Source organism: Ranitomeya imitator, chromosome 2 (assembly GCF_032444005.1).
Source record: "Ranitomeya imitator isolate aRanImi1 chromosome 2, aRanImi1.pri, whole genome shotgun sequence".
NCBI classification, from domain to species: domain Eukaryota; kingdom Metazoa; phylum Chordata; class Amphibia; order Anura; family Dendrobatidae; genus Ranitomeya; species Ranitomeya imitator.
Genome location: NC_091283.1, coordinates 595,727,488 through 595,799,576, shown reverse-complemented (window position 1 = coordinate 595,799,576; position 72,089 = coordinate 595,727,488).

Here is a 72,089-nt window from a genome sequence, read left to right as displayed (position 1 = left end):
TGACTCACGAAACCCCTACAGGACTTACTGTCACCAGAAAATTTCTCTGGTAGTGGGAGGCGAGATAGCGTCGGTACAGGAGTGGCAGTGGACAAGGTAGCTGCAGCCACACTTGCAGCCTGAACAGCGACAGCAGTAACATCCACAGCTGAGGTTGAACGCTCAAGGGCCGCCAACCTTCCCTCCAGCTGCTGGATGTACCGCTGTAAACGCTGGTCATCCGCGATTTACTAGCCAGACCCTGGCGCTAGTATTCTGTTAGGACTGGCGGAACGCACCAAGACAGATGGTATAGATGCGTTCGCAGTCCGGGGTCCACCGTGCAGGTGAAAACCTGCTGCTAGCAATTAGCAGACTATATGGCGGTACACTAGAGTATACACGCGTGGGTTAACCTCACTCAGCGTGAAAGAAGCAATCCTGTTAAGGCACAGGACCGCGGTACCGCACCTAAAGCGCGAGCAAGTAGTCAGCGAACTCAACCCCAACTGGGATTGAAGTCCGATTAGACCCTTGCTGGCGCAACACCGCAACTGGGTGTGAAATGAAACAGAAGAGCATGCAGTGCCGCACTGACGAATGCCACTAACCACCCAGGCTTGGGTAAGGAAAGCACAGAGGAAGTGCACGGCGCCGTACTGGCGGTCACAGCAACTGGACTCTATAATGTGTGACTAGTGCTGTAGGATAAGTCGGGCGCTAGGTAGCAGCCATACACCTTCCGCGAACAGTCATACTATAGGGTAGGGGTATCCAAGGACGACTTGCACTCACAACATACACACATTAGCCATTGTTTGACAATACTAGCGCATGGCCGTGCGGTCATGCGCAGTTTATATAGCAGCAGCACAGGAAGTGGCCACAGCACTTTTGCCCTTCTAGGACCTGCCAAGAGGACCAATGGAGTGTGCTGCAGAGCCTGAGCACATGACCCTCGACCTCCAACGGGAGACCTTACGCTGGGCATGCTCAGTACGTGCAGACAAGGACTTAGTCCCAGAGAAGTCCGCTCGCTGCTGACCAGCACAGACTTTAATAGCAGAGACTGGAGAAGCAGCAGTAACTCTCAGAACAGAGTGAGAATGAGCAAGACGCTGGGACCGACGTCCTTGCTGAGCAGACTCCACTGCGGCTGGACAAGAATGGGAGACCGCAGCGGAGGTGGCCTGAGATTCCCCCTGTGCAGAAGCAGGAACTTAACCCCTAACAGTATGTGTGTTATACAGTATATATACATTTGAATACAATATACTGTCACGTGAGTATATATGAATTGGCATATTACAATGTCCCATGAAATTGGCAACATCTGCTATATGAACACGCTAAGTGAGATTCTAGAATCATGTCTCGCCTGCAAAGATTCTACAAGACTTTCTCTGGATATTTCAATTTCCTTCTATTGTCATCTCTTCAAAAGGTCCTTCAATTAAATCAGCAGGTAATTGCTTGTCAAACTGACTGGCATTTTGGAGAGATGTCTCCTCTGTGAAAATATTAACTTCCAAAAGAAAAGGACTTTTTGATTTGAAAGTTTTGTTCCTTTTCATTAGACTTTCAGGTACATAAATACACTTGTTTAAAATGATTGGCGTTGTATAGAGAGGAAAAAAAAACACGATTTCTATTTTTTTTTTTCCATAAAATATAATCATGAATTAAAAGGACCTTAAAAACAAATGCATTTTAAGGCACCAACAATAAAAAGGGTTTGAATAAATTATTCACCACATGTATGCATGAGAGACAATGGGCTAGTTTTGTGCTTCTGTAGCAATGTCCTTGCCATGCATCCTCTGTTAGGCTACTACTAGTATAAATTATAAGCATCCTTTTGCTATGAATTATAGGTCACAGTATCTGGGAAGTGCAGTTACACATTCAGTTTCAAAGGGTCTTACGTCTCATATGAGGATTCTAGTCCAGTAAAATGACAGGATATTTGGGAGCCCTTGTTATAGTTAACTTTTAAAATGAATGCTGATGTGGCTGACAGCTATTCCTATGATCCCCTGTACATATGCACTCTTCACTTGAGCAAGCGTGCATTTGTACTTAGAAGCATTCATCCTCCCATCAAAGTTTTTATATTCTTAATAAATTGCAATCATCATATTATACAGCACTGTGTACTTACAATTGTTCATTGTGCCTTTCTACCCAGCTAATTGTTCTCTTTTCTCTTCTATAAATAGAAATCGGAAGTCTCTTTTCCCTGCAAAAATCATTCCCCCCTCGAACTCCTGACCCAGCCGCTCCCTCCTCCCTGCCAGGGACTTTTGCAGTAACTCATGACTCATGCAGGGAAAATTTAATTTTTGTTTCGTCATAGAGCAGAGGTCTCAAACACATGGCCAGTGGGTCACACGCAGCGCCTGAGGCTGCATCATGCTGCCCGCAGGCACCAAAGCTCCCTCTGATAAATACGGCCCAAACCAGGGGTCACAGATGCCAGTGCTCCTTGTACCCACATTCAATTGAAAAGTATTGAGGCGCAGAGACCCTGCTCCATGCGGTACAATACCAATACCTGCCAGAGGCCATTCAAAGGACAGCAGTTGACATCGGCATGTTGGTGTGGGTAGCGTATGATGTTTCTGCCATGCGCCACCCTGGTTGTGCAGGAGGAAGAAGTCGCTGTTCCACAAGGGAGAGGGATCTGGTGAGTAGGATCTTTTTTTATGCATATGTGAAGAGAGGCAGCATTGAGCACATAACTACAAGAATGGGGACATTGCCACAAGATGGTAACTATATGGAGGACATTGCTACAAGAAGGGGACCAGGATGGGGACATTGCTACAAGTAGGGGGCCAGAATTACTATATTGTGCTAATTGGAAGACAATATTGCTGTATGGGGCCAATTATGGGTCAAAAAAAGGAAAACAAATGTAAAAATGTAAAAAAAATCAAAGTAAAGAATGAAAAAATAATCGAAAAATTTTTGCCACTAAAAATGCTGTTTTATGTTCAAACTAAAGTAACCTCTCAGTCTGTTGTAAAAATTTCTCTTGAGTACTCCAATACCATATCTAATCGAGAACTACGGTACTTTTAAGGAACAATGCAAAGCTCAGAAGGGAAGAAGCAGCATAAGTGCAGATTTTACTGTTATTGTTACATGGTGCTATGACCCACTGGGAGACATTCTGATGTGCCAGAACAACAGAACCCCAATAAGTAACTCAATTTAACAAACTACACCTCTCAATGAATTCATCTAGGTATGCATTGATCATAATAACATTTACCACACAATTTCTGCAGAGTGCAATTTGCCTCATGCATAGCAGATTTTCCTACAATAGTTTGCTGACTCCATATATAGCACCCCCTATGTGCTAGAAGAGCAAAATACCCCTCTCAAGTGGCACATGTTATGGGGAGGAGTTAACTGTTATGAGGCTGTACGATTTGAGTCAGTCAGAAAAGGATGTTGATGGCAGCAAGGACTGGTATGTGAGACTCTGACAGGATACAGACCTCTATAGAGATCTGAGCCCGGCCACAGGGAGATAGAAGTTAAGGCCGCAGACAGTCACCATTGTGAGAGGATTTTCACTGCCTTTATGGGAGGGCAAGTCGCCTCAGAGGGAAGAAAACAGCTCAGTCACTGAGGTGTAACTGAGTGAGGGTCTCCACAAAGAGAGAACCTGAAAGCAGCCAATATTACACTGAGAAACTGCAAATGTTCATCTGTAAGGAATAGGCTGACTTGTATACCTCACAACTGTATATAGTTATCTACCAGATTACCTCCAGCAAAATCAGTTCTAAATACAATCTGCCTCTGTTGTCCCTGGGAAAATCTACTATATAAAGCTGAATGTGTGTGTGTGTGTGTGTGTGTGTGTGTGTGTGTGTGTATGTGTGTATGTCCGGGATTGGCATCTGCACCGTCGCAGCTACAGCCACAAAATTTTGCACAGTCACACGTCTGGACCCCGAGAGCGTCATAGGCTATGTTGTGAGGCGAAATTTTAACCCCGCGCGTTCCAATTCACCAAACAATTTTGCCCCCATCTACATAATGGGGAAAAAAGTGAAAGGAAAAGTGTTGGAAGCGTCGCAGCTACAGCAACAAAATTTTGCACAGTCACACGTCTGGACCCCGAGAGCGTCATAGGCTACATTGTGAGGTGAAATTTTAACCCCGCGCTTTCCAATTCACCAAACAATTTTGCCCCTATCTACATAATGGGGAAAAAAGTGAAAGGAAAAGTGTTGGAAGCGTCGCAGCTACAGCAACAAAATTTTGCACAGTCACACGTCTGGACCCTGAGAGCGTCATAGGCTACGTTGTGAGGTGAAATTTTAACCCCGCGCTTTCCAATTCACCAAACTATTTTTCCCCTATCTACATAATGGGGAAAAGTGAAAGGAAAAGTGTTGGAGGCGAATTGACAGCTGCCAGATGTGAACAAGGGGGACTTAAAGAATGAGAGCGATGGCGCCAAAGAGTATATACCGATCAGTTGCTAAGGTGGGGCCCCGACATGAGATACTCACCACACATGGGGATATGAACACACACACACAAAATGCGCCACACACTACCACGTGCTTGAACACATATACCACCCTCAGCACACATTTCACCACACATACACCAACCTCGCCACATAAAAGTCGAAACACAAAAGTCGCCACTCAAAACTCGCCACGCGCAAAACTCGCCACATGCAAAAACTAGGCTCACGCAAAACTCGCCACAAGTGCAAAACTCACCTCATGGAAAACTCGCCACACGCAAAACTTGCACACGCAGAAAAATTGCCATATGTACAAAATTTGCAACACATGCAAAAGTTGCCTCACACAAAACTTGCACATACTCAAAAGGCACCAGACATAAAACTCACCACGCGCAAAACTCGCCATGCGCAAAACTTGCTGCACACAACTTGCTACACTAACCTGTTACATGCAACTCGACACACAAAAAGTTGCTACACGCATGTTGCCACACAAAACTCATCTCACAAAAGTCGCTACATGCATGTCGCCACACAAAACTCAACACACACAACTTGACAAACGAAACTCGCCCTAAAACACAAACAAGTCTGGTATTAGCCTTCAAAAATAAAAATCTGATAAATTAGCAGACAAACTACAAGAGCAACAAATGTACCATATAGGAAAGACAGCAGCTGTCAGTCACATGACCTGTCTATTATGTGTATGTGTGAGCTAATATATACTGCCTGGGGGAGGGCTTCCTGTTGGCTGGGGATATATCAGGCTGCCAATTTATCTTACAAATACTGAGGTAAAAATACTGAGCAAATAACGTGTTAACGAGGTCTAATACAGGAGATCACACAGGTATATACTATATACAGGGGAGATGACACACAGATATATACTATATACAGGAGAGATAACACACAGGTATATACTATATAGAGGAGGAGATGACATACAGGTACATACTATATACAGGAGGAGATGACATACAGGTATATACTAAATGCAGGAGGAGATGACACACAGGTATATACTATATACAGGAGCAGATTACCTACAGGTATATACTATATACAGGAGGAGATGACATACAGGTATATACTATATATAGGAGGAGATGACATACAGGTATATACTATATATAGGAGGAGATGACATACAGGTATATACTATATACAGGGGAGATGACACACAGCAGGTATATACTATATACAGGGGAGATGACATACAGGTATATACTATATACAGGGGAGATGACACACAGCAGGTATATACTATATACAGGGGAGATGACATACAGGTATATACTATATACAGGAGATGACATACAGGTGTATACTATATATAAGGGAGATTACAAACATGCATATACTGAGGTGAAAATGAGAGGTGTGAGGTGAAAATGAAAAGGTGTGAGTGCAAAATGAGAGGAGTGAGGGAAAATAGTGTAGTGATAGGAAAATGACAGATGTGAGGTAGAAATGACAAGTGTTAGGGGGGAATGAGAGGAGTGAGGGAGAAAATGAGAGGTGTGAGGGAGAAAATGAGAGATGTGAGGGGAAAAATGAGAGGCGTGATGGGAAAATAAGAGAAGTGACGTGCTATAGCTAACCACAGATATTTACTTTGCCCAGGCTACGCCGGGCTCTTCAGCTAGTATCTACATATAGTCGGTCGGCTCATTGCATTTTTTTTCAGTTTGTCACTACCATTGAACTGAACTTACTCTACTGTTTCATCTGACTTAAAGGAGAAAAATGCCCCAACAGTGTATCAATCATCCAAACAGATTCTGCTATGTGTGTGGTTCTTTTACACGAAGACCAATCACTCATGATATTAAAAAGATGTACCAGATGTACTTTCAGTGTCCACTTGGTGATCAAGACAAAAGCTGGGCCCCTCATGTGATATGCTCAAGTTGTTCTAATGGTCTTCATGACTAGTTGAATATGAGAAAAGTGGCTATGCCATTTGCTGTTCCCATGATTTGGAGAGAGCCCAAAAATTATAGTGATGACTGCTACTTTTGTGTTGTCAAACTGAAGGGCTTCTCTACAAAGAACAAACATAAGAATAATTACCCTGAACTTGAATCTGTGATTAGACCAGTTCCGCATGATGGTACCTTGCCAGTTCCTGTATCACCGTTGTCTGGATTGGATGAAAATGAAGTAGAATATGAAGACTATGGAGCTGAAGCTACTGGCGACGACATGTTGACCTCAAGTCAAGATGTACCTGATGTAGCAGCCGAGCAGCCAGAACGCTTTACTCAACATGAATTAAATGATCTCATCAGAGATCTTTCATTGCCAAAAGATAAAGCTGAACTTCTTGCAACTAGGTTGAAACAGAAGAATCTTCTTCATGATAATGTCAAAGTGTGTTATTACCAAAACAGAAGTAACACTTTAACACAATTTTTCACAGTTGATGGACCAGAGGTGTACTGTAACAATGTGAATGGCCTCTTTGAATAACTCTGAATCAAGAGTATTTTGTTGCAGTTTGGCGATTGTTTATTGACTCATTCCAGAGAAGTTTGAAAGCAGTGTTGTTTCACAATGGAAATGTGAAACTATCAATCCCTAATGCTCACTCATGTTATCTAAAGGAAAGCTATGAAAGTGTGTCAGTTGTTTTGGATCATGATATACAATATAAGCATCATCAATGGGATATCTATGGAGATTTGAAAGTGATTGGTCTGCTAATGGGAATGCAAGGAGGTTCCACAAAATATTGTTGCTTCTTGCGTTTATGGGACAGTAGAAATTCAGTAGAGCATTATGTTTGTCGTTATTGGGAACAGAGCAACATCTATGCTCTAAGTAGAGACAATGTTCAGCATAATCCTGTAGTTGCTCCAAAAATCTTTCTTCCTCCACTACATATAAAGTTGGGATTGATTACAACTTTGTGAAAGCCATGGCAAAGACAAATTCACAAGGGTTCCAGTATATTTCACAGAAATTCTTCAGCATTTCACCAGCAAAACTGAAGGAATAGGTATTTGTTGGTCCTCAGATCAGAGAGCTTATGAGAGATGATGTGATTGAATGAACTCTAAATGATAAGGAATTGAGATCTTGGAAAGCTTCAAGTGGATCTATGAAAACTTCTTAGGGAAAAAATCTCCAGAATATGTTGAAGGTGTTGAGGAACTACTAAATGCATACCATTGGATTTCACATGTCTCTGAAAATGCACTTTTTGCATTCACATTTATTATTATTATTATTATTTATTATTATAGCTCCATTTATTCCATGGCGCTTTACATGTGAGGAGGGATATACATAATAAAAACAAGTACAATAATCTTAAACAATACAAGTCACAACTGGTACAGGAGGAGAGAGGACCCTGCCCGCGAGGGCTCACAATCTACAAGGGATAGGTGAGAATACAGTAGGCGAGGGTAGAGCTGGTCTTGCAGCGGTTTGGTCGATCGGTGGTTACTGACGGTTGTAGGCCTGTCGGAAGAGGTGGGTCTTGAGGCTCTTTTTGAAAGTTTCGAAGGTAGGCGAGAGTCTGATATGTTGTGGTAGAGAGTTCCAGAGTAGGGGTGGTGCGCGAGAGAAATCTTGTATGCGATTGTGGGAAGAGTAGATAAGAGGGAAGTAGAGAAGGAGATCTTGTGAGGATCGGAGGTTGCGTGCAGGTAAGTACCGGGAGACGAGGTCACAGATGTATGGAGGAGACAGTTTGTGGATGGCTTTGTATGTCATGGTTAGGGTTTGTACTGGAGTCTCTGGGCAATGGGGAGCCAATGAAGGGATTGACAGAGGGGAGAGGCTGGGGAATAGAAGGAGGACAGGTGGATTAGTCAGGCAGCAGAGTTTAGAATAGATTGGAGGGGTGCGAGAGTGTTAGAGGGGAGGCCACAGAGCAGGAGGTTGCAGTACTCAAGGCGAGAGATGATGAGGGCATGGACTAGGGTTTTTGCAGATTCTTGGTTTAGGAATGTATGGATCCGTGAAACATTTTTGAGTTGAAGGCGGCAGAAAGTGGAAAGGGCTTGGATATGTGGTTTGAAGGAGAGATCAGTGTCAAGGATTACCCTGAAGCAGCGAGCTTGTGGGACTGGGGAGAGTGGGCAGCCATTTACTGTACTGGATAGGTTAGTTGGGGGGGTCGTGTAAGATGGGGAAAGATGATGAATTCTGTTTTGTCCATGTTAAGTTTCAGAAATCTAGAGGAGAAGAAGGATGAAATAGCAGACAGATATTGAGGGATTCTGGTTAGTATGGTGGTGATATCTGGTCCAGAGATGTAGATCTGTGTGAAGTCAGCATAGAGATGATACTGAGAGCCGTGAGATTCTATGAGCTGTCCCAGGCCAAAGGTGTAAATGGAGAAGAGTAGGGGCCCTAAGACTGAACCTTGCAGGACTCTGACAGATAGGGGGCGAGGTGAGGAGGTGGTGTGTGAGTGGGAGACGCTGAATGTCCGGTCTGGTATGGCAAGATCCAGGATAGGGCCAAGCCTGTGATGCCAAAGGATGAGAGGATCTGTAGTAATAGGGAATGATCCACTGTGTCAAAGGCAGAGGACAGGTCCAGGAGGAGGAAGACAGAGTATCGTCCCTTGCTCTTGGCGGATAATAGGTCATTGGTGACCTTAGTTAGGGCAGTTTCAGTGGATTGGTGGGACCGGAAGCCAGATTGTAAGCAGTCAAAAAGGGAGGAAAAAAAGAGATGGGAGGACAGTTCAAGATGGACGTGTTATTCCAGTAGTAGGCATAGGGGAGAAGTGATATAGGGCGATAGCTAGATACAGAGGATGGGTCAAGAGATGGCATTTTGAGGATAGGTGTGATTTAGGCATGTTTAAAGCTTGAGGGGAAAACACCAGTTGTTAGTGATAGGTTGAAGAGATGGGTTAGGGTTGGGATGAAAACTGGCGAGGTTTGGGATGAAGTGGGATAGGATCGAGTCAAGTGCACAGGTGGTGAGATGCGATCTTGAGAGTAGAGTGGAGAGTCGATTTTGTGTAAAGGTGGAGAAGTTGGTTTTGGAGGTGGAGGGCTGGGAAGTTGGGAGGAAGGGCTCTGGGGATTGTTCACCAAAACAGTCTCTGATGTTATCAATCTTCTGCTTGAAAAATGAGGCAAAGTCTTCAGCTGAGATGCATGGGGAGGGAGGAGGTGCTGCGGGACGGAGGAGAGAAATTAAGGTTTTGAATAATTGTTTAGGGTTGTGAGATGGGGAGGATATAAGAGATGAGAAGTAGGTTTGTTTAGCTGTGGTGAGTGTGGCCTTGAAAGTAGTGAGGGACTGTTTGAATGCGATGAAGTGCTCGTTGGAGTGGGATCTTTTCCATCTTCGCTCAGCAGCCCTGGAAGCTCTCCTCAGTTCTTTGGTCAGGCTGGTGTGTCAGGGCTGTCTGTTGATTTAGCGAGCTTTGGTATGTGTGAGAGGGGCAACAGATTCCAAAGCTACAGCTATTGTGGTGTTATATAGAGCGGCAGCATCATTGGCATTATGTAGGGAATGTATGTCTGTGAGAGGGAGGAGGGATTCAGAGAATGAGTGCAGATCAAGGTGTTTAAGATTTCTGCGAGGGTGTGCAAGTTTGTGGGTTGGGGATTATAACCAAGGAGTGGAGAGGGAAGAGAATGTGAGTAGGTTGTGGTCAGAAAGAGGAAGAGGTGAGTTTTGAGAGGTTAGATAGGGAGCAGAGGCGGGTGAAAATGAGGTCCAGTGTGTGATCATCTTTGTGAGTGGCTGTAGAAGAACATTGAGTGAGGCCGAAGTAGGAAGTGAGAGATAGAAGTTTAGTGGCAGCTGAGAGGGAAATGTCAATGGGGATGTTGAAGTAGCCCAAGATGATAGTGGGGATGTCAGTGGAGAGGAAATGAAGTAGCCAGATGGTGAAGTGGTCAAAGAAGGTGGTGACTGGCACTGGGGGAAGGTAAATGACAGCCAGTTGAAGGTTGGAGGGGGAGTAGATGCTCACCGAATGCACCTCAAAAAAAGGGAGGGTAACAGAAAAAGGCAGTGGGATTGGGATGAAGGAGCAGTTATCTGACAGGAGAAAACCAACTCCTCCGCCATGCTTGCTGCTGGGGCAGGGTGTGTGAGAAAGGTGGAAGCCACATACGAAAGTGCAGCAGGAGAGGCTGTGTCAGAAGGGGTGAGCCAGGTGTTGGTTAGGTGATGTACTATATGCACTTCATAGACAAACAAAGCAGGAGAGCTGGGTGGATGAATATACTGTTAGGTGTCCAGTTCCCGCCTCTGCACAGGGGGAATCTCGAACCATCACCGCTGCAGTCTCCCATTCTTCTCCAGCCGCAGTGGAGTCTGCTCAGCAGAGACGTCGGTCCCAGCTTCTAACTAAGGCTAATACTGGACGACTGGTTACTACTGCCCTTCCAGGCTCTGTTCTTGTAGCCAGCAATGTTCAGCAGCGAGCAGGTCTTTCTGGGACTAAGTTCAGATTTTCCCTTTCTGAGCATGCCCACGGGATGACCTCCCATTGGAGGTTGGGGTCACATGCTTAGATACTGCAGCTAATCCCATTGGTCCTCTAGGAAGGTCTTGTACTTGCTGCAGCTATAAAAGGTTTGCATGGCCGTACGGCCATGCGCTAGTATACAATTGTTATGGTGTGTGTGTTGATGAGTGCAAGTCGTTCCTTAAAAAACCCATCCCTTGTGTATGACTGTTCGCATAAGGTGTATAGCTGCAATCTAGCGCCCGGCTGAACTCACAGCTTTAACACACGAAACAGCGTCTAACTGCTGTGACCGCCAGTGCAGCGCCATGCGCTATTAGAGCGCTTACCTTACCCAAGTCTGGGTGGTTAGTGGCGTCCGCTAGTGTGGCACAGCATGCACTTCTGTGCATATTAGTTACCTCTGATACCCCAATTGTGGTGTCGATCGCAAGAGGTCTACACTAACTCTAATCCTGTGTCCTGGGATAGAGTTCTGTGGTTCCTTGCTTGCGCTCTCTGTGCGGTACCGCGACCCTGTGATTTAACAGGGATCGCTTTCTTCATACAAGGTGAAGTTAACCCATGTGTGTATCCTCATTGTACCACCATATAGTCCGTCATTACTTACCAGCAGGTTCCATCTCTGCACGGTGGACCCCGGGCTGCGAACGCACCTTATTATATCTATTTAATTATTTGGTGCGTTCCGCTAGCCCTAACATTATACTAGTGCCAGGGTCTGGCTAGTAATGACGGACAAACAGCAATCTTTGCAGTACATCCAGCAGCTGGAGGGTAGGTTGGCGGCTCTTGAGCGCACAACCTCAGCTGTGGATGTAACCGCAGTTGCTGTTCAGGCTGCTAGCGTGGCAGCAGCAACCTTGTCCACTGCCACCCCTGTTCCTCCCGCTGCCAGAAAATTTTTCTGGTGATAGTAAATCTTGTAGGGGTTTTGTGAGTCAGTGCTCTATTCATCTCGAGCTTCTGGCCGCATGTTTCCCCACAGAGCGGGCTAAGGTGGGATTTAATGTGTCTCTCCTGTCGGACAGGGCGTTGGAATGGGCTACGCCACTGTGGGAGCGTGGCGATCATGTAGTGCAGAATGCTCCGTTGTTTCTGAGCACTCTGAAACAGGTCTTTTTAGCACCTCGTGTCACCCATGATACGGAGCTTCAACTGTTGGCACTAACTCAGGGCTCGTCGTTGGTCAGCAATTTTGCCATCCACTTTCACACACTAGCATCTGAGCTGGAGTGGTCGGATAAAGCCCTTATTCCGATATTTTGGAGGGGGCTGGCTGACCACGTGAAGGATGCTCTGGCCACTAGGGAGTTTCCAGCCACACTGGAAGAGTTAATAGCAGTGTCCACTCGTATTAACCTCCATTTTCACGAGCGGATGTTAATGCGAGCCCAGTGTAGGCAGAGGTTTCGGCTGGCTCCTACCTTCACCAAACCTTTGGAATCTCCAGTCCAGGCCCCTGAGTCCCATGAGCCTATGGTAGTGTCACGAGCGGGAACTAAGTCCCGGACCGCTCGTGCACTCCAGGTTTGTCATGTTTGCCAGCAGTCAGGACATCTTGCCACCAGATGTCCCCAGCGGTCGAGGAAACGTCAGCATCTAGCGGTAGTAGGTGGAGGTAGACACGGCGACGTTTGCCTCCAAATTGTCCTATAAGGGGACAATTACTATAGGCTCATTTTCCCACTCGGTAGAGCTCTGCGTGGATTCTGGGGCGGAGGGCAATTTTATGTCATCTGCCTTCTCCCAATGTCATGCAATTCCCCTGGTAATGTTAGCTCAACCAGTGACCGTACGAGTGGTAAATGGGTCGACACTGCCCTCACAGATAACACACCAGATTATCCCTTTCACTCTGTTCATGTCGCCATCTCATCAGGAGATTATATCTCTGCTTGTCATTCCAGAGGGAATTGACAATGTCCTGTTGGGGATGCCTTGGCTACGGTACCACTCTCCTCATATTGAGTGGTCCACAGGCAGTTTTTTGGGATGGGGTGAATCTTGTGGGGGTAGATGTCAGAGGGAATGTGTTCAGGTTGCTACTACTGAGGTACCCGCAGATCTATCCTCTCTCCTCAAGCAATATCGGCCCTATGCAGACGTGTTCTCCAAAAGAGCTGCAGAGACCCTTCCGCCTCACCGCCCCTATGACTGTCCTATTGACCTCTTGCCTGGTGCTGAGCCTCCCTGGGGTCGAGTCTATCCGTTATCTCTCCCGGAGACGGAGGCAATGTCACAGCACATCAAGGAAAATTTGGCAAGAGGATTCATTAGGAAGTCAGTGTCACCTGCAGGGGCTGGGTTCTTCTTCGTGCAGAAGAAGAATGGGGAACTACGTCCACGCATAGATTACAGGGGTCTTAACGCCATCACCGTTAAGAATAAGTATCCCTAGCCCCTGATATCTGAGCTCTTTGATAGGCTTTGGGAAGCAAGGGTATTTACAAAATTAGATCTGCGGGGTGCTTACAACCTGATTCGCATCCGTGAGGGGGACGAATGGAAGACGGCTTTTAACACCAGGGATGGGCACTATGAATATCTGGTGATGCCCTTCAGGCTCTTTAATGCCCCAGCCGTTTTCCAAGACTTTGTGAACGACATCTTCCAGGATATGCTCTCCACCTCGGTCGCAGTCTATCTGGATGATATTCTCATCTACTCTCCAGATATTGACTCCCACCGGAGAGATGTTTGCAAAGTCTTCGACCTCCTACAGGCAAACTCCCTCTATGCCAAGTTGGAGAAGTGTGTGTTTGAGCAGGAGTCCCTACCTTTCCTAGGCTTTATCATCTCAGCGCAGGGATTGGCTATGGATTCTGCCAAACTACAGGCTGTGATGGACTGGCAAGAGCCCCATTCTCTCAAGGCGGTGCAGCGCTTTATGGGGTTCATTAATTATTACCGCCAGTTCATTCCCCACTTCTCAACTTTGGTAGCTCCCTTGGTAGCCCTCACCAAGAAGGGAGCAAATCCCAAATTGTGGTCTGAGGAGATCTCCAAGGCCTTTCTCTCCATTAAGTCTCACTTTGCTAGCGCTCCCATCCTACATCGCCCCGATGTAGATAAGCCATTTATAATGGAGGTGGATGCCTCATCTGTTGGTGCTGAAGCAGTCCTTTTCCAAAAGGATGCTCAAGGTCGGAAGCATTCTTGCTTATTCTTTTCTAAGACCTTCTCACCAGCAGAGAGGAATTATTCCATCAGGGACAGGAAGTTGCTAGCCATGAAGTTGGCCTTCTCGGAGTGGAGACATCTCTTGGAGGGAGCTCGTTTTCCCTTCCAAGTCTTCACAGATCACAAGAATTTGGTGTACCTGCAGACAGCCCAGCGGTTAAATTCTCGCCAGGCCAGATGGTCCTTGTTCTTCTCCCGGTTTCATTTCACCCTTCATTTTCTTTCCGGGGAGAACATTTGTGCCAACTCTCTCTCTCACTCCGTTGTATCATCTGTGGAGGAGGAAGAGGAGCCTCAGCTTATTGTCCCCACCAAGAGCCTGAGAACGGTGGCCCCGGTTTCGCTAGAGTCTGTGCCTCCGGGCAAGACTTTTGTACCATCCATTTTGCATCCGGAGGTTCTCTCTTGGGCTCATTCGTCCAGGGTGGGTGGACATTTTGGGTCCAAAAGGACATCTGAGTTACTGGCGAGGACATACTGGTGGCCGTATATGGCTCATGATGTCGCAGACTTTGTTCGGGCGTGTTTCTCTTGCGCCAAGAACAAGTCTCCTCGGCAATGGCCAGCTGGGTTGCTTTACCCCCTGCCGGTGGCAGACAGGTCCTGGGAGATGGTCGGGATGGGCTTTGTGGTGGGCTTACCCAAGTCTCGTAGCTGCACCATTATCTGGGTGGTCACTGACCATTTTTCCAAAATGGTTCATTTGGTGCCTCTTCCACGGCTACCTTCTGCACGGGTTCTGGCAGCGTTGTTCATCAGGCATATCTTTCGCCTACACGGTATGCCGGACAAAATTGTCAGTGACCCGGGTCCTTAGTTTGCATCTCGATTCTGGAGAGAGCTTTGTCGTCTACTCAGTATTGAATTGAATCTCTCTTCGGCATATCATCCCGAGATGAATGGGTTGGTTGAGCGGGCCAACCAGACCCTGGTCACATATTTAAGACATTTTGTTTCTGCCAGGCAGGATGACTGGGCATCCTTGCTACCATGGGCAGAGTTTGCGCTTAACAACACCGTAGCTGACTTTACCGGTCAGACTCCATTCCTCCTAAATTACGGCCAGCATCCGCGTGTCCCTGTGCCCATGCCTGTGTCTTCCGCTGACTCCAAGGTGGCAGACTGGGCTGTGGAGGCACAGGACATTTGGGACCGCACTCAGGATGCCATTCGGGCTTCCAAGGAGAGAATGAGGACCTCCGCCGATGCAAAATCGGCGCCCCGCTCTGACTTTTGCTCCTGGCGACTTGGTGTGGCTCTCCGCCCGTAACATCAGGCTGCGCGTTGAGTCCACTAAGTATGCACCTCGCTACTTGGGTCCCTTCAAGGTCCTCGAACAGGTTAATCCTGTGGTCTACCATCTGGCCCTTCCTCCACGCCTGGGTATCACCGAAACCTTTCATGTGTCCCTCTTGAAGCCCGTATACATGTCCCGGTTTTCCGAGTCATCTGCCGGGACATCGGGTTCGTCTACGGACGATTACGAGGTGAACGCTATTTTGGGGTGCAAGGTGGTACATGGCAAAAAATTCTATTTGGTGGATTGGAAGGGTTATGGCCCAGAGGACAGGTGCTGGGAGCCTGCTAAACACATTCGAGCTCCACAGCTCATTGCGGCCTTTCAGTGTAGCGAGGTCCAAGGAGGGTGGCCATGTTAGGTGTCCAGTTCCCGCCTGCACAGGGGGAATCTCGAACCATCTCCTTTGCGGTCTCCCATTCTTCTCCAGCCGCAGTGGAGTCTGCTCAGCGGTGACATCGGTCCCAGCATCTAGCTCAGGCTAATACTGGATGACTGGTTACTACTGCCCTTCCTGGCTCTGTTCTTGTAGCCAGCAATGTCCAGCAGTGAGCAGGTCTTTCTCGGACTAAGTCTAGATTTTCCCTTTCTGAGCATGCCCACGGGATGACCTCCCATTGGAGGTCGGGTGTCACATGCTTAGATACTGCAGCTAATCCCATTGGTCCTCTAGGAAGGTCTTGTACTTGCTGCAGCTATAAAAGGTTTGCATGGCCGCACGGCCATGCGCTAGTATACAATTGTTATGGTGTGTGTATTGATGAGTGCAAGTCGTTCCTTAAAAAACCCATCCCTTGTGTATGACTGTTCGCGTAAGGTGTATGGCTGCAATCTAGCGCCCGGCTGAACTCACAGCATTAACACACGAAACAGCGTCTAACTGCTGTGACCGCCAGTGCAGCGCCGTGCGCTATTAGAGCGCTTACCTTACCCAAGTCTGGGTGGTTAGTGGCGTCCGCTAGTGTGGCACAGCATGCACTTCTGTGCATATTAGTTACCTCTGATACCCCAATTGTGGTGTCGATCGCAAGAGGTCTACACTAACTCTAATCCTGTGTCCTGGGATAGAGTTCTGTGGTTCCTTGCTTGCGCTCTCTGTGCGGTACCGCGACCCTGTGATTTAACAGGGATCGCTTTCTTCATACAGGGTGAAGTTAACCCATGTGTGTATCCTCATTGTACCGCCATATAGTCCATCATTACTTAGCAGCAGGTTCCATCTCTGCACGGTGGACTCCGGGCTGCGAACGCACCTTATTATATCTATTTAATTATTTGGTGCATTCCGCTAGCCCTAACACATACCATGTGAATGCTAGGAGCAGAGGCAAGTCTGTGTGGAAAGTTAGGTGATGTACTATATGCACTTCATAGACAGACAAAGCAGGAGAGCTGGGTGGATAAACATACCATGTGAATGCTAGGAGCAGAGGAAAGTCTGTGTCGAAAGTTAGGTGATGTACTATATGCACTTCATAGACAGACAAAGCAAGAGAGCTGGGTGGATAAACATACCATGTGAATGCTAGGAGCAGAGGAAAGTCTGTGTGGAAAGTTAGGTGATGTACTATATGCACTTCATAGACAGACAAAGCAGGAGAGCTGGGTGGATAAACATACCATGTGAATGCTAGGAGCAGAGGCAAGTCTGTGTGGAAAGTTAGGTGATGTACTATATGCACTTCATAGACAGACAAAGCAGGAGAGCTGGGTGGATAAACATACCATGTGAATGCTAGGAGCAGAGGCAAGTCTGTGTGGAAAGTTAGGTGATGTACTATATGCACTTCATAGACAGACAAAGCAGGAGAGCTGGCTGGATAAACATACCATGTGAATGCTAGGAGCAGAGGAAAGTCTGTGTGGAAAGTTGGGTGATATACTATATGCACTTCATAGACAGACAAAGCCGGAGAGCCGGGTGGATGAAAATACCTGTAGGAAGAATAGACATGCTTGTTAGAGTGCGATGGTGGCAGATAGCAGGGCACAGTCTGTATACATCCTTCTGGTTTTAATTCTACAGTAATCTTCACACGTCTATGACACACACATTGCAGACTAATAAATTTCTTCCCTCAAAATCTTGGGGATGTAAGCGATGAACAAGGTGAGCAGTTTCACCAGGACATTAAAGTAATGGAACACCGCTACCAGGGATTTTGGAACGACTCAATGATGGCAGATTACTGTTGGAAGTTGTATAGGGACAACCCTGAAAAATCTTATCAACGACAGTTTAATGTCAAGCACTTTTAATTTCTGCTCATATTTTGTTTTCTATTTTGCATGTGAAATTATTTTGGTTAAATAAAAATTGTTTTGTAAGGTGAAGCATTTTTTTCTCATATGTAGATTACTGTTTTCTCAATGTTGCCAGTATATTTCCTATTCCTTATAATAATGATGCTGCTCCATGGAAACTATAAATGCTACTAAAAAACTATATACATTTTTGAAATCAGGACAACAAGATGATTCAGGAAAGTACAAAGTCACCTGCAATGATTACAATTTTTTTTTTTTTTTTGTAGACCTGTGTAATTCTAGTTTTTCTGTGTACTATGTGCCAATCAGTGTCTTTGTTTAGAGAAAAAGTATCTTTAGCCAAAAAATCTACAACAGCCTCTCAACAGCACCCATCTCACAGCAGGATTTTCTCGTAGACACTGAAGAAGAGATGGTGCTGTAACTACCCTTCTTTAGTATTAAATGTTTGATACTAGATGAAAAAATATATTTTCGATGCTGAAGATGTTTCTGAAAATATACATAGATCCTGCAGTCAGAGAAAGAGGAATTACAAGCTGATGGAACGCAAGCAGGATGTCTCTTTCACAAGTTTCATATAGTCATGAATGGGTAGCATAGTGAAAGCCATTGATAGTCTGTGACAAAGTGGGAAGTCTGCATTAGAGATGAGCGGTGTTCGAGTTGAACTGTTCGCCAATTTCAAATTCGAGCTGTTTTGGGCGGTGTTCAAGTCATTCGACGAACTCGAACAATTTGCTTAAAATTCGGCTGTTCGAGTTTCTGTTCGATAACAGTTCATTCACCAAAAGCCTAGCTTGATTTTCACATTAAAACTGTTATCATTGTTAATAGACTGTTTCAGTGTACAGTGGGCGGGGGATTGATCTGTGCTGAAATAACGCCGATCTCCTTTTTTTTTTCTTTCCCACACTTACAGTGGGGCGGAGCAGTCTCTCAGCCTATCAGCAGTGCACACACACACAACAATGTGCATGTGATGCACACAAGCAAGGGCATGTGTCATTAGCTGTGTATATCACATGTTCTTGCCCTATAAGAAACAGCCATTTTCCCTGTCGCCACCATTTCCTCACTGCTGCAGCTTAGTGCTAGATGACACCGCTGCTACCGTGGGCGCTATACAGTCTAAGAGTCTTTTTTGGGAGTGAATTTTCTGAGAGATAGGTTTAGGGAGTCGGGACTAGTTGTAATATCAGCCCTTTTCAGGGTAGGTTACAGCAATTCATAGCACTTTTTGCCAGGCAGGTCTGTGCCAGTGCTGTGCAAGTGTTTGTCACAGCATTTGGTGTAATCTAGCTCAGCCAATCCTTTTGGGCCATTAGCATTGTCGGGTAGTCATCTGAGTAGCCCGCCTGTGAAGCTAGCTACACCGCCTGTGTATCAAAATTTTTACTGCATCCTAACCCAGTAAATCGTTTTGGGCTTAGTAGCAGTGTCTGCACGTCAGGGGAGTAGCCTGCCTGTGAAGCTAGCTATACCGGCTGTGTATCTAATAGTTTTTTACTGCATCTAACCCAGTAAATCGTTTTAGGCCTAGTAGCAGTGTCTGCTACTCAGCAGCGTACCCCACCCATGAAGCAAGCTACATCGCCTGTAGATCTAATTACTAATTTTTAACTGCATCTAGCCCAGGAATTCCTTATGGTCCTAGTAGCAGTGTCTGCTACTCAGCAGAGTACCCCACCCATGAAGCAAGCTACATCGCCTTCTTCCTTTCTCAATCTAACCCCTCGGCTCTGGGATGTCTGCTCTCCCTCCAGCTCTCTCCTTCTCACCATGTGGACTACCGCGTGTATTCACACTGTGGCGAATCTTTTGGGCCCAGGCATAAGAAGTTGTCGAGGTTAAGGATAATATGTGCCCCTTTAGAAATGTCCATGACGACCCATTCGAGGAAGCAACTAAACGCCTCAAATAGTGAGCAGGATATGGAGCACCCCATGGGCAAACAGCGATCTATGTAGTATGCTCCTTCACAGAAGCAGTAAAATAGGCGGACACTATTTGGATGCATAGGTAGTAACCGGAACGCCCCCTCATTGTCTGTTTTGGCCATTAGGGTGCCCCTTCCCAACTTCTTGACTCACCTGATTGCCTCATCAAAGGAGGTACAGTATATAGTACTGTACTTGGTTCCGCATCGATGTTGTCGTTTACTGACCTGCCCCTTGGATATGACAAATGGTGGATTAGTCTGAATGTATTGGGTTCCTTCTTTGACACGACTACGGATGCCACTACGTCTTCTAAGGAAAGTGTTCTGCATGGTCCCACCTTTCTACCTAAAGATATTTATTTTTTACATTTTTTTTGTCACGATGTCTGGGTGTTGGTAGGCTGATTTTAGATTTTTACTCCAGCCTTTCTTGATTTTAGAAAGGCATGACATGCCTATATCTGTGTCTCCTCCTCCTTTTACTCCTCCACCTCTTTTCTTTTCGCATGACTATATGTACTTGTGACTTTTCCATGTGTTTGTTGTGTCTTCTGAACCGTTTGTTAGCTTTTGGACACCGTTTAAGGTGTTTTCTATGTGTTTTCTATGTGTTTGTACGTGTTTGTGTTTGCCTGCCATTGGTTTCAATGGGGTTCGATGGTGTTTGTCGAACGTTCGACCAACATTAGTCGAACACGCCCCAATTCGACGAACCGAACTCGAACACTAAGGGGGTGGCTCAACATTAGTTTGCACTCCTGTCTGTGTGGAAATGACTTGTGGTATGCTTGTTTACTCCCATAGGGAAATTGCCCACTAGATAAAGCTAATAGCGTGGGAGACACAGGACCTTTGAGACAGAACGATGACAGAGACAGAACATTCAACATGTAGGGAACCTGGACAGGGAACCTGAAACCTTGAGATGCAAGGACCGCTGCCAGAGCGATAAGACAGGACCCTTAAAGGGAAGCTATCATGAGAAAAAAAATATTTAAATCATGTTTTTATATTAACTGTATTTTTTGCATTTATGGCTAGGTTTTTTCATATAAATGAAAAATGGAAATCTTGCAATTTTCACACTGGACATTGAGGCTTTTTAGACTCTTGCTTCTTGATGTTTCAGAAAATTCACATTTATATGAGCTGCAGTTAACAGATTTTTATGACCTCTTTTGTAATAAAGCATTTAAAGAGGTTAATGAATTTCATATAGAAAAGTAGAACGGCACTAGTTTACGCCTGCAGTTTTCTGTGGCTGCAGCAGCAAAAGTTCCCTGTACAATATCAGGTGGTATCTTGCACTGGCTTTGTGGTGCTCAACATTGATTAGCAGTCCAAGAGCAACATATACAAAGAAAGAAGAAAATGTGGCACTCACCAGCTTGTGCTGCGATAAAAAAGTCCTTTATTGCGCCATAGCGTGGACTGAGGACATCATAATAACAGCTGCAGGTATAAGCGAGGGTGCAAGGTGACCGAGGACGACGGCCGTTTTGCGCGGACTGTGCTTCAATGGGTCCAGGTGCGCACCTCGCATATACCTGCAGCTGTTATTATGTTGTCCTCAGTCCACGCTATGGCGCAATAAAGGATTTGTTATCGCAGCACAAGCTGGTGAGTGCCACATTTTCTTCTTTCTTTATATTTAAAGAGGTTGTCCACTAATAGGACAACCAACTATTCTCACTTCCTGTGCCAGCTCTGCTCCAGCTGTGTTGACACTTGCGGTCCCGAGGCTGTGATGACGTGTAATGACACAAAATGACCGGTGCCCAATCAGCGGAAATATTTTTCATTAACTATGTGTTGGTATTCAATAAGCAAACTAGGGGCAGGTCAGTGAGGGATCAGTGACCTGTCAGCAGTCTGCATTATGAATATATAATCATAGCAGACCCCCTCCTCCTTCAGGCCCGCCTTAGGGCACAACCATATCATTAACACAAAACTGAAAAAAGATTAAGAGACAACCATAAGAAGGATTTCATCAAACCAAGGTATCATTTTAATCAGTATATCGGCACCAAGCTGACATTGTGTATGTTACTATGCACAATCCTGCTGACAGGTTCCCTTTATTAGGTTTGATTATTCTGCAACAGTCAAGAATTATGCCGCGTTTGAGTGTAAAACATACACTCTACAGGATAAAGCGGATCCTACTGACCATAAGAACTTACACTCTACATGAGAGAAAAAGAGAGGACCCCATTGACCATAAGATTTTTTTCACTACAGGAGAAAGAGAATCCCATTGACCAATATAGCTTAAACTGTACAGGAGAGAAAAAGAGAAGACCTACTGACCATAAGAGCTTATGCACTATAGGAGAGAGAGAATAGTATCTGCACCGATGTCCCAAATTTTTTCATGTTGGATCCATGGCCGGACAAAGTTAGATCAAAGCAGAATCTAGAACCTCATCACCAGACATTAACCACCAGAGGTGGAAGTGATCCTGAGGAGACTCAGATACAAGAGGCGCACGCGGACTGTACTGTGGTGTCAGGGCAGGAAGAGGAGGGTGACTCTCATAGTGAGAAGTGAGAGAACAGAGAAGATGACGATGAGGTTGTAGATCCTACTTGATGTGAACCCAGAGGCACGCAGTTGAATAGAGGAGGTGTAATAGGAGGAAAATGAGGAGGCTTTCTGGACAGACTCGGAGTGATGCAACCATGAAAAGCACTGCATCCTCAGCCACAACTGTGGCTTTGGTCAGCACAGGTCCCGAGTCTTCTGCAGTTTGCAGGGGTGGCAAGAGTTGCCTAGCCTGGGCGTTTTTGAGAAAGCAAAGGATGACCAAACTCACATTATTTGCCAAATTTGCAAAAAAAGAATCAGTATAGAGGCAAATATTGCAAGAATTTAACTACTACATGCTTGAATCGGCACATGCGTGATCAACATGCATTAGCCTGTGAATCTCACTGCGCTAAAATGCAGAATACCGGCCCTTGCCAACCACCGGCCTTCCCCTTAACCGAATCTGCTGCTTTTTCTTTCTCTGTCACCTCAGCAAGTGTTTTCACACAGGTCTCCAGTGGCTGAACCTCTACTTGTTTAACAGAACAGTCGGGTGAGTGAGAGTCTGTCAGGTGTTATGGAAGTGGAGATGGCTGCTGTTTTTGTTTCACCAAGCACAACACATCTATCTCAATCCACCATAACTTCTCCGCCTGCACCTCACTCACAGTCATCCACTTAGTGACTCTAGTGACTGTAGGGACAGGCGGTCAAGGGGCTTGTTGGATAAACCTGTGTATCTCACACTTCCTCCACTACTTCTGGAACCTCCACCTCCTCTAGGGCCTCCACCTGTGCCCTCAACCTCTCCCTTAATGAGACACGTGTTTCAACAGTGCAGAGAGAATCCCCCACCTGCGCACTATGCGTACTATGCAGCCAAGGTTCACCGCAATCAGGCAGTGTTAAAATTAATATGCCTTGAAGATCACAGTCATACAGCTTAAGAGTTGTGGACAGCTATCTAGGCTGAGTTCAAGCAATGGCTGTCTCCACTAATCCTGGAGCCAGGGAAGTGTGTGATAACGGTGCAAACCTGGTGGTGACCCTATGCCGGGGCAACCTCACACATGTGCCTTGCATGGCTCGTTTCCTCAAGCTGGTGGTCCTGCAATTTATCCACTTTATCCTCATCTGGATGTGCTGCTGCAGAAAGCATGATTGCTGTGTGCTCACTTCCGATGATCGTACCCCGAAGATGATTGACTTGCATTGCTACAAAGGTCTGTCAGCCTACTGGTTAACCGTTTGATTTGCGATGTTCTAACACGGTGGAATTCCACTCTGAACTGCGACTGTGGCAGCAGTGATGAGCACTGGTGCAGAATGTCCTTTTGCATAGCTTGGGCCAACACAGTAAGGAAGTGGTGAAAATCGCACTTGCGGAGCGGGCACAGATAAAGGACTTCTGCACCCTTCTGCACAGTTTCGAAATGGCTACTAAGATGGTTAGCGCTGATAATGTCATCATCAGAATCACTATTGCGGTCATCTAAATGCTGGAACACACTTTTAATAGTCTGCGTGAGGAGGATGTGGCCCAGAGGAAAAGGTGGAAGCACAGGAGGATGCGAACGGGATAACAATATCTTTAAGTTCTGGACTGTCGTCTCACAGGTGGGTGCCATGCGAAGGCATAAAACAGCAATCGAAGGGAGCTCATGGTACCAGACTAACCCTTAGTGTAGATGCAGGAGCTGAAAAACAAATTGAGGAGGATGGGGGTGAAGAGGTGATGGATGGGCAACAGTCAGGAGATGAAAAGGATAATGATCCCCTCTCTGTTCTCCGTTGTTCACGGGAGGAGATAGAGGAAGCAACCTTGACTGTTACCACACCACCAGCACACCATGGACTTGGACCTCATAGAAGCGCCTAACATATGAGCATCTTCTTGCTACACTATCTTCAACATGATGCCCATATTCTTAGGGTCAGAAATAGTGCTGACTACTGGATTTCCTCTCTGTTAGATCCACGGTACAAGAATAAATTTTGCCAGATGTCCCCCCCTGGAAAGGGACATGCGCATGCTGGAGTATCGAAACTTCCTTTTAGACAATCTTAAGAGTGGTTTTCCCCAAGACAGCAGTGAGGCACACAGTGTGCATTGCAGTTATAGATTTCCAACCCCGGGAACGTCAAGGCATCATTGCAAAAATATTAGCAGCAGCAGCAGTGTTAGTGGCATAAGCAATTTCTGTGAGTCAATTCACACATTTTTAGACCAGTTCATGCACCAGCAGAACAGAGTACAAGTCTAACATGTTGTGAGCGACCATAGAGGATGGTGGGGGAGTATCCTGAGTATACTGTCATTCCCGGCAGGCAGCATTATCTTAGAATGTGTCTCTTCAGCGCTGTTGATGGTGTTCTGATGGATAAGCGCACAGCTTGATCAAATCAGGATGGATTTGGCATGACAGCCCTGTGCCCTCAAAACAGCATCAATTCTTATAGGTACGCTTGCCCACAGTTTTTGAAGGAACTATCATTACTTCCTTCTTCTTTATGCTGAAAATACTTCTTAATAATATTGACTGTATGATTAGGGTCATTGTCCTGTTGCAGAACAAATTTGGAGCCTCCTTGAAAGTATCACATCATAGATAGGTATCTCCCAATATTTATTAGTATATTGAGCACACCAAAAAACAGACAATGTCGAGGACTTTAGACATAATGGTTGGCCAAGAAAACTTAGTGCAGCAGATAAGAGACACATCATGCTTACTTACCTTTAAAGGGAACCTGTCACCCCGTTTTTTGAGATTGAGCTATAAATACTGTTAAATAGGGCCTGCACTGTGTGTTACTATAGTGTATGTAGTGTACCCTGATTCCCCATGTATGCTGAGAAATACATTACCAAAGTCGCCGTTTTCGCCTGTCAATCAGGCTGGTATGGTCAGGTGGGCGTGTTCACAGCGCTCTTTTCTTCCCCAGCTTTCCGTTGGTGGCGTAGTGGTGTGCGCATGTCCAGAGTTCCGACTTCCCTGCGCCCACGTGAAGACACAGCGCGCGATCTGCGCTGTAATCCCTTGCATCGGTGGGGGCGGCCATCTTCCTGGGGCCGCGCGTGCGCAGATGGAGTGCTCTGCTGCACGGGGCTTCAGGAAAATGGCCGCGGGATGCCGCGCGTGCGCATTAGAGATCGCGGCGGCCATTTTCCCAAAGCCGAGTTTGCATCTCGGCTTTGGGAAAATGGCCGCCGCGATCTCTAATGCGCACGCGCGGCATCCCGCAGCCATTTTCCTGAAGCCCCGTGCAGCAGAGCACTCCATCTGCGCACGCGCGGCCCCAGGAAGATGGCCGCCCCCACCGATGCAAGGGATTACAGCGCAGATCGCGCGCTGTGTCTTCACGTGGGCGCAGGGAAGTCGGAACTCTGGACATGCGCACACCACTACGCCACCAACGGAAAGCTGGGGAAGAAAAGAGCGCTGTGAACACGCCCACCTGACCAGACCAGCCTGATTGACAGGCGAAAAAGGCGACTTTGGTAATGTATTTCTCAGCATACATGGGGAATCAGGGTACACTACATACACTATAGTAACGCACAGCGCAGGCCCTATTTAACAGTATTTATAGCTCAATCTCAAAAAACGGGGTGACAGGTTCCCTTTAAAATCAGAAGTGATATCACATAAGAACTAGCAGAAACCAGTGGGACCCAGATATGCCCATCTGCTTTTCAAAGAAGTGTAGCCAGAAGTGATCTTCTTGGAAGGATTGTGACCAAAACCCATACCTTCAAAATGGAAACCAGGCCAAGTGACTCAATTACGCACAAACCCATAGGAAATAGGGTACAAAAACATGACAGCAGGTGCTGTGAACTTATGAATTTAAAACAATTGGCTCTAACAGAAGGCAATTTCTTTGCTCAGAGCAATAATGAATGTCTGCATACAACAGTGAAGCATGATGAAGATTCATTGTGCAAGTTTGGGTCTGCATTTTAGCAAATGTAGTTAGGGCGTTGGTAAGGATTAATGGTGTGCTTAATACAGGCAGATATATACAGGCAGATATATATTGATTTTTTAAATTCTTTCTGCATCAAGACAATAACCCCAAATATATAGGCAAAGATTTGAAAGGTGTTTTCCCATGAAAAAAGTAAATTTTAGAACTTCTCCAGATCGTTCAGTTTTTGGGGCTGTTGCTGGGCAACATTAAGTTTCAGCTCCCTCCAAAGACATTCTATAGGGTTCAGGTCTGGAAAATAACTAGGCCACTCCACGAACTTGATATGCTTCTTACGGAATCACTCCTTGATGCCGTGGATGTGTGTTTCAGGGCATTCTTATGCTGGAAGACCCAGCCACGACCCATCTTCAATGCTCTTACTGAGGGAAAGAGGTTGATGGCCAAAATCTCGCGATACATGACCCCATCCATCTTCCATTCAATACAGTGCATTCATGTTGTCCCCTTTTCAGAAAAGCACCCACAAAGTATGATGTTTTCCCCAATGCTTCACAGTTGGGATAGAGTTCTTTGGCTTGTACTCATCCTTTCTCTTCCTAAAAACTCGGTGAGTGGAGTGGATATTACAAAATTCCATTTTGGTCTCATCTGACCACATGACTTTGACCCATGCCTCATCTGGATCATCCAGATGGTTACTGGTGAACTTCAAATTGGCCTGGACACAGACTGGTGTAAGCAGGGGGACCGTACGTGCCCTGCACAATTTTATTCCATGATGGTGTAGTGTGTTACTAATGGTAATGTTTGAGATTGTGGTCCTGCTCTCTTCAGGTGATTGACCAGGTCAATCCGTGTAATTCTGGGCCAATTCCTTATCTTTCTCAGACTCATCCTTACCCCATGAGGCAAGATGATGCATGGAGCCCCAGACCGAACAAGATTGACAGTTTTCTTGTGTTTCTTCTATTTTCTAATAATTGAGCCAATAGTTGTTGCCTTCTCACCAAGCTGCTTGCCTATTGTCTTGTAGCCCATACCAGCCTTGTGCAGGTCTACAATTTTATCCCTGGTGTCTTTAGACAGCACTTTGGTCTTGACCATGGTGAAGAGGTGAGAGTGTGGTTGATTGAGTGTATGGACATGTATCTTTTATACAGGTAACAAATTTAAACAGGTGCAATTAATACAGGTAACGAATGCAGAGTAGGAGGACTTCTTAACCCCTTCACCCCTGGGCCATGTTCGATTTTTACTGTCACCACCTCGCAGTCCGGGGCGCCTTCTTTCTCTTCCCCGCCTGCTCTTACCTCTTCTGGTCCTGTCCTTAGCCAGCAGGGTCACGCCCCGGTCGTCCGCCGGCGCTCCGGGGTCCGTCCCTGCAGACATGCTGCCCGGGTCCTTGCTCCCATGTCTGCTGCACTTCCTCCTTTCTCTCCCTCTCCTAGGGAGTGCATAGGGGGCGGGCAGGTGAGCTCTCTGGCTTCTTAAAGGGTCAGCCCCTCCCTACTCACTGCCCCTCCTCCCGGCCTATCACCTGGAGGCTGGAGGTATGTAAGGATCTCAGTCACTCCTGGACGCCGCCTGGGCAACTTCTATTATCCTGAAGTTGCTGCTCCAGGTCTGATCCTGCTAGGCTTATCAGTCCAATTTGCCTGTCTTACTGTGTTCCTTTTTTCCCTAGGATCGAGTCTGGTCTCCACAGCATCCTGAGTCCAGTATCCTGTGTGGTTCCCTGCAGTCTTCTTCCTGCTTCCAAGTTCCACATTCAGCCCTGTTTTATTTATTCTGTTCTTCCTACCTCCTAGGTCGGTTTAACACAGGTGTCTGCCTCATCGGACCCTCTATTGGTGGTCTAGGGGAAATCCCTGTATAGGGGTCACTCCAAGCCTTGGTCTCCTTAGAGGCTTTCTGGTGTTGTGGCCCTGTGGCCTTCCTTTGGGGTGTCTCCCCTAGTGTTTTTATTACTGTACAATAAAGCGTTTGAACCTGCTTTCCTGGTCTGGTTCTCCCTTCCTGGTATCAGTAACCGCTGTATTTGCGGTCCAGTGGGTCCACCCGATAGACACGTCTGTAGGGCGTGACATTTGCGTTGTTTTTTGCTTTGTTTCTTCCCAGAGCCATAACTTTTGTATTTTTCTGTTAATATGGCCATGTGAGGGCTTGTTTTTGGCGGCATGAGATGTACTTTTGAACAAAACATTGATTTTACCATATAATGTACTGGAAAATAGTAAAAAAAATTCAAGTGCGGTGAAATTGCCAAAAATTCCACAATTGTTTTGCTTTTTTACCATGTTCACCAAATGCCAAACTGAGCTGCCATTATGATTCTCCTGGTCATTACAAGTTCATAGATACCAAACAAGTCTAGGTTCTTTTTTATTTAAGTGATGTAAAAAATGCATCAAAGTTGGTTTAAAAAAATGGCACCATTTTCCGATATCCGTAGCATCTCCATTTTTCAGAATCTGGGGCTGGTTGACGGCTTATTTTTTTGCGCATTAAGCTGATGTTTTTATCAATATAATTTTGGGATAAATACAATGTTTTGATCATCTGTTATTGCTCTTTATTGCAATGTTGTTGCGACCAAAAAACTTAATTCTAGTGTTTTAAATTTTTTTCTCATTACGCCGTTTACCGATCTGATTAATTATTTTCATATTTTGATAGATTGAGAGTTTCTAAATGGGCAATACTAAATTTGTGTATTTTTTATATATTTTTTTGAATGGGGCAAAAAGGGGTTGATCTGGGTTTTTATTTGTTTTTCATTTTTTAAATATTTTTAAAAACTTTTTATTTTTTATTGTTTACATGCTTCAATAGTCTCCATAGGAGACTTGAAGCTGTGATGTTCTGAACGCTTGTGCTGCACAGAGAAGGGCTTCAGCTCTTTGTAGCAGAAATGCTCATCTGCTATGAACATCGGCCACTGGGTGATGCTCATAGCAGATCTGCTATGACAACCACAGGGATCTCCTGCAGACCCCGGGTTGTCATGTCAACCCATCCATGCCTCACAATTCTCACAATTCTTGCTGGTTGGTCGGTGATCAAATACTTCTTTCATGCAATAAAGTGCAATTTAATTATTTAAAAATCATACAATGTGATTTTCTAGTTTTTATTTTTAGATTCTGTAGTAATTTTTGCAAATGTATTAAAAAAGAAAAACTGATATATCACATGGTCATAAGTAGAAGCACCCCTTTGAGCTAGTACAGCCATGAGTCTTCTTGGGAAAGGTTGGATGGTAAATGTTGGTGGACAGCCATTTTCAGGTCTCTCCAGAGGTGCTCAATTGGGTTTAGGTCAGGGCTCTGGCTGAGCCAGTCAAGAACGGTCACAGAGCTGTTCTGAAGTCACTCCTTTGCTATTTTAGCTGTGTGCTTAAGGTCATTGTCTTGTTGGAAGGTGAACCTTCGGCCAAGTCTGAGGTCCAGAGCCCTCTGGAAGATATTTTCACCCAGGATATCTCTGTATTTGGCTGCATTCATGTTTACTTCAATGGCAACCAGCCATGCTGTTCCTGCAGCTGAAAAACACCCACATAGCATGATGCTGCCAGCACCATGTTTCACTGTTGGGATTGTATTGGGCAGGTGATGAGCAGTGCCTGGGTTTCCCCACACATACAGCTTAGAATTATCACCAAAAAGATCTATCTTCATCTTATTAAACCAGAGAATCTTATTTCTCAGTCAGTCTTGCACTGAAGAGAGACTTCCATTGGGCCACTCTGCCATAAAGGCCCGACTGGTGGAGGGCTGCAGTGATAGTTGACTTTGTGAAACTTTCTCCCATCTCCCTACTGCATCTCTGGAGCTCAGTCACAGTGATCTTGGGGTTCTTCTTTACCTCTCTCACCAAGGCTCTTCTCCCACGATTGCTCAGTTTGGCTGGTTGGCCAGGTCTAGTAAGAGTTCTGGTGGTCCCAAACTTCTTCCATTTAAGGATTATGGAGGCCATTGTGCTCTTAGGAACCTTGAGTGCAATATTTTATGAATCCTGGCAGCCAAGATGAAAGGTGCTCATCCACCTAATATACCTAGCACACATTTCACATATGCTTCATCAGGAGTGGGTTGGTGGTGGTAGCAAGCTGGTTTATAAGATAGTGGACATATTGAGACAATCATAGATAACACTTGTAGAAACAAAATGCTAACGGTAATAACTGCGAACATGTACAAATCACCGGCCTGCACCAGTCATACAATTTTTTTTCCCATTGTGCATACTTTTTATCAAATCTACTTGGATTATTACTTCCAAGGTGTTTTTCCCTTTTGGTTCACCCACCAACACGTGTCAAGCTGTTTTGGTACAATTACCGTTATTAATGTTTTTGTCTTTTATTTGTTTTTTGCAATAAAAGATTTTCTTATTATCTTAATTAATTTTTCCCTGTCCTGCACTTAATCATTATTGTCCTCTGCTTTATGCTAGTGTTATTTGGGGCTCACTGCTATATATACATACACACTGTATATCAGCATTTTAGCATTTCTGCTTTTGTAAAACTATCCGTCGAAGAAATTTGCTGGTTAGTAAAAGGGACTACAAAGCTTCACTTGACCTAGGACTGATGAATACAACTCCCCATGTGTGTGATGCTGTTCCTCATCTACAGAGAACAAGGAACATTTGTATAATAATGAAAATGCTTTGCTCTGATAATCTATTTTTGTAGAATTTAGTTAAACAGAGACAAAGGAAGTGAAAATTCTGGGACACATACTTTGTTACTGACTGCGCTGTTTCATTGCTTAAGGTGATTGAAAAAGGTGCAGACTTATAAATATATGTCAGGCGTTTTTATTTCAGTGCATTATCAAAATATATGCTGTCATAATTTTCTGATCTGAAAGAACTTGTATATATAATATTAAAATTACAATACTCTGCTTAATGTTAGCAGTAATTATTTAATGCTAATTTGCCCATTAAATGAGCAATACAGTTAAAAAAATAAGTATAATGTCCATAGCAGGCAAAAGTTTAAAATTTCACTTTCTGCTTAAAAAAAAAAATTACAATGGCAGAGATAAATTGTCAATACTGATTAGCGAATATCCTCGGTACTCGAGATTTCCCCAACACGCTCGTGTATCCTCCGAGTATTTTTTAGTGCTCGGAAATTTAGTTTTCAGCGCCGCAGCTGAATGATTTACATCTGTTAGCCAGCATAAGTACATGTGGGGATTCCCTAGCAACCAGGCAACCTCCACATGTACTTATGCTGGCTAACAGATGTAAATCATTCAGCTGTGGCACTAAAAACTAAATCTCCGAGTACTTTACAAACACTCGGAGGACACACGAGTGTGCTCGGGAAATCTCGAGTACCGAGTATGTTCGCTCATCACTAGTGTTGAGCATTCCGATACCGCAAGTATCGGGTATCGGCCGATACTTGCGGTATCGGAATTCCGATACCGAATTCCGATACTTCCCGCGTATCGGATACCGGAATCGGAAGTTCCCAGAATTCAAACTGCATGCAGCAGCCAATGAGGAATGAATGGAAGTGTGGGCACATCCTGTTTAGCATGGTGGGCATGTAAGTACTGGCAAGGCTGTGATTGGCTGCTGAAATGATGTCACTCTGCACTATAAAAAACGCTGCCGCCATTTTGCGCTCACTCTGCTGTGATTTCAGTTAGGGACAGGATGCTGTGTTCTAACTGAGGGCCAGTTGAGATAGCTAATTGCTTTATTTTGCTTTTCCATGGCTAATTTAGCAAACGCTGTGTTCACTGTTCAGTTCATCTTGCTCTTGCCTTGCAGCGCTGTTTTAACAGCATTCTGCAAGGTCTCTGTGTGTGTGTGTGTGTGTGTGCAGCTCACTCTGTAGTCTGTGTGCAGCCATATACCAGGTTGTATTCAGCTCAGGGGGGGTTCACACTGCCTCACACAGTTCTATCCATTGTCCTTTTTTGCTCATTTTTTCTAAAATTTCCTATTAGTGTCTTTCCACCCGTCTCCAGCCAAATAGTGGAAAAACACTACATAGGATAACCTTGAGGGGGGTTTTTGGGCCTTGCAGCGCCGTTTACGGCTGTCTGCACGGTCTCCGTGTGAGCGCAGCTCGCCCTGTAGTCTGTGTGCAGCCACAGCCGGTTGTATTCAGCTCAGGGTTTGTCACTGCCTCATACTGTAAAATAACTTGTCCTTTTTTCAAATAGTGCAGCCTGTTGAAAAATTTTTAAAAAATTTCCTATTAGTGTCTTTCCACCTGTCTCCAGCAAAATAGTGGAAAAACACTAGATAGGATAACCTAGAGGAGGGTTTTTGGGCCTTGCAGCGCCGTTTACGGCTGTCTGCACGGTCTCCGTTTGAGCGCAGCTCGCCCTGTAGTCTGTGTGCAGCCACAGCCCGTTGTATTCAGCTCAGGGTTTGTCACTGCCTCATACCGTTAAATAACTTGTCCTTTTTTTCAACTAGTGCAGCCTGTTTAAAAATTATTTAAAAAATTCCTATTAGTGTCTTTCCACCCGTCTCCAGCTAAATAGTGGAAAAACACTAGATAGGATAACCTAGAGGAGGGTTTTTGGGCCTTGCAGCGCCGTTTACGGCTGTCTGCACGGTCTCCGTGTGAGCGCAGCTTGCCCTGTAGTCTGTGTGCAGCCACAGCCGGTTGTATTCAGCTCAGGGTTTGTCACTGCCTCATACCGTTAAATAACTTGTCCTTTTTTTTCAACTAGTGCAGCCTGTTGAAAATTTTGTAAACTATTTCCTATTAGTGTCTTTCCACCCGTCTCCAGCAAAATAGTGGAAAAACACTAGATAGGATAACCTAGAGGAGGGTTTTTGGGCCTTGAAGCGCCGTTTACGGCTGTCTGCACGGTCTCCGTGTGAGCGCAGCTCGCCCTGTAGTCTGTGTGCAGCCACAGCCCGTTGTATTCAGCTCAGGGTTTGTCACTGCCTCATACCGTTAAATAACTTGTCCTTTTTTTCAACTAGTGCAGCCTGTTTAAAAATTATTTAAAAAATTCCTATTAGTGTCTTTCCACCCGTCTCCAGCTAAATAGTGGAAAAACACTAGATAGGATAACCTAGAGGAGGGTTTTTGGGCCTTGCAGCGCCGTTTACGGCTGTCTGCACGGTCTCCGTGTGAGCGCAGCTCGCCCTGTAGTCTGTGTGCAGCCACAGCCCGTTGTATTCAGCTCAGGGTTTGTCACTGCCTCATACCGTTAAATAACTTGTCCTTTTTTTAAACTAGTGCAGCCTGTTTAAAAATTATTTAAAAAATTCCTATTAGTGTCTTTCCACCCGTCTCCAGCTAAATAGTGGAAAAACACTAGATAGGATAACCTAGAGGAGGGTTTTTGGGCCTTGCAGCGCCGTTTACGGCTGTCTGCACGGTCTCCGTGTGAGCGCAGCTCGCCGTGTAGTCTGTGTGCAGCCACAGTCCATTGTATTCAGCTCAGGGTTTGTCACTGCCTCATACCGTTAAATAACTTGTCCTTTTTTTTCAACTAGTGCAGCCTGTTGAAAATTTTGTAAACTATTTCCTATTAGTGTCTTTCCACCCGTCTCCAGCAAAATAGTGGAAAAACACTAGATAGGATAACCTAGAGGAGGGTTTTTGGGCCTTGCAGCGCCGTTTACGGCTGTCTGCACGGTCTCCGTGTGAGTTAAACTCGCTCTGTAGCCCGATCTGCACAAAAAAAAAGTAAAGTTCACCAAACACCACTTAACACTTGTGTAGGCCACATTTTATCAATAATAAAGTCTAGTCCACACTTTACAACATTAGTGTTTCTTACACCTGTTAGGAGGAGCATTTCAGGAATAAGCACACTAAGGCCATAGTACTTTTCTGCTTATCTTTATCTGTCAACCAAGATGAAGAGGGCAGGGAGTAAGGGTCGTGGGCGTGGGCGTGGAGCAGGGAGAGGAGCAGGGAGAGGACGTGGTGATTCTGTGCCTGCTGCGGGCACCGGTCACTCATCATCACCCAGTTTCAGCAGGGAACAGTCCTTCATGCGCAGCTTTGTCGGAGAGCGCCGTGCACCACTGCTGCGTGAAGATCAAATTGAAGCCGTTGTCGGATGGATGGCAGCTAACGCATCGACTTCAATTAGTGCCACATCCTCTCAGGCACAGACCACTGGAGAGCAGCCATCTGTCTCTTCACCACCTGCCAAATTGGCCAGGCAGTCAGAGAGCCCAGGACAGGAGCCGTCTCTACTTCTGTTCTCTGAATCTCTTGGCTTGGAAACAGGGGGCCAGCCAAGCAGTATTGGAGAAATGGAAGAAGAGGCAGTGTGCAGTGATGCACAACAGCTTTGTCTCTCTGACTCTGAAGAGGCGGGTGGGTCAGTGCCTGCTGTGACCACAGCGCAGTACGCATCTGATGATGAAACTCAGGTGCCGCTTTCTGGTGCGTACTGTGCTGCCGAGACTACCCAGGAGGAGCAGTTGGTGGCAGAGGGTAGTGGAGATGATGAGGTCCTTGACCCATCGTGGCGTGAGGAACAGGAAGGTGGTGGGAGCAGCTCAGAGGAAGAGATTCCCCTAACGGGCCAAAGAGGGAGAGGGAGGGGGAAGACTGCGGAGTATGTAGCCTCCACTTTGGCACCCGTTAGGAGCCTGTCTCTTTCAAAAACCAGAAAGGGCGCTCCCAAGACTTGCAGTGCCTGGTCCTTTTTTGACACAGTTGCAGATGACATTTGTTTTGTCAAATGCAAGCTGTGTCATCAGAAAGTCAAAAGAGGTAAAAGTGTCAGCAACCTCAATACCACAAATATGTGGAAACATGTGCGGACCAGGCACGCGGTGGAGTTACAAAAACACACTGAAGACCTAGGCCAACCAACAGCGGCAGCCACCACCTCTTCAGCTCGTGTTGCCTCTTCCTCCAGCTCACGCACAGCTGGTTTGGCGTCCTCCCCGGATCACCATGGAAGAACCTCTGGCACTGTTGTCTAGAGACCTAGTGTAATTCCACCCACAGCACCACATTCCCGGTCATCCTCACACTCCCAGCCTAGTCTACAGCCATCGGTAGTACAGGCATGGGAGAAAAGGCGGGCATTCTCGGCAAACCACCCCCGAGCATAGGCTCTGAATGCAGGCATTGCCAAACTTCTGTCGCTGGAAATGCTCTTATTCAGGCTGGTGGAGACTGACAGCTTCCGTGACTTGATGGCATTGGCAGTCCCACAGTACAAGGTGCCCAGCCACTTTTACTTCAGCAGGCAAGCTGTCCCTGCCCTGCACAAGCATGTGGAGGGACAAATAAAACACGCGCTACTGAACGCCGTCAGTAGCAAGGTCCACCTCACCACCGATGCGTGGACCAGTCAACATGGACAGGGGCGATACCTTTCTGTCACTGCCCATTGGGTTAATGTTGTTGAGCCGGGTACAGACCGTGCGAGTGGTGCAGGACGTGTCCTGCCCACTCCAAGGATTGCAGGAATCCAGTTTGTACGCATTGACTCCTCCTCTTACACAAGTTCCTCAGATTCATCGCTGCAGGATCCGTCACAGTCCACCTCCACATGGACCCGTGAACGTTTACCTGTTACGACTGACATGAGCACAGCCGTGGCCAAACGTCAGCAGGCCGTCTTGAAATTAGTTTCTTTGGGGAATCGAAGCCACACAGCGCAGGAGCTCTGGAATGCCCTAAAGCAGGAGAGCGATGTGTGGTTTGTGCCAGCGAATCTCCAGCCAGGCATGGTAGTGTGTGACAATGGCCGAAATCTGGTGGCAGCTTTAGCCCTTGGCAACCTCACTCACATCCCATGTCTGGCACATGTGCTCAATTTGGTTGTGCAGAGTTTTCTGAGGGACTATCCGGATCTTGATGCACTTCTGCACAAGGCCCGCCTAGAGTGTGCTCACTTGCGGCGTTCCAGCTTGGCAAGATCCTGCATTGCTGCTCTGCAGCGTCGGTTTCGCCTTCCTGAACATCGCATCATATGTGACCTACCTACCAGGTGGAATTCCACATTACATATGTTGGAGCGGTTGTGTGAGCAGCAGCAAGCAGTAATGGAGTACCAGCTGTATCAGGCGCAAAAAAGTCGCAGTCAGCGCCGATCAGACTTCACAACCACAGACTGGGCCACTATGAAGGACGTCTGCCAGGTTTTGCGTCCTTTTGATTATTCCACGCGGATGGCAAGTGCAGATGATGCACTAGTCAGCATGACTGTCCCCCTTATCTGCTTGCTTCAAGAAACCCTGCAAGGGATAAGGGATGATGTGGAAGAGGTGGAGGATGAGGAGTCACCTTTTCCATCAGCTTCTGGACAGTCAGCGCCACGTGGTTCCTCACAAAGGGGTCAGCAGGGGACCCTTTGTGAGGAGGATGAGGAGGAGTCAATGGACGAGGAAGAGCTACATCCAGAGGAGGGAGTTACACCATTGTCCAGTGGTCAGTGTGTACAGCGAGGGTGGGGTGATGAAGAGCGGGCAGAGATCATGTCTCAAGCAGGGGACAGCGTTTCTGGGCCAGTTGGCAGTCTGCAGCACATGGTTGATTTCATGTTGCAGTGCCTGAGAGACGACCGCCGCATCGACCACATTCTCAACGTGCCTGATTATGGGGTGTACGCCCTCCTCGATCCTCGCTACCGTGACAATGTCCAAAACCTCATCCCGGCGTTGACACGGGAGCGTAAAATGCGGGAGTACCACGACACACTGGTGAATTCCATCATCTTCTCCAGTACAACTGAGAGGAGTGCTGCTAGTGCTTTACAAAGCAGCTCAGTGCGTCGAGGCAGTGGAGGAGGAGGCTCTGCACAAAGAGGGAGCAGAAGCAGTGCCTCTGCCCAAGGCAAGCCCAGTATGGCACAACTGTGGAAAACTTTTGTGTGCCCGCCCCAAATGTCTACACCATCACCGGCGGCTTCAGTCAGCAGGAGGCAACGGTTCCGTCAGATGGTGACAGACTACATGGCTTGCCCTCTTACTGTACTCCCAGACGGCTCTTCCCCGTTCAAGTTTTGGGTCTCTAAGCTGGATACATGGCCAGAGCTAAGCCAGTATGCATTGGAGGTGCTGGCTTGCCCTGCGGCTAGTGTCTTATCGGAACGTGTCTTTAGTGCCGCAGGTGGTGTACTAACAGACCGTCACATGCGACTATCCTCCGATAACGTTGACCGGCTTACTTTCGTGAAAATGAACAGAAGTGCAGGCTGCACAGTCAAAACATACAACCCAGTGTTATTGGGTTTCAGTAACGTCAGCTGATCCCCAGCTGTGTAGCCGGCAATGTGTCCTGCGATCGCCACGCTGGCACAACAACCTAAATGTAAGGGAACCTGTCCCCCCCCCCCCCTCGGCGTTTGTTACTGAAAGAGCCATCTTGTGCAGCAGTAATGTTGCACAAGGAATAGGTAGCTCTTTTAGTTTAGCTCCTTGCACACGCAGAACTTAACACTTATAAAATGTGTTCACTGATACCGTTATACCGTCCCGGAGCTGGGACTTTCCTTCATAATGTGACGCAGCACAGCCGTCATTCCTACCCCCTTGGTGCCATGCGCTGCCTCCTCAGCGTTGTTTTAAGCTGTCACGGAGCCTGCGCTGTTCTGTTATCCCTTGGCCATGGCCAGTTTGCGCTACCTGTCTTCTGACATAATTTGGTGTCAGGATGGCTGCGCCTGTGCGCCCGCGCTGCCCGAGAACCCGCCTCGCAGTGTCTTCTGATTGAATCACACTGCTCCTTGGAAACGCTGAACTACACACTCATGTAATGTGTCCCCTCACACCGTCCAACCGTCCCGGAGGTGGGACTTTCCTTTGTAATGTGACGCAGCACAGCCGTCATTCCTACCCCCTTGATAAGTATAATTTCACCGCACACTCTAATGAGAACGTGTTAATTGCTTATATATTTATTTGCAGTTAAACTTATATAGGGGAGCAAAACAGAGACACAAAGTCTGGAAGCGATAAGTACAGACGTTTCGGCTCCACCAGAGCCTTACTCATTGTATCGCTGTAAAATAAAAAACTTAAATCAAAAACAATACATGGAAGTATAAACTGAAAATACATGGTAAAAATCTCAAGTGATCCTATAATACAAAAGAACAAAGCATCGTGGGGAAACAAATATGTACAGAATATACAATACTAGTCTACATGTACTGCTATCCCTAGGAGAATATACATTAGATAACACATATTACCTTTTCCATAGAAATATGCAGCGTATAGGGTAGAGATCCCACAGTGCCCAGATAAGGCTGTAAGGAATAGCATAATGATTACTATCCATGTCAAATTCTCTATGTCAGGAAAGAGATAATGTAATAGGGTAGTGATGTACCTATGAATGTAGCGCTGCCCAAAAAGTGCTCCTTGTATGCTGTGCAAAGGTATTAGCCCCACACTATTACAGCGGTCTGCAAAGAGATGGGGACCCATGTAGGGAAATTACATGTCAGAGCCAGAGGGGCGGCACAGCTAGTGCCGTACACGGTGTCAGTTACCTGGTGTAGTGGAGGGGGTAAGCGGCGCTCCCGCGCCTTGCTCAATCAGCGGCGTGTCTGCTGCTCTCCTGCCCCTGTGTTATATGCGACCATGGGTAGCGCCGGACCGGAAGTTCCGGACCGGAAATGACGTGGCGCTTAGTGTCTGGAGTTTACTGCGCAGATGCAGAGCGCTAGTGTATACTTGGTAGTCCCGGCAACCGAAGTGGTAAAGCGGTACTTAGTGTCTGGAGTATACTGCGCAGATGCAGAGCGCTAGTGTATACTTGGTAGTCCAGGCAACCGAGGTGGTAAAGCGGCATATGTGAACAAGACCTGGTGTGGTCACAATGTAATGGAATAAAGGTGGCATAGCAAGGCATAACTACTATGGGTCCTATAGAGATGGAGCAAAGAGGCACTAACAAATATATATGGGCAGATAATAAAGGTAATTGCAGGGCACTAGTCCCCAAGTATACAGAAGAGGCACTAATTATATAGGGTGGTACTAAGTACAAATCATGGATGAGCCATATGGGTGTGTGGGTGTTTAGTATTCAAAAGGGAGGTAGGGAAGAGGTAAAGGACCAGGGATAGTAGGGAGACAGAGGCCCGAGGGTGGAAGGGGAGAGGGTTATAAACTTACCTAAGATGGCAATAGTTTAGCGGGTCTGAAAGGCAATGAAATAGAGGTTATACATAATTCATAAAAGCCAGTCTATTTCTCTATTAAGCCCTTTCGGGGCCAAGGTATCTAATTTGTGTATCCAATAGGTTTCTCTCATTTTAAGCAGTCTTACATGATTACCACCCCTTCTGGGGCGGGGGACATGTTCTATGACCTGAAAACGAAGTTGCGCTACGGAGTGTCCGGAGTTAGAGAAATGTTCTGGTAGAGGGAGCCAATTCTTTTGGCAACGGATGGTAGATTTATGGCTTGCAATACGATCTCTTACGTGTTGGGTGGTCTCCCCCACATAGAGGAGACCACATGGGCACTTGACCAGGTATATCACAAAGTTTGAGTTACACGTATGGAAGCCTTTGATGGGAAAAGATTTGCCTGTCCTCGGATGGGTTATATGGTCTGACTTAATCACATTAGAGCAAGCCGCACAATTCAAACAGGGGAATGTACCCTGACGACGGGTGGCCAGTACCTGCTGTGTAGTGGTAGGTCTGGAGCTTCCCACATCTGCTCTTACCAACTTGTCCCGGATGTTAGAGGGCCGTTTGGTGCAAATTAATGCTGGTGCTTTAAAGGAATCAATGTTAGGATATGCTCTAGAAAGTAATGGCCAATGCCTCTTGATAATGGAGTAAACCTTTGGCATAGAGGGATGAAACGTATGTACAAAAGGAACACGTTCCCTAGGGTACATAGGTGGTGGAGGGGATGGAGGGGCTAGGATCCGTGCTTTTTCATTGTCAAGTAGTCTGGGTGGGTAATGTCTCAGCTTGAATTTTTGAGCCACAGTATCCAGTCTTTCCTTACGGACTTCCGGATTGGATACGATGCGTGATACCCTGTTAAATTGAGAGCGCGGCAGACTGTCTCTAGTGGTCCTAGGATGGCAGCTTGAATAGTGCAAAAGGCTGTTACTGTCGGTGGGTTTGCAATATAGGTCTGTTGAGAGACCACCTCTGGTGTCCTTAATTACCAGTGTATCTAGAAACGGTACTGATTCCGTGCTATGGTGTAGTGTGAACTGTAGCTCCGGATAGATGGAATTGAGCTGCGAAATAAAGTCAAGCATAGAATTGGATGTGCCTGTCCAAATGAAGAAGATATCATCGATATAGCGATGGTATCCCAAAGCAAATCGTGAAAATAGATCATTAGGAAATACATGTTGGATTTCAAAGAGATTCATGTACGCATTTGCGTAGGCCGGCGCTACGTTTGCGCCCATTGCAGTCCCGCACTTTTGAACATAGAAGGTATCCTCATATAGGAAGTAGTTTTCACGTAGCACAATGTCTAGCAGGTCTAGGCAAAATTGTGTGGAGTCAATAGACATGTCTGATGATTCTAGTAAATACCTTGTGGCTTCAATACCCTTCTCGTGTGTGATAGAGGTGTAAAGACTATTGACGTCTAGAGTAACCAAGATACTCTCTGGAGGTACTGTGCCCTGACGTTGTATAATTTCTAAAAAATGCCCTGTATCCAAAAGATAGGATTTGGTTTTCTTTACTAATGGTGTCAATATTCTTTCTAGAAAAACTGAAAGTGGAGATAAAACTGAGTCGGTGGATGCGACTATAGGTCTACCTGGTGGGTTTTGCAGAGATTTGTGGATTTTAGGCAAGATGTAAAATACCGGTGTAATGGGGTGGGGATTGACGAGAAAAGAGACAGTTTTCTGATCAATGATATGGCGATCCAAATAGTGTTTAAGAAGACTCCGGATTTTAGTAGTGATATTGGTTACTGGATCCCTATGGATAACGTCATAAGTATTGGGGTCAGAAAGTTGTCGGATCACTTCCTTAGTGTAATCGGTATAATTCATTACTACTATCGCACCCCCTTTATCCGCTGGCTTTATTATGATGGTCTTATTGTTTTGGAGGGATTTAAGAGCCTGTTTCTCCACCAGGGAGAGATTAGAGTGTACAGGATAGAAGCCCAGTTGTTGTTGGTGAGAAAATTGTTTGACCTCACGGTCCACCAGTGAGATAAAAGTTTCTGTCGCATGATAGGTGTGTGGAGGACTGAATTTACTAGGGGTACGGAGACCCAGAGATGAAATAGAGAGTTCGGGAATCATGGTATTACCTGACCCGTGCACCACCTCCCCCATGGTATTGCTAGCCAGCCCAAAATGCGTCTTAAGTCTGACAGTCCGAAAAAAACGTTCAAGATCTTTTTCCAATTGAAATGAGTCCCAAGCTGGAGTGGGACAGAAGGACAAGCCCTTCTGTAGGACAGTCAATTCCGCCGGGGAGAGGAGATAGTCCGAGATGTTGATTACTAGGTCCGGTGTCTCACCTGTGAGCGGGTGGCCATTCTTTCTTCTTGCCCGCCTGGTGGGTCTGCGGTTGGTTGTCCTCCCCTGCGACCTTTGGCTAAAAAAGGCTGTCTGCCGGAAGCCGTAGAAGAGTCGCTCCCTGAGCTGAAGGATCCGTGTCTTCGTTGATTTCGGGGTCGGCGCCATGAGCCCGTGTTGGCGGAAGTATCGTTCCATTTGTAAACTTTGTTCACAGAATAGTCCTCCGTATCACGTTGAAATTTTTGTCTCTTGCGTTCCTGTAAGGATTTCTGATGTTCCGTCAACGATTTCTCGGTTTTAGTTTTGAGAGAGGTCCACTCCGTAGAAGAGAGAGCAGTGGAGAGTTGCGCTTCGATAGCCTGTATGCTCTGTTTAGTCTCCACTATAGTTTTTTGTAGATATTCTATAGTTAACAGTATTATATCCAGGGAGCATTTATTAAGTATTCTCTTATACTTTTCACAGTACTAAAATCCGGAGTCTTCTTAAACACTATTTGGATCGCCATATCATTGATCAGAACACTGCCTCTTTTCTCGTCAATCCCCACCCCATTACACCGGTATTTTACATCTTGCCTAAAATCCACAAATCTCTGCAAAACCCACCAGGTAGACCTATAGTCGCATCCACCGACTCAGTTTTATCTCCACTTTCAGTTTTTCTAGAAAGAATATTGACACCATTAGTAAAGAAAACCAAATCCTATCTTTTGGATACAGGGCATTTTTTAGAAATTATACAACGTCAGGGCGCAGTACCTCCAGAGAGTATCCTGGTTACTCTAGACGTCAATAGTCTTTACACCTCTATCACACACGAGAAGGGTATTGAAGCCACAAGGTATTTACTAGAATCATCAGACATGTCTATTGACTCCACACAATTTTGCCTAGACCTGCTAGACATTGTGCTGCGTGAAAACTACTTCCTATATGAGGATACCTTCTATGTTCAAAAGTGCGGGACTGCAATGGGCGCAAACGTAGCGCCGGCCTACGCAAATGCGTACATGAATCTCTTTGAAATCCAACATGTATTTCCTAATGATCTATTTTCACGATTTGCTTTGGGATACCATCGCTATATCGATGATATCTTCTTCATTTGGACAGGCACATCCAATTCTATGCTTGACTTTATTTCGCAGCTCAATTCCATCTATCCGGAGCTACAGTTCACACTACACCATAGCACGGAATCAGTACCGTTTCTAGATACACTGGTAATTAAGGACACCAGATGTGGTCTCTCAACAGACCTATATTGCAAACCCACCGACAGTAACAGCCTTTTGCACTATTCAAGCTACCATCCTAGGACCACTAGAGACAGTCTGCCGCGCTCTCAATTTAACAGGGTATCACGCATCGTATCCAATCCGTAAGTCCGTAAGGAAAGACTGGATACTGTGGCTCAAAAATTCAAGCTGAGACATTACCCACCCAGACTACTTGACAATGAAAAAGCACGGATCCTAGCCCCTCCATCCCCTCCACCACCTATGTACCCTAGGGAACGTGTTCCTCTTGTACATACGTTTCATCCCTCTATGCCAAAGGTTTACTCCATTATCAAGAGGCATTGGCCATTACTTTCTAGAGCATATCCTAACATTGATTCCTTTAAAGCACCAGCATTAATTTGCACCAAACGGCCCTCTAACATCCGGGACAAGTTGGTAAGAGCAGATGTGGGAAGCTCCAGACCTACACAGCAGGTACTGGCCACCCGTCGTCAGGGTACATTCCCCTGTTTGAATTGTGCGGCTTGCTCTAATGTGATTAAGTCAGACCATATAACCCATCCGAGGACAGGCAAATCTTTTCCCATCAAAGGCTTCCATACGTGTAACTCAAACTTTGTGATATACCTGGTCAAGTGCCCATGTGGTCTCCTCTATGTGGGGGAGACCACCCAACACGTAAGAGATCGTATTGCAAGCCATAAATCTACCATCCGTTGCCAAAAGAATTGGCTCCCTCTACCAGAACATTTCTCTAACTCCGGACACTCCGTAGCGCAACTTCGTTTTCAGGTCATAGAACATGTCCCCCGCCCCAGAAGGGGTGGTAATCATGTAAGACTGCTTAAAATGAGAGAAACCTATTGGATACACAAATTAGATACCTTGGCCCCGAAAGGGCTTAATAGAGAAATAGACTGGCTTTTATGAATTATGTATAACCTCTATTTCATTGCCTTTCAGACCCGCTAAACTATTGCCATCTTAGGTGAGTTTATAACCCTCTCCCCTTCCACCCTCGGGCCTCTGTCTCCCTACTATCCCTGGTCCTTTACCTCTTCCCTACGTCCCTTTTGAATACTAAACACCCACACACCCATATGGCTCATCCATGATTTGTACTTAGTACCACCCTATATAATTAGTGCCTCTTCTGTATACTTGGGGACTAGTGCCCTGCAATTACCTTTATTATCTGCCCATATATATTTGTTAGTGCCTCTTTGCTCCATCTCTATAGGACCCATAGTAGTTATGCCTTGCTATGCCACCTTTATTCCATTACATTGTGACCACACCAGGTCTTGTTCACATATGCCGCTTTACCACCTCGGTTGCCTGGACTACCAAGTATACACTAGCGCTCTGCATCTGCGCAGTATACTCCAGACACTAAGTACCGCTTTACCACTTCGGTTGCCGGGACTACCAAGTATACACTAGCGCTCTGCATCTGCGCAGTAAACTCCAGACACTAAGCGCCACGTCATTTCCGGTCCGGAACTTCCGGTCCGGCGCTACCCATGGTCGCATATAACACAGGGGCAGGAGAGCAGCAGACACGCCGCTGATTGAGCAAGGCGCGGGAGCGCCGCTTACCCCCTCCACTACACCAGGTAACTGACACCGTGTACGGCACTAGCTGTGCCGCCCCTCTGGCTCTGACATGTAATTTCCCTACATGGGTCCCCATCTCTTTGCAGACCGCTGTAATAGTGTGGGGCTAATACCTTTGCACAGCATACAAGGAGCACTTTTTGGGCAGCGCTACATTCATAGGTACATCACTACCCTATTACATTATCTCTTTCCTGACATAGAGAATTTGACATGGATAGTAATCATTATGCTATTCCTTACAGCCTTATCTGGGCACTGTGGGATCTCTACCCTATACGCTGCATATTTCTATGGAAAAGGTAATATGTGTTATCTAATGTATATTCTCCTAGGGATAGCAGTACATGTAGACTAGTATTGTATATTCTGTACATATTTGTTTCCCCACGATGCTTTGTTCTTTTGTATTATAGGATCACTTGAGATTTTTACCATGTATTTTCAGTTTATACTTGCATGTATTGTTTTTGATTTAAGTTTTTTATTTTACAGCGATACAATGAGTAAGGCTCTGATGGAGCCGAAACGTCTGTACTTATCGCTTCCAGACTTTGTGTCTCTGTTTTGCTCCCCTATATAAGTTTAACTGCAAATAAATATATAAGCAATTAACACGTTCTCATTAGAGTGTGCGGTGAAATTATACTTATCAGTACTTGGGGTCATTGGATCCATTACACCAGCACCTCGCATTCCTGACAGAGTGCACGCTAATTTTGCCTCTAATATTCCTACCCCCTTGGCACCGTGCGCTGCCTCCTTAGCGTTGTTTGATTCCGTCATGTACCCTGCGCTGTTATGTTATCCCTTGGCCATGCACAGTTTGCGCTGCCTGTCCTCTGACATCATTGCGTCAAAGCTGCCTGAGATACAACCTCGCAGTGTCATCTAATGTAATCCCACAGTGGGCCTGGTATCCATGGCCATGCGCAGAGCATATACTAGCCTCTCACTACCCTTCTTCACGCTTCTTCAGACTAGGCGGCGTCAGCTGATCCCTAATAGCATGCCACGGCTGTGACGCCGCACAGTCTGAAGAAGCAGGAAGGAGGTGAGTGAGAGGCGATGATATGCACTGCGCATGCCCATGGTTCCCTGGCCCGCAGTGGGATTACATTAGATGACACTGTGAGGTTGTATCTCGGGCAGCTTTGACGCACAGGCACTGCCAGCCTGACACCTAAATGATGTCAGAAGACGGGCACCGCTAACTGTGCATGGCCAAGGGATAACATTACAGCGCGGGCTCCGTGACAGAACCAAACAACGTTGAGGAGGTGGCGCACGGTAACAAGGGGGTTGGAATGACGGCTGTGCTGTGTCACATTACAAAGGAAAGTCCCACTTCCGTGACGGTTTGACGGTGTGAGGGGACACATTATATGAGTGTGCACTTCAGCGTTTGCAAGGAGCATAATTTTAGGAGCCACCATTTTCCATGTGCAGTATTACTGCTGTACAAGATGGCTCTTTCAGCAACAAATGTCTGAAGGGGGGTGGTTAAAGGTTCCCTTTCAACTTGCTCCACTGCAGGCTTCGGCCTACACTCTGCTCCTCTTTGATTCCCTGGGTTTCAACACTGTCAGTTGCCACCTGGAAGTGTTGTCTACACAGAAAAAACACTAGCTGATGTGTCAGTGGGGTTCAGCACCGCCAGCTGTTCCCCTGCTGTGTAGCCGGCATCGTGTCCAGCACAAGCCACGCTGGCACAACAGACCAAAAGCTGCCACCAGTGCAGGCTTCTGCCTACACTCTGCTCCTCTCCTCCTCCTGCTGACCCTGGTCTCTAACACCGCCAGTTTTTGCCCGGACGTGCTAGCTGCACAGAGAAAAACACCAGTCAATGTGTCAGTGGGGTTCAGCACCGCCAGCTGTTCCCCTGCTGTGTAGCTGGCAACGTGTCCTGCAAACGCCATGCAGGCACCTGAACTGAAATTAAAGGGAACCTGCCCCCACCCCCCCAGGTGTTTCTATGTATAACAGCCACCTTGTACAGCAGTACTGCTGCATTTGTACAAGGTGGCTGACTTTCTCCTTGCCCACGTTGAATTAAACACATACAAAATGTGTCTCATTACAGACCATTACAATGTCCCTGAGGTGTAACTTTCCTTTTTAATGACACGCAGCACCCCCCTTGGTAGCGCTGCCCGTCTTCTGACATCATTGGTTGGCTGCCTGTGCCTGTGCGTCCGCCCTGCCTGACACAACCCCCCTCGTTGTCTCATATATTTTGGCTGCGAGGGTGTGATTGATGGGCATGTGCAGTGCATATGTTCGCCTGTCTTCACTCATCTCCTTCCGCCTTCTTCAGACTGTGCGGCCTCATGGCCGTGGTAGGCGATAAGGGATCAGCTGAGGCCGCCCAGTCTGAAGCAGGTGTAAGGACATGTGTGAGCGGCGAACATATTTACTGCGCAAGGCCACAAATCCCAGCTCTGCAGTGTGACTTTATTGAAAGACACTGCGGGTCTGGGATTCATGGCCATTGCTACCCGCATCGGCCAACATGAAATGAGGTGAGAAGACAGGCAGCGCTCACAGCGCATGGCCAAGGGATCACAATAGTGCAGACTCCGGTACAGCAAATAACAACGCTCAGGAGGCTGCGCCCAGCACCAAGGCGTTATTTATGTGCACCTGTGCCGCGTCTCCTTAAAAAGACAAGTCACGCCTCCAATACAGTTCTACTGTACAATGGGCAAAATTGTGTACGTCTTTCATTCTGCGTGTGCAATGAGCATAATTTAAAGAGCAACCTCTCACTTGTGGAGCATTACTGCTGCACAAGGTGTGGCTCTTCTACATTGTAACACCTGAGGGTGGGTTAAAGGTTACCTTTGAAATTGGGTCAATAAGGCTTCGGCCTACACTCTGCTCCTCTCCTCCTCCTGCTGACCCTGGGCTCAAACACCGCCAGTTTCTGCCCGGACGTGCTAGCTGCACAGAGAAGAACATCAGCCAATGTGTTAGTGGGGTTCAGCACCGCCAGCTGTTCCCCTGCTGTGTAGCCGGCATCGTGTCCAGCACAAGCCACGCTGGCACAACTGACCAAAAGCTGCCACCAGTGCAGGCTTCGGCCTACACTCTGCTCCTCTCCTCCTCCTGCTGACCCTGGGCTCAAACACCGCCAGTTTTTGCCCGGACGTGCTAGCTGCACAGAGAAGAACACCAGCCAATGTGTTAGTGGGGTTCAGCACCGCCAGCTGTTCCCCTGCTGTGTAGCCAGCAACGTGACCTGCAAACGCCATGCAGGCACATGAACTGAAATTGAAGGGAGCCTGCCCCCCACCCCCAGGTGTTTCTATGTATAACAGCCACCTTGTACAGCAGTAATGCTGCATTTGTACAAGGTGGCTGACTTTTTCTACTTGCCCACGTGGAACTCAACACGTACAAAATGTGTCTCATTGAGACCATTCCACTGTCCCTGAGGTGTGACTTTCCTTTCTAATGATACGCAGCACCCCCCTTGGTAGCGCTTCCCGTCTTCTGACATCATTGGTTGACTGGCTGCGCCTGTGCGTCCGCCCTGCTCGACACAACGCCCAATGGTGTCTTACTTATTTTGACAGCGAGGGTGTGATTGATGGGCATGTGCAGTGCATATGTTCGCCTGTCTTCACTAATCTCCTTCCGCCTTCTTCACACTGGGCGGCCTCATGGCCAAGGCATGCGATAAGGGATCAGCTGAGGCCGCCCAGTCTGAAGCAGGTGTAAGGACATGTGTGAGCGGCGAGCATATTTACTGCACAAGGCCACGAATCCCATCCCCGCAGTGTGATTTTTTGAAAACACACTGTGTGTCTGGGATTCATGGCCATCGCTAACCGCACCGGCCTACATGAAATGAGGTCATAAGACGGGCAGCGCTTACAGGGCATTGCCAAGGGATAACGCAAGAGCGCAGACTCCTGTACAGCAAATATCAATGCTCAGGAGGATGCGCCCAGCACCTAGGTGTAAATTTTGACACCTGTGCTGCGTCTCCTTAAAAAGACAAGTCACGCCTCCACTAAAGTTTGACTGTAGAATGGGCGGAATTGTTTACGTGTTTCATTCAGCGTGTGCAAGTAGACAAATTAATAGAGCAACCTTTGACTTGTGCAGCATTAATGCTGCACAAGGTGTGGCTCTTGTACTTTGTAACACCTGAGGGGGGGTTAAAGGTTACCTTTGAAATTGGCTAGGCTTCAGCCTACACTCTGCTCCTCTCCTCCTCCTGCTGATCCTGGGCTCTAACACCGCCAGTTTTTGCCCGGGACTGCTAGCTGCACAGAGAAAAACACCCTCCAATGTGTCGGTTGGGTTCAGCACCGCCAGCTGTTCCCCTGCTGTGTAGTCGGCAACGTGTCCAGCACAAGCCACGCTGGCACAACCGATCAAAAGCTGCCACCAGTGCAGGCTTCGGCCTTCACTCTGCTCCTCTCCTCCTCCTGCTGACCCTGGGCTCTAACACCGCTAGTTTTTGCCCGGAAGTGCTAGCTGCACAGAGAAAAACACCCGCCAATGTGTCAGTGGGGTTCAGCACTGCCAGCTGTTCCCCTGCTGTGTAGCCGGCAACGTGACCTGCAAACGCCACGCAGGCACATGAACTGAAATTGAAGGGAGCCTGCCCCCCACCCCCAGGTGTTTCTATGTATGACAGCCACCTTGTACAGCAGTAATGCTGCATTTGTACAAGGTGGCTGACTTTTTCTACTTGCCCACGTGGAACTCAACACGTACAAAATGTGTCTCATTGAGACCATTCCACTGTCCCTGAGATGTGACTTTCCTTTCTAATGATACGCAGCACCACCCTTGGTAGCGCTGCCCGTCTTTTGACATCATTGGTTAGCTGGCTGCGCCTGTGCGTCCGCCCTGCTAGAAACAACGCCCCTCGGTGTCTTATTTATTTTGTCAGCGAGGGTTTGGTTTATGGGCACGAGCAGTGCATATGTTCAACTGTCGTCACTCATCTCCTTCCGCCTTCTTCAGACTGTGCGGCCTCATGGCCGCGGCATGCGAGAAGGGATCAGCAGAGGCCGCTCAGTCTGAAGCAGGTGTAAGGACGTGTGTGAGCGGCGAAAATATTTACTGCTCAAGGCCACGAATCCCAGCACCGCAGTGTGACTTTATGAAGAGGCACTGTGGGTCTGGGATTTATGGCCATCGTTAACCGCACCGGCCAACATGAAATGAGGTCATAAGACGGGCAGCGCTAACAGGGCATTGCCAAGGGATAACACAAGAGCGCAGACTCCTGTACAGCAAATAACAACGCTCAGGAAGCTGCGCCCAGCACCTAGGTGTAAATTTTTACACCTGTGCTGCGTCTTCTTAAAAAGACAAGTCACGCCTCCACTACTGTTTGACAGTATAATGGGCTAAATAGTGTACGTATTTTATTCAGCGTGTGCAAGGAGCAAAATTAATAGAGCAACCTTTTACTTGTGCAGCATTAATGCTGCACAAGGTGTGGCTCTTGTACCTTGCAACACCTGAGGGGGGGTTAAAGGTTACCTTTGAAATTGGTTCTACTAGGCTTCGGCCTACACTCTGCTCCTCTCCTCCTCCTGCTGACCCTGGGCTCTAACACCGCTAGTTTTCGCCCGGAAGTGCTAGCTGCACAGAGAAAAACACCCGCCAATGTGTCAGTGGGGTTCAGCAACGCCAGCTGTTCCCCCACTGTGTAGCCGGCAAAGTGTCCTGCAAACACAACGCAGACACAAAGATGCCTCCAGTGCAGGCTTCGGCCTACACTCTGCTCTACCTGCTTACCCTTTGCTCCAACACCGCTAGTTGGGGCTGTAGGAAGACAATCTTTAATAGGCAACGCATCCTGGTTCCAGCACCGTCAGCTGTTTCCGGGTACTGTCAAACTCACTGAGACACCTATGCGTTGCCCCGTCGTGTTGCGGTCGAGTTAGCCAACTCCAGGGTGCCTCCAGTTTAGGAGCTTCCTATGTGGGCTGCGTGAATTGGTAGTCAAGGCTGGTTCTGTAGTGCAGGTAGGCCAAGCTCCCCCTGTAGGACTGTTGGGGTTCGGTAACTGCGGCTGCCTCGCGGCCTAGCTGTTCTCTCCTCTCCTGTGGACCTTCTGGTCCACCACCTGGTTCCAGCACCGTCAGCTGGTTCCGGGCCGAGCCTTTGGCTTAGGTGCCTCCTCCTGGGTATCCGAGTTCCGCCAACGTCAGGCGGTCCTTGGTAGTGCTTTTAAGCGTGGGCACCAACAGCTTAGTAACCGGGTTCCAGCACCGTCAGCTGGTCCTCGGTGCCATTGGCTCTTGCACACTGGGGCGACGCATCCGGGTTCCAGCTCCGCCAGCTGGTTCTCGGCAGCGTTTTTGTCACGGGTACTCCCTCGTGCCCAGCCTGGTTCCAGCACCGTCAGCTGGTTCCGGGCCGAGCCTTTGGCTTAGGTGCCTCCTCCTGGGTATCAGAGTTCCGCCAACGTCAGGCGGTCCTTGGTAGTGCTTTTAAGCGCGGGCACCTACAGCTTAGTAACCGGGTTCCAGCACCGTCAGCTGGTCCTCGGTGCCATTGGCTCTTGCACACTGGGGCGACACATCCGGGTTCCAGCACCGCCAGCTGGTTCTCGGCAGTGTTTTTGTCACGGGTACTCCCTTGTACCTAGCCTGGATCCAGCACCGTCAGCTGTTTCCGGGTAGTGTCAAGCTCACTGAGACGCTTATGCTTGCCCCGTCGTGTTGTGGTCGGGTTAGCCAACTCCAGGGTGCCTCCAGTTTAGGAGCTTCCTATGTGGGCTGCGTGAATTGGTAGTCAAGGCTGGTTCTGTAGTGCCAGTAGGCCAAGCTCCCCCTGTAGGACTGTTGGGGTTCGGTAACTGCGGCTGCCTCGCGGCCTAGCTGTTCTCTCCTCTCCTGTGGACCTTCTGGTCCACCACCTGGTTCCAGCACCGTCAGCTGGTTCCGGGCCGAGCCTTTGGCTTAGGTGCCTCCTCCTGGGTATCCGAGTTCCGCCAACATCAGGCGGTCCTTGGTAGTGCTTTTAAGCGCGGGCACCTACAGCTTAGTATCCGGGTTCCAGCACCGTCAGCTGGTCCTCGGTGCCATTGGCTCTTGCACACTGGGGCGACGCATCCGGGTTCCAGCACCGCCAGCTGGTTCCCGGCAGTGTTTTTGTCACGGGTACTCCCTCGTGTCCAGCCTGGTTCCAGCACCGTCAGCTGTTTCCGGGTACTGTCAAACTCACTGAGACACCTATGCGTTGCCCCGTCGTGTTGCGGTCGAGTTAGCCAACTCCAGGGTGCCTCCAGTTTAGGAGCTTCCTATGTGGGCTGCGTGAATTGGTAGTCAAGGCTGGTTCTGTAGTGCCAGTAGGCCAAGCTTCCCCTGTAGGACTGTTGGGGTTCGGTAACTGCGGCTGTCTCGCTGCCTAGCTGTTCTCTCCTCTCCTGTGGACCTTCTGGTCCACCACCTGGTTCCAGCACCGTCAGCTGGTTCCGGGCCGAGCCTTTGGCTTAGGTGCCTCCTCCTGGGTATCCGAGTTCCGCCAACGTCAGGCGGTCCTTGGTAGTGCTTTTAAGCGCGGGCACCAACAGCTTAGTAACCGGGTTCCAGCACCGTCAGCTGGTCCTCGGTGCCATTGGCTCTTGCACACTGGGGCGACGCATCCGGGTTCCAGCTCCGCCAGCTGGTTCTCGGCAGCGTTTTTGTCACGGGTACTCCCTCGTGCCCAGCCTGGTTCCAGCACCGTCAGCTGTTTCCGGGTAATGTCAAGCTCACTGAGACGCCTATGCTTGCCCCGTCGTGTTGTGGTCGGGTTAGCCAACTCCAGGGTGCCTCCAGTTTAGGAGCTTCCTATGTGGGCTGCGTGAATTGGTAGTCAAGGCTGGTTCTGTAGTGCCAGTAGGCCAAACTCCCCCTGTAGGACTGTTGGGGTTCGGTAACTGCGGCTGCCTCGCGGCCTAGCTGTTCTCTCCTCTCCTGTGGACCTTCTGGTCCACCACCTGGTTCCAGCACCGTCAGCTGGTTCCAGGCCGAGCCTTTGGCTTAGGTGCCTCCTCCTGGGTATCCGAGTTCCGCCAACGTCAGGCGGTCCTTGGTAGTGCTTTTAAGCGCGGGCACCTACAGCTTAGTAACCGGGTTCGAGCACCATCAGCTGGTCCTCGGTGCCATTGGCTCTTGCACACTGGGGCGACGCATCCGGGTTCTAGCACCGCCAGCTGGTTCCCGGCAGTGTTTTTGTCACGGGTACTCCCTCGTGCCCAGCCTGGTTCCAGCACCGTCAGCTGTTTCCGGGTACTGTCAAACTCACTGAGACACCTATGCGTTGCCCCGTCGTGTTGCGGTCGAGTTAGCCAAATTCAGGGTGCCTCCAGTTTAGGAGCTTCCTATGTGGGCTGCGTGAATTGGTAGTCAAGGCTGGTTCTGTAGTGCCAGTAGGCCAAGCTCCCCCTGTAGGACTGTTGGGGTTCGGTAACTGCGGCTGCCTCGCGGCCTAGCTGTTCTCTCCTCTCCTGTGGACCTTCTGGTCCACCACCTGGTTCCAGCACCGTCAGCCAGTTCTGGGCCGAGCCTTTGGCTTAGGTGCCTCCTCCTGGGTATCCGAGTTCTGCCAACGTCCGGCGGTCCTTGGTAGTGCTTTTAAGCACGGGCACCTACAGCTTAGTAACCGGGTTCCAGCACCGTCAACTGGTCCTCGGTGCCATTGGCTCTTGCCCACTGGGGCGACGCATCCGGGTTCCAGCACCGCCAGCTGGTTCTTGGCAGTTTTTTTGTCACGGGTACTCCCTCGTGCCCAGCCTGGTTCCAGCACCGTCAGCTGTTTCCGGGTAGTGTCAAGCTCACTGAGACGCCTATGCTTGCCCCGTCATGTTGTGGTCGGGTTAGCCAACTCCAGGGTGCCTCCAGTTTAGGAGCTTCCTATGTGGGCTGCGTGAATTGGTAGTCAAGGCTGGTTCTGTAGTGCCAGTAGGCCAAGCTCCCCCTGTAGGACTGTTGGGGTTCGGTAACTGCGGCTGCCTCGCGGCCTAGCTGTACTCTCCTCTCCTGTGGACCTTCTGGTCCACATCCTGGTTCCAGCACCGTCAGCTGGTTCTCGGCAGTGTCTTTTGCTCTTGTACTTTCTGCTCCCCATCCTGTTTCCAGTACCGTCAGCTGGTTCCGGGCAGAGCCTTTGGCTTAGGTGCCTCCTTCTGGGTATCCAAGTTCCACCAATGTCAGGTGGTCCTTGGTAGTGCTTTCAGGCACGGGTACCTCCTGCTTAGTAACCGGGTTCCAGTAACGTCAGCTGGTCCTCGGTAGTTCCATTGGCTCTTGGACCTTCGGCTACCCATCCGGGTTCCAGTACCGTCAGCTGGTTCTCGGCAGTGTCTTTTGCTCTTGTACCTTCTGCTCCCCATCCTGGTTCCAGTAACGTCAGCTGGTTCCGGGCAGAGCCTTTGGCTTAGGTGCCTCCTTCTGGGTATCCGAGTTCCGCCAACGTCAGGCGGTCCTTGGTAGTGCTTTTTAGCACGGGTACCTCCTGCTTAGTAACCGGGTTCCAGTAATGTCAGCTGGTCCTCGGTAGTTCCATAGGCTCTTGAACCTTCGGGTAGCCATCCGAGTTCCAGTTCCATCAGCTGGTTCTTGGCATTTTCTCAGCCTTCTTGTACCTTCTGCTACATTTCCAAGTTGAAGACCCTAAAGTCGACGACCCGGAAGACCACCCCGATGACGACAACGACGGCGGAGACGACGACGGCGGAGACGACGACCCTGGAGACGACGACCCTGGAGACGACGACATGGAAGACCGAGAAGCAGAAGAACAAGAGGCTGCAGAACAAAGAGCAGAAGAACATTAAGCATAACACTTAATATCAGAGCAAAAGATATTATCTAAATTATATGCAGAAGAAGACTAAGCAGTGTATGGGGGTGAGTCCGTTCCTCCTCGTGGTGCCCCTGGATAAAGCCTGATGCTGCTGGCCAAACTGAACGCGGACAAATGTAACTTTTGTGACTGGCAGAATGGAAGGTGTAATCTTCAAACTTTTATAGATAACAACTACGGGAATGCCTGTCACAAATGAGAATATGATGAAGAAGTAGAATAGGAAGAATAATAATTGTTGAATAAAATGAATATGAAGAATGTAATAAAAAAAAAAAAATAGGTAGAAGATGAAGAAGAAGATGAATAAGGTGAAGAAGTTGATGTCAAAGATGCTGATGATGAAGAAGATGAAAGTGTGGGAAAAGTTAAAAAAAAAGAAGGGGAAGGGCGTGGAATAGTGAAACATCAATATCTGACAAAATAAAAAAAAAATTACATAGTCAATATCTTTGTCACTCCGAACGTCTTTAAAAAAAAATAATAATAATGCTATTCTATTTGATTGGGCTAAACCTCTATGACTTTAATGTCTCCGCCACCTCCCCAAATACATCCTGCATTATTCTTAGTTGTTTTCCTTCATGTAGAATGAACCTACAAGGAAAGAAAGGGTTTATTTTAATTCCGATATTTTGGTCTTATTGACTTGCATTGGGATCGGGTATCGGTATCGGCGATATCCGATATTTTTTGAATATCGGCCGATCCAATCCGATACCGATACTTTCCGATATCGGAAGGTATCGCTCAACACTACTCATCACTAATTGTCAATATTTCATAGAGTATGGGACCTATGGGTCAGGAATATAGACCCATATATAAATACTGAGTGGAGAATTTAGAAGTAAAGTACAGTTAGGGCCAGAAATATTTGGACAGTGACACAATTTTCGCGAGTTGGGCTCTGCATGCCACCACATTGGATTTGAAATGAAACCTCTACAACAGAATTCAAGTGCAGATTGTAACGTTTAATTTGAAGGGTTGAACAAAAATATCTGATAGAAAATGTAGGAATTGTACACATTTCTTTACAAACACTCCACATTTTAGGAGGTCAAAAGTAATTGGACAAATAAACATAACCCAAACAAAATATTTTTATTTTCAATATTTTGTTGCAAATTCTTTGGAGGCAATCACTGCCTTAAGTCTGGAACCCATGGACATCACCAAACGCTGGGTTTCCTCCTTCTTAATGCTTTGCCAGGCCTTTACAGCCGCAGCCTTCAGGTCTTGCTTGTTTGTGGGTCTTTCCGTCTTAAGTCTGGATTTGAGCAAGTGAAATGCATGCTCAATTGGGTTTAGATCTGGAGAGTGACTTGGCCATTGCAGAATTTTCCACTTTTTGGCACTCATGAACTCCTGGGTAGCTTTGGCTGTATGCTTGGGGTCATTGTCCATCTGTACTATGAAGCGCCGTCCAATCAACTTTGCAGCATTTGGCTGAATCTGGGCTGAAAGTATATCCCGGTACACTTCAGAATTCATCCGGCTACTCTTGTCTGCTCTTATGTCATCAAAAAACACAAGTGACCCAGTGCCATTGAAAGCCATGCATGCCCATGCCATCACGTTGCCTCCACCATGTTTTACAGAGGATGTGGTGTGCCTTGGATCATGTGCCGTTCCCTTTCTTCTCCAAACTTTTTTCTTCCCATCATTCTGGTACAGGTTGATCTTTGTCTCATCTGTCCATAGAATACTTTTCCAGAACTGAGCTGGCTTCTTGAGGTGTTTTTCTGCAAATTTAACTCTGGCCTGTCTATTTTTGGTATTGATGAATGGTTTGCATCTAGATGTGAACCCTTTGTATTTACTGTCATGGAGTCTTCTCTTTACTGTTGACTTAGAGACAGATACACCTACTTCACTGAGAGTGTTCTGGACTTCAGTTGATGTTGTGAACGGGTTCTTCTTCACCAAATTAAGTATGCGGCGATCATCCACCACTGTTGTCATCCGTGGACGCCCAGGCCTTTTTGAGTTCCCAAGCTCACCAGTCAATTCCTTTTTTCTAAGAATGTACCCAACTTTTGATTTTGCTACTCCAAGCATGTCTGCTATCTCTCTGATGGATTTTTTCTTTTTTTTCAGCCTCAGGATGTTCTGCTTCACCTCAATTGAGAGTTCCTTTGACCGCATGTTGTCTGCTCACAGCAACAGCTTCCAAATGCAAAACCACACACCTGGAATCCACCCCTGACCTTTTAACTACTTCATTGATTACAGGTTAACGAGGGAGACGCCTTCAGAGTTAATTGCAGCCCTTAGAGTCCATTGTCCAATTACTTTTGGTCCCTTGAAAAAGAGGACGCTATGCATTACAGAGCTATGATTCCTAAACCCTTTCTCCGATTTGGATGTGGAAACTATCATATTGCAGCTGGGAGTGTGCACTTTCAGCCCATATTATATATATAATTGTATTTCTGAACATGTTTTTGTAAACAGCTAAAATAACAAAACTTGTGTCACTGTCCAAATATTTCTGGCCCTAACTGTATTGGATTAATGTGGATTTAGGCTGTTTTATTTTTTTTTCCTCCTTTTACCTTTTTTTTTCTATGTTTTATTGAGTTCAAAAGGTTTAGATTTTGGATATATGCTAAAAGAAAAATAATGAAATATTTCTCTTTTCTGTTTTGATGATGAAAAAATATATTTAAAGGGATTATCCCCCAAATAACATAAATTACCTTTTTATTCACTTCTATATGTATATATAGGTGAGATTTTTTTTTCAGAATTTTGTTGGAAATGTAATAAATATATTTTATCATTTATACATTTTCCAATATATACATACATATATATTATTGATTATTCAAGTGTCACAAGGAATTGCTGCAGTTTTATTTAATCTTCATGAATGTGCTGGCAATAGGGCTGAATGAATAAATGAATGTATATGAATGAAATTGCGTTAAACAATTTAGGGAAGGGGAAGGAATTTAGTAAGAATGTAGCTTAGGAACAATGGAGAAATAAAGGCATCTGACGGACGTCCCAGATGTATACAAAAAGACCAGGGGAAGGTGGTGGAAATAGGCTCTAGAGATTAAATCTTACAGCTGGTGAAAAGGCCAGAGCCCATGACCCTGGGATACATTGACCAACAGGCGATGGGCCAGTCAGGTTTATCTCTCAGCTGCACATGTGCTTCTTAGTCCTTACTCATTCATCACCAGGACGTCTTGCAGGAAGTAGTATGGGTATGTCTTGCTTCTTACAGTTCAAAGGTGACACACAAGAACCCCAGGTCAAGTCAGGAAGCCCACTGCTCACTGGCAGGATTGCTTTGGCAGACCAACACCTCTGGAATGGCAGAGGAAAATGAGCGGATTCTCTGTGTTTGTTTGAAAGTTTTGGCCTTGGAGAGAATTATCAATGTTTATGTGTATATGACTCTAGGTGCCTTCCTGTGGCTCAACAATATGCGGAGAGATCCACATAGCATGTCCTGATCACAGTCTGGAAACATCTGGCCTTTAACATGTTTCCATCTCCTGGGAGATTCCTTTTGTTTATCGTCCTTGCCAATAAATCCAGTACATCTTGGTGATATGCAGCAGGGGCAGGAAACATATCACATAGGTTAAGTGTTCCCTTTATTTGAGCCCCTGATTATCAGCTGCCAGGGATTGTATGAAAGAAAATGAAAAACTAGCAAACTTCAACTTAAATTACAACTTCTCCAACTGGGAAAATCTCACTTTAAGGCTGCCGTCACACTCGCAGTATTTGGTCAGTATTTTACATTAGAATTTGTAAGCCAAAACCAGGAGTGGAACAATTAGAGGAAAAGTATAATAGAAACATATGCACCACTTCTGTATTTATCACCCACTCCTGGTTTTGGCTTACAAATACTGATGTAAAATACTGACCAAATACTGCTAGCGTGACGGCAGCCTTATAGTGAGAGCTGCAGTGCCAATCCTAATGCACAGCAGATCTTCAGATGTCAAGCACTTGTTGTTCTTATAAGCAAAAAAATTGGGCAAAATCCACCTTCTTGTCAACAGAAACAGGTTATTACTCCTATGAGCCGATTCCTTGTGCTAGATGAGGCATGATGATAAGTCACAGGAAGACAATGGATAACCAATTAATCTTTAACAGCTGGAGTTAATGGGAGAGAGGCCACCCCCTTAAATGTGGACAGCATCAAGAATCACCCCTACTCTCCATTCGTGTGCTTGTCAACTTATAGCCAGAGGCAATATTGTATATGTGTTTTCATATTGTATATGTCTTTTCATTTGCTAGCTGCGATTATGAGGGTTCATGCACACATCTGTATAAATTAACGTTGGGGTTAGGGATGCGTTAGGTTTATGGTTGGGGTTAGGGGTGTGTTAGGGTTAGGATTGGGGTTAGGGGTGAGTTAGGGTTAGGGTTGGGGCTAGAATTTTTTTTTTCAAAAGTAAAAAAAATGACAATATTATGGCTAGTTTTGAGCTCGCTACTCGAGTTTGCATCGAGTGTTCTGGTATGCATGGAGTATCGCGGATCTCCACATGTCTTTTTTAGGTGTCTAGCAGTTGTGAAACAAGCATTCGTGATATTCGGTGCATATCCGAGCACCCGATGCAAACTGGAGTAGTGAGCACATGCACTCAACACTAATGACTACATATTTAATATGACGATCTAATGTTATCAAATTCTGTGTCATATTTGTGGGTTAAAAATGCTCACTATACCCCTGGATAAAACCCTTGAGATGTTGTTTCCAAAATGGAGTCACTTGTTGGGAGTTTCCACGGTTTGGGCACATCAGGGGCTCTCCAAACGCGATATGGTGTCCGCTAATTATTCCAGCAAATTTTACATTCAAGAAGTCAAATGGTGCTCCTTCCCTTCTGAGCCCTGCTGTGACCCAAAAAGTAGATTTCCCCCACAAATAAGGTATTGGCGCATTCATGAGAAATTGCACAACAAATTTTGGGGTCCATTTTCTCCTGTGGCCCTTATGAAAATAAAAAAGATAGGGTCTAAAATAAATTGTTTGTGAAAAATATTAAATGTTAGAAACATAGAATCATAGAATGGTAGAGTTGGAAACGACCTCCTGGGTCATCTGGTTCAACCCCCTGCTCAAAGCAGGATTCACTAAATCATCCTGGCTGGACCATCATTGTAAATACATCATTGCAAATACACACCTGTGCTTTGTATCTCCCCCACCTCATTGTAGATTGTAAGCTCTCATGAGCAGGGTCATTTTATTTTGCTTTAATTATTGTATTGTTAACGTTGTTACTTAAGTCTGTTGTGTTTGATACTGTTAAACTGTAAAGCGCTGCGGAATATGTTGGCGATATATAAATAAAGATTATTATTATTATTATTATCCCAGACAGATGTCAGTCCAGCCTCTGTTTGAAGACTTCCATTGAAGGAGAACTCACCACCTCTCGTGGCAGCCTGTTCCACTCATTGATCACCGTAACTGTCAAAAAGTTTTTTGTAATATCTAATCTGTGTGTCCTCCCATTCAGTTTCATCCCATTGTTTCTAGTGTTTCCGTGTGCAAATGAGAATAAAGATGATCCTTCTACAATGTGACAGCCCTTGAAATAGTTGTAGACAGCTATTAAGTCTCCTCTCAGTTTTCTTTTTTGCAAGCTAAACATTCCCAAATCCTGTAAACGTTCCTCATAGTACATGGTTTGCAGACCAGTCACCATTCTGGTCGCTCTTCTCTGAACTTGCTCCAGTTTGCTGATGTCTTTTTTAAAGTGTGGTGCCCAAAACTGGACACAGTATTCCAGATGAGGTCTGACCAAAGAGGAGTAGAGGGCAATAATAACTTCACGTGATCTAGACTGTATGCTGCTGTTAATACATCCCAGAATTGTATTTGCCTTTTTTGTTGCTGCTGCATCACACTGTTGACTCATGTTCAGTCTGTGATCTATTAGTATACCCAAGTCTTTTTCACATGTGCTGTTGCTTAGCCTTATTCCTCCCATTCTGTATATGATTTTTCATTTTTATTGCCCAGATGTAGTACTTTGAATTTTTCCCTGTTAAAAACCATTCTGTTAGTTGCTGCCCACTGCTCCAGTTTATTTATATCTTTTTGAATCCTCTCTCTCGCTCTTCACTAGTATTAGCTATCCCTCCTATCTTTGTGTCATCAGCAAATTTAATCAGTTTACCCTCAATTCCTTCATCTAAATCATTGATCATTGATAAAGATGTTGAACAATACAGGGCCCAGGATAGAGCCCTGTGGTACCCCACTTGAGAAATTCTTCCAACTGGATGTGCAGCCATTGGTTTTGACGTCTCTTGCAAGCCTTAATTCATTGTCAGCTTTAGATAATCTGATTTCTGCCCTACAGGTTCTGCAGCCAGCATTATATTCTTCTTTAAATATGCCTCCCTCTTTCCATTTGATAAACATTTCTTTCTTCCTTTTTAGCATGTGTTTAAGTTCTGTGTTCATCCATCCTGGTTTCCTTAAATGCTTCCTATTCTTCCCTCTTTTCGGAATTGTTAACAATTGTGCTTTGAGAATCTCATTTTTTAAGATTTCCCATCCTTCCTGGACATTTTTGTCCTTAAGGATATCCAGCAATTGGATCCCTCCGATTCTCTTTCGGAGTCAATTAAAATTTGCCTTTCTGAAATCTAACCTTGATGTCTGAGTCTTCACAGGTCTTCCTCCTCTAGTTATCCAAAATTCTAAAATAGCATGGTCGCTACCTCCTAGGGTCAAAGCCACTCTTACCTCCTCAACCATTTCCTCCCTGTTCATTTTTCCTTATACATTGCTTCAGTTCCTGTGAAGCACCTGAAGGGTTAATAAATTTTTTGAATGTGGTTTTGAACACCTTGAGGGGTGTAGTTTTTAGAATGGTGTCACTTTTCGGTATTTTCGTTTATATAGATACCTAAAAGTCACTTCAAATGTGAGGTGGTCCTTATAAAAATGTTTGTTTTTTAATTTTGTTGTAAAAATGAGAAATCGCTGGTCAATTTTACCACTTATAACTGCCTAACAAAAAAGAAATATGCTTCTAAAATTGTACTGATGTAAAATAGATATGTGGTAATGTTATTTAAGAACTATTTTGTATGACACATCTCTCTGACTTCATGACATAAATATTAAATGTGAGAAAATTGTGAAATTTTTCACATTTTTGCCAAATTTCAATTTTTTGTTTGCAAATAAACACAACTCACATTGAAGAAATGTTACCACTGTCATGAAGTACAATATGTCACAAAAAAACAAACTGAGAATCAACTGGATCCGTTGAAGCGTTCCAGAGCTATAACCTCATAAAATGTCAGTGGTCAGAATTGTAAAATTTGGCTTAGTCAATAAGGTCAAAATTGGCTCGGTCACTACAAGGTTAAATTGATCCCTTAGATCTGATAAAATTTTCTGTGAAAATACCTGTTAAATGGTTGTATAATACTTTCTGAAAGTTTGCCTGCCTGATATTAACATTAAAATAAGCAGTTTATAAAATGTTCGCATAATATCAGAATTATACACTTACAAAATAAGTACATAAAGCTCATTGGGTCTAAGCAGAGGCATATCTAGGGTTTCAGCTTAGGGGGGGGGGGAATCTGAGTGGGCCCCTAACCAGGTAATCCTAACTACAGCTACGTGGTGCACCCTAATTGTGAGGATAGGGGAACATCACCAGATGACCTCGCTGTGATTGAAAATAAATCTGTATAGAAAAACAAACACTGATATCACTATGTGAAGACCATATAGTGGTAGATCCCAGTCCTGCAGACCATATAAGAGATCACAGTATAGTTACAGATGGTGACTTACAGCTGACGTTCCTCCTTATGGAGTCATTCACTTTTCCCATCTTTTCCATCTGGCCCAGACCAACATGACAACTTCTCCAACCTGGACTCGTCTGCAGAGATTACAACAACACATTTGACTTGTCACATTTCCTGCACTGTCCATATTTATGCCCAAACTGCACAAACTCCTCATCCTGCTGATACCCCAATACTGAGCCGCTGCTGCCGTATGTGTCCTACAGCACCTACTGTGCAGTACAATAACCATGCTCCTCTTACCCCACCACATAATAATGCCACCACTGTGCCCCTTACATAGTAATAATGTCACCTTTATGCTCTCTAGATAGTAAAATTCCCCCTAAAAATATTAATGCCCTGTGCTAGTGCCCTCCACATTTTGTCCCTGAAAAGTAATAATGCCACATATGCACACCTGTGAAGTGAAAACCATTCATGGTGACTACCTCTTGAAGCTCATGAAGAGAATGCCAAGAGTGTGCAAAGCAGTCATAAAGCAAAAGGTGGCTACTTTGAAGAACCTAGAATATAAGACATAATTTCAGTTGTTTCACACTTTTTTATTAAGTATATAATTCCACATGTGTTAATTCATAGTTTTGATGCCTACAGTGTGAGTGTGCAATTTTCATAGTCATGAAAATACAGAAAAATCTTTAACCCCTTCAAGACCCAGCCTATTTTGACCTTAAAGACCTTGCCGTTTTTTGCAATTCTGACCAGTGTCCCTTTATGAGGTAATAACTCAGGAACGCTTCAACGGATCCTAGCAGTTCTGAGATTGTTTTTTCGTGACATATTGGGCTTCATGTTAGTGGTAAATTTAGGTCAATAAATTCTGCATTTATTTGTGATAAACACGGAAATTTGGCGAAAATTTTGAAAATTTCGCAATTTTCACATTTTGAATTTTTATTCTGTTAAACCAGAGAGATATGTGACACAAAATAGTTAATAAATAACATTTCCCACATGTTTACTTTACATCAGCACAATTTTGGAAACAAAATTTTTTTTTGTTAGGAAGTTATAAGGGTTAAAATTCGACCAGCGATTTGTCATTTTTACAACGAAATTTACAAAACCATTTTTTTTAGGGACCACCTCACATTTGAAGTCAGTTTGAGGGGTCTATATGGCTGAAAATACCCAAAAGTGACACCATTCTAAAAACTGCACCCCTCAAGGTACTCAAAACCACATTCAAGAAGTTTATTAACCCTTCAGGTGCTTCACAGAAGCAGAAGCAACATGGAAGGAAAAAATGAACATTTAACTTTTTAGTCACAAAAATTATCTTTTAGCAACAATTTTTTTATTTTCCCAATGGTAAAAGGAGAAACTGAACCACGAAAGTTGTTGTCCAATTTGTCCTGAGTACGCTGATACCTCATATGTGGGGGTAAACCACTGTTTTGGCGCACGGCAGGGCTTGGAAGGGAAGGAGCGCCATTTGACTTTTTGAATCAAAAATTGGCTCCACTCTTTAGCGGACACCATGTCACGTTTGGAGAGCCCCCGTGTGCCTAAAAATTGGAGCTCCCCCACAAGTGACCCCATTTTGGAAACTAGACGCCCCAAGGAACTTATCTAGATGCATAGTGAGCACTTTGAACCCCCAGGTGCTTCACAAATTGATCCGTAAAAATGAAAAAGTACTTTTTTTTCGCAAAAAAATTCTTTTAGCCTCAATTTTTTCATTTTCACATGGGCAACAGGATAAAATGGATCCTAAAATGTGTTGGGCAATTTCTCCTGAGTACACCAATACCTCACATGTGGAGGTAAACCACTGTTTGGGCACATGGTAAGGCTCGGAAGGGAAGGAGCGCCATTTGACTTTTTGAATGAAAAATTATTTCCATCGTTAGCGGACACCATGTCGCGTTTGGATAGCTCCTGTGTGCCTAAACATTGGCGCTCCCCCACAAGTGACCCCATTTTGGAAACTAGACCCCCCAAGGAACTAATTTAGATGCCTAGTGAGCACTTTAAACCCTCAGGTGCTTCACAAATTGATCTGTAAAAATGAAAAAGTAATTTTTTTTCACAAAAAAATTCTTTTCGCCTCAATTTTTTCATTTTCACATGGGCAGTAGGATAAAATGGATCATAAAATTTGTTGGGCAATTTCTCCCGAGTACGCCGATACCTCATATGTGGGGGTAAACCACTGTTTGGGCACTCGGCAGGGCTCGGAAGAGAAGGCGCGCCATTTGACTTTTTGAATGGAAAATTAGCTCCAATTGTTAGCGGACACCATGTCGCGTTTGGAGAGCCCCTGTGTGCCTAAACATTGGAGCTCCCCCACAAGTGACCCCATTTTGGAAACTAGACCCCCCAAGGAACTTATCTAGATGCATATTGAGCACTTTAAACCCCCAAGTGCTTCACAGAAGTTTATAACGCAGAGCCATGAAAATAAAAAATAATTTTTCTTTCCTCAAAAATGATTTTTTAGCCTGGAATTTCCTATTTTGCCAAGGATAATAGGAGAAATTGGACCCCAAATATTGTTGTCCAGTTTGTCCTGAGTACGCTGATACCCCATATGTGGGGGTAAACCACTGTTTGGGCGCACGGCAGGGCTCGGAAGGGATGGCACGCCATTTGGCTTTTTAAATGGAAAATTAGCTCCAATCATTAGCGGACACCATGTCACGTTTGGAGAGCCCCTGTGTGCCTAAACATTGGAGATCCCCCAGAAATGACACCATTTTAGAAACTAGACCCCCAAAGGAACTAATCTAGATGTGTGGTGAGGACTTTGAACCCCCAAGTGCTTCACAGAAGTTTATAACGCAGAGCCATGAAAATAAAAAAAAAAATTATTTTCTCAAAAATGATCTTTTAGCCTGCAATTTTTTATTTTCCCAAGGGTAACAGGAGAAATTTGACCCCAAAAGTTGTTGTCCAGTTTCTCCTGAGTACGCTGATACCCCATATGTGGGGGTAAATCACTGTTTGGGCACATGCCGGGGCTCGGAAGTGAAGTAGTGACGTTTTGAAATGCAGACTTTGATGGAATGCTCTGTGGGCGTCACGTTGCGTTTGCAGAGCCCCTGATGTGGCTTAACAGTAGAAACCCCCCACAAGTGACCCCATTTTGGAAACTAGACCCCCAAAGGAACTTATCTAGATGTGTGGTGAGCACTTTGAACCCCCAAGTGCTTCATAGAAGTTTATAATGCAGAGCCGTGAAAATAATAAATACGTTTTCTTTCCTCAAAAATAATTATTTAGCCCAGAATTTTTTAATTTTCCCAAGGAAAACAGGAGAAATTTGACCCCAATATTTGTTGTCCAGTTTCTCCTGAGTACGGTGATACCCCATATGTGGGGGTAAACTACTGTTTGGGCACATGCCGGGGCTTGGAATTGAAGTAGTGACGTTTTGAAATGCAGACTTTGATGGAATGCTCTGCGGGCGTCACGTTGCGTTTGCAGAGCCCCTGATGTGCCTAAACAGTAGAAACCCCCCACAAGTGACCCCATTTTGGAAACTAGACCCTGAAAGGAACTTATCTAGATGTGTGGTGAGCACTTTGAACCCCCAAGTGCTTCATAGAAGTTTATAATGCAGAGCCGTGAAAATAATAAATACGTTTTCTTTCCTCAAAAATAATTATTTAGCCCAGAATTTTTTATTTTCCCAAGGGTTACAGGAGAAATTGGACCCCAAAAGTTGTTGTCCAGTTTCTCCTGAGTACGCTGATACCCCATATGTGGGGGTAAACCACTGTTTGGGCACACGTCGGGGCTCAGAAGGGAAGTAGTGACTTTTGAAATGCAGACTTTGATGGAATGGTCTGCGGGTGTCACGTTGCGTTTGCAGAGCCCCTGGTGTGCCTAAACAGTAGAAACCCCCCACAAGTGACCCCATTTTAGAAACTTGACCCCCCAAGGAACTTATCTAGATATGTGGTGAGCACTTTGAACCCCCAAGTGCTTCACAGACGTTTACAACGCAGAGCCGTGAAAATAAAAAATCATTTTTCTTTCCTCAAAAATTATGTTTTAGCAAGCATTTTTTTAGATTCACAAGGGTAACAGGAGAAATTGGACCCCAGTAATTGTTGCGCAGTTTGTCCTGAGTATGCTGGTACCCCATATGTGGGGGTAAACCACTGTTTGGGCACACGTCAGGGCTCGGAAGTGAGGGAGCACCATTTGACTTTTTGAATACGAGATTGGCTGGAATCAATGGTGGCGCCATGTTGCGTTTGGAGACCCCTGATGTGCCTAAACAGTGGAAACCCCTCAATTCTAACTCCAACACTAACCCCAACACACCCCTAACCCTAATCCCAACTGTAGCCATAATCCTAATCACAACCCTAACCCCAACACACCCCTAACCACAACACTAACCCCAACACACCCCTAACCCTAACCACAACCCTAATTCCAACCCTAACCCTAAGGCTATGTGCCCACGTTGCGGATTCGTGTGAGATATTTCCGCACCATTTTTGAAAAATCTGCGGGTAAAAGGCACTGTGTTTTACCTGCGGATTGTCCGCGGATTTCCAGTGTTTTTTGTGCGGATTTCACCTGCGGATTCCTATTGAGGAACAGGTGTAAAACGCTGCGGAATCCGCACAAAGAATTGACATGCTGCGGAAAATACAACGCAGCGTTTCCGCGCGGTATTTTCCGCACCATGGGCACAGCGGATTTGGTTTTTCATATGTTTACATGGTACTGTAAACCTGATGGAACACTGCTGCGAATCCGCAGCCAAATCCGCACCGTGTGCACATAGCCTAATTCTAAAGGTATGTGCACACGCTGCGGAAAACGCTGCGGATCCGCAGCAGTTTCCCATGAGTGTACAGTTCAATGTAAACCTATGGGAAACAAAAATCGCTGTGCCCATGCTGCGGAAAAACTGCACGGAAACGCAGCGGTTTACATTCCGCAGCATGTCACTTCTTTGTGCGGATTCCGCAGCGGTTTTACAACTGCTCCAATAGAAAATTGCAATTGTAAAACGCAGTGAAATGCGCAGAAAAAAACGCGGTAAATCCGCCATAAATCCGCAGCGGTTTAGCACTGCGGATTTATCAAATCCGCAGCGGAAAAATCCGCAGAGGACCAGAATACGTGTGCACATTCCTAACCCTAACCCTAGCCCTAACCCTAGCCCTAACCCTAACCCTACCCCTAACCCTACCCCTAACCCTACCCCTAGCCCTACCCCTAACCCTACCCCTAACCCTAACCCTACCCCTAACCCTACCCCTACCCCTACCCCTACCCCTAGCCCTAACCTTAACCCTAACCCTACCCCTAACCCTAACCCTATTCTAACATTAGTGGAAAAAAAAAATTTCTTTATTTTTTTATTGTCCCTACCTATGGGGGTGACAAAGGGGGGGGGGGTCATTTATTATTTTTTTTATTTTGATCACTGAGATAGATTATATCTCAGTGATCAAAATGCACTTTGGAACGAATCTGCCGGCCGGCAGATTCGGCGGGCGCACTGCGCATGCGCCCGCCATTTTGGAAGATGGCGGCGCCCGGGAGAAGACGGACGGGACCACGGCTGGATCGGTAAGTATGATAGGGTGGGGGGGGACCACGGGGGGGGGGGATCGGAGCACGGGGGGGGGAATCGGAGCGCGGGAGGGGTGGAACGGAGCGCGGGGGCGTGGAACGGAGCACGGGGGGGCTGGAATGGAGCACGGGGGGGTGGAACGGAGCACGGGGGGGGTGGATCGGAGTGCAGGGGGGGTGATTGGAGCACGGGGGGGTGATTGGAGCACGGGGGAGCGGACACGAGCACGGGGGGGAGCGGAGCACAGGGCGGAGGGGAGCCGGAGCAGTGTACCGGCCAGATCGGAGGGCTGGGGGGGCGATCGGTGGGGTGGGGTGGGGGCACACTAGTATTTCCAGCCATGGCCGATGATATTTCAGCATCGGCCATGGCTGGATTGTAATATTTCACCCGTTATAATGGGTGAAATATTACAAATCGCTCTGATTGGCAGTTTCACTTTCAACAGCCAATCAGAGCGATCGTAGCCACGAGGGGGTGAAGCCACCCCCCCTGGGCTAAACTACCACTCCCCCTGTCCCTGCAGATCGGGTGAAATGGGAGTTAACCCTTTCACCCGATCTGCAGGGACGCGATCTTTCCATGACGCCGCATAGGCGTCATGGGTCGGAATGGCACCGACTTTCATGACGCCTACGTGGCGTCATGGGTCGGGAAGGGGTTAAATGAGAAGGTGTGTCCAAACTTTTGGTCCGTACTGTATATGTGTGTGCGTTTTTTAAGAATATTTCCTTTGAAAACGATGTGTGAGAAATGCTCTATGTAAAAGGTCATGTTAAAATTGCATTGCAATCGAATAGCAATTGCTCTGCATTTGGATGCAAATCGGATGCTAGGTGTGAAAAATCGGATTGTACTCGCATGACACTCGCATGACAGTTACATTACACTTGTGCAACTCTTGGCAAGGAGACTGGGACAGATTTTTAATACATGTAGTGTGACTCTGGCCTTACTGCCATGATTTGGCAGTCTGCAGTCACATAAAAAGTCAGCAGACTTTTGTCCCAAGCCTGGACAACTTCTTTAATGTACATTATTCCATCTTCATAGCCTTACTTAGGTTTATTTTTTGCATTTGTAGTTTTGAATAGCACCAATCGTAGTTGTTTGTTTTTGGGATTTGTTTCTTCGGAATTCATGTTGTTGTAAAATGTGATTATCCATGCCAGTTCACTTATGTCCATACCAAACTTTTTTTATTATTGTTATTTTAACACTTCATAACGAATGAGGTATATTTATTGTGTCCCTGACTTTAATTCGTGCTCCAGCACTGAGCCTGCATTTTTCTGCGCACCTGATAGCCGATTTAAATCAGCTGTCATGTGACTTTAACAGCCGCGGGTGGATTGAAGCTCCACCCACAGCTGTTAATCAGCTAAAGCCCGCTGTCATTCTCTGCCACTCAGGAGTACGTCACACATCAAGTCCATCGGCAGCCCTGTCACTTGATTGGAGGCACCAAGGGGTTGTCATAACATCTGGGGGTCTGTTATGTGCCTGTCATTATGATACTCCTGTGAGATTGTGATTTTTCCTATACATTTTTACAGCACAGGCAATTGGACAATCGCACCATGAAGTCTCCTAAGTGAAAAAAGTAAAAAAAAATAACAAGTTCAAATCACCCTTTTTTGCCTCATTGAAAATAAAGCAATAGCAAAATACACATATTTGGTATCGCTGTGCTCAGAAATATCCAATCTATCAAAATATAAAGTAAATTAATCAGAAAGGCGAATAGTGTAATAATGAAAAAAAATCCAAACAACAGAATCAAACTTTTTTTGGCCACTGCAACATTGTGCAGTACACTGCAATAAGAGGTAATCAAAACATTGTATCTACCCTAAAATATGAAGACCCTGTTGGTCTCTGAAAAAATAGCGACAAATGGAAAACTTTTTTTTCCCAAAAATTTCTGAATATTTTTCACCACTTTAATAATAGTATCTGCATATTCATATTGACCTGGGGAATCATATTGACAGGTCAGTTTTACCATATAGTGAAAATAAAAACCCATAAAACTATTGTAGAATTGCATTTTTTTGCGATATCACTGGATTTGGAATCCTTTACCGTTTTCCAGTACGCTAAATAGTAAAATCAATGGTGATGTCATTCAAAAGTTCAACTCATCCCCCCAAAAACAATCTCTCATACTGCTATATTGATGGAAAAATAAAAGAAGGGGAGGAAAAACGGAAAATGGCCATGGCATTAAGTGGCCTCCCAAAAGTTTGAAATTTCAGAAAAATATTGTTTTGAGACTTCTATTGCTTTTATTTTTCGGTATATGGAGCTGTCTGAGGGATTATTTTGAGTGGCAAGCAGGTGTTTGTATTAATAGAATTTTTGCGGTAGATAAGACGTTATGATAGCTTCTTTTTGCATTTTGGTGGTGTTGTGGAGACCAAAAAATTCAGTTCTGGTGTTTAAATTTTTTTCTTTATGTGAAGGTAAAGTTTCTGATGTTTTTCAAAGATAGAGACACAACATATGATGCATCAGTATATAGGGAAGGGGTAAGATAAAGATTACAGAACAGGAGTACTTCTAGCCTTGTGACCAGAATATCTCCAGGGTATTCTGGTCACAGGTAAGCTGAGCAGCAGAACTCAATGTCAAGCAGCAAAAGCAGATAATGAGAGTGCATGAAAAGTGCTCTCACACCCCTCTATGAATCCCTTGGAAGGCTATATAGGGAATATGAGTTCCAGCTTTGGGGTCCACAAGCTATAAAGGATATTAAACTGCTAGAATTGGTTCAAAGGAAGGCAACTAGATTAATTAATGAGATGGAAGATCCATCTTATAATGATTAGTGCAAAAATTGGGCTTGGTTCATTAGAAAAGAGACTCGGGTATGATTACGTACATGTATACCACATGATTTATTCTTTGTCTATGGAACATAAATTTTGTGAGAAGGAAAGATTAATACATCCAAATAAGAAAGTCAGATTGTTGAACTTGATGAAACTGTGTTTTGTTTCAGTATGTGTAACTATTACACATGTCTGCAAGGGTAAAATTGGTTGAAAAGTAAGAGGTGATCTTGATATACCGTATATACTCGAGTATAAGCCGACCCGAGTATAAGCTGACCCCCCTAATTTTGCCACAAAAAACTGGGAAAACTTATTGACTCGAGTATAAGCCTAGAGTAGGAAATGCAGCAGCTACTGGTAAATTTCAAAAATAAAAATAGATACTCCATACCGTTCATTATTGCCCCATAGATGCTCCATATACAACTGTGCCATATATAATGCTCTGCACCGTTCATTATGGCCTCATAGATGCTCCATATAAAGCTGTGCCATATGGAATGCTCTATACCGTTCATTATGGCCCCATAGATGCTCCTTATAAAGCTGTGCCATATATACTCTGCACCGTTCATTATGGCCCCATAGATGCTCCTTATAAAGCTGTGCCCCATATATATTGCTCTGCACCATGAATTATGGCCCCATAGATGCTCCTTATAAAGCTGTGCCCCATATATAATGCTCTGCACCGTTGATTATGGCCCCATAGATGCTCCATATAAAGCTGTGCCCCATATATAATGCTCTGCACCATTGATTATGGCCCCATAGATGCTGCTTATAAAGCTGTGCCCCATATATAATGCTCTGCACCATTGATTATGGCCCCATAGATGCTCCTTATAAAGCTGTGCCCCATATATATTGCTCTGCACCTTTGATTATGGCCCCATAGATGCTCCTTATCAAGCTGTGCCATATAGAATGCTGCTGGTGCTGCAATAAAAAAAAAAAAATCACATATTCACCTCTCTTGCTCAGGACGCCGGCGCTTTCAATATTTACCTGCTCCTCGTGCGGCTCCGTCTCCAGCACTGACGCTCAGCAGAGGGCGCGCACTGACTACGACACCACGCCCTCTAACCTGAGCGTCACAGCCAGGAGACGCTGCAGACGGAGCCGCACCGGAGCGAGGAGCAGGTAAATATAGCGCAGCGCTGCGCTCCCCGTATACTTACCTGCTCCTGGCGTGGTCCCTGCAGTCCCTGGCTTCCCCGGCGCTGCATCTTCTTCCTGTAATTGAGCGGTCACAGTTACCGATCATTTACAGCAATGAATATGCGGCTCCACCCCTATGGAGGTAGAGCCGCCTATTCATTTCTGTAATGAGCGGTGCCATGTGACTGCTCAGTACAGGAAGAATCTGCAGTGCCGGGGAAGCCAGGGACTGCAGGGACCGCGCCAGGAGCAGGTAAGTATAATTACACAGCCCCCGCAACCCCTCACCTGCCGACCTCCCGGTATATGACTCGAGTATAAGCCGAGAGGGGGACTTTCAGCCCAAAAAAATGGGCTGAAAATCTCGGCTTATACTCGAGTATATACGGTACTTTCGATCGCTGAAATCAGTAAAAATATCAAAAAATTTCCATCACTTCCAGGTTTATTCTTGCAGCATGCTTTCATATCT